The following is a 72,089-nucleotide window of genomic DNA, read 5'->3' on the forward strand; positions in this document are numbered from 1 at the left end:
ACTCGATCTGGATAAGAGTGTCGAATGCATGATGTAAAAACATACATTTTCTCACTTCAGTTTGATGTAAATCAGTTTCGTGCTTCTCTGAATTTTCTCGTTTCAGCAAAATGTTTATCTGGATCTCAATGTTTTCAGGGGCAACACACACACACACACACACACACACACACACACACACACACACACACATATATATATATATATATATATATATATATATTATTTCAGAAATCTGCAAGATGCCAGTCCAGGAATCCACTCATTTCTGTAGCAGAACATTCCAAGCAACCTGCTCGGATACCTTTGCTACTCTTCCAGATTGAATCATTTATAAAAATCTATCATCATTGGTATGTGGATGACACCCAACCACTTGCTGTTGGCTGGGCTCCCCACTTCTGCCATCAAACCACTGCAACGTATCCAGAACACCGCAGCCCGCTTGGCGTTCAACCTTCCCAAGTTCTCTCATGTCACCTGGTCCTCCACACACTCCACTGGCTTCCAGTCGAAGCTCGCATCCACTACAAGACCATGGTACTTGCCTACAGGGCAGCAACAGGAACAGTCCCTCCCAATCTTCAGGCTATGCTCAAACCCTACACACCAAGTACTCTGTTCTGTCACCTCAGGTCTCTTGGCTCTCCCATTCCTACAGGAGGACAGTTCCTCTCAGCCCAGTCAAAACTATTCTCTGTCCTGGCACCCCAATGGAGGAACCAGCTTCCCCCTGAAGCTAGGACAGTAGAGTCCCCGTCCATCTTCTGAAAACATCTGAAACCCCCTAACCTCCTCAAAATCCCACAGCCACCACCCCCTTTCCTTGTTGTACCCCTCCCCCACCCAACATGTGTTTTGCCCTTTCATGAATTCACACTTGAGGGATATTCACCACGTCACTTACAGAACTGAGAGGAGGACAGAGAGTGGTTGTGTAACATGGGAGTCCATTAACAAAGTGCCTTTTGTAAGGGAGTGTGGGAGGAAATCATATGGGTTGCATCTCAAATGGCCCACTATTATCTATTTAGTGCACTACATTTGACCAGGGCTCAAAGGGTCACCAGTAGTGCACTATGTAGGGAATAGGGTGCCATTTTGGGATGCAGATTTAGAGTAATAAAGAAGCATGGGGGAGTAGCTATTGTCAGTGCCCTGGTGACATATTTGCTGTTGATTGGCTGAGGCATCGATTAATGTGAGGGTTGTGTGAGGAGTTACTTGTTGCTTCAGACAACAATAAGGTCATTTTGAGAAAGTGTCGTGGACAGGGTGCAAAGCATTCACACATACGTACTATGACAATGGACCCTCTCATTTTACATGTCCAGGGGCTGACACTCTAAATTAAGATGATGTCATCGGGGTTTTTGTTGTTTTGTTTTACTAGAAAACATGTGAGTTATGAGTCAAACTGAGACAGACTGAGTCATCCATTGAAACAATTTAATTTATTCCACATTTGATATACAGCACCAGTCAAAAGTTTGCAAACAGCTTCTCATTCCAGGGCTTGTATTTACAGTGGCTTGCGAAAGTATTCACCCCCTCTTGGCATGTTTCCTATTTTGTTGCCTTACTACCTGGAATTAAAATAGATTTTTTGGGGGGGCTTGTATCATTTGATTTATACAATATGCCTACCACTCTGAAAATGCAAAATATGTTTTACTGTGAAACAAACAAGAAATAAGACAAAAAAACAGAAAAATTGAGCGTGCATAACTGTTCACCCCCCCACCCCAAAGTCAATAATTTGGTAGAGCCACCAGTCTCTTGGGGTATGTCTCTATAAGCTTGGCACATCTAGCCACTGGGATTTTTGCCCATTCTTCAAGGCAAAACTGCTCCAGCTCCTTCAAGTTAGATGGGTTCCGCTGGTGTACAGAAATCTTTAAGTCATATCACAGATTTTCATTTGGATTAAGGTCTGGGCTTTGACTAAGCCATTCCAAGACATTTAAATGTTTCCACTTAAACCACTCAAGTGTTGCTTTAGCAGTATGCTTAGGGTCATTGTTCTGCTGCTAGGTGAACCTCTGTCCCAGTCTAAAATCTATGGAAGACTGAAACAGCTTTCCCTCAAGAATTTCCTCATATTTAGAGCCATCCATCATTCCTTCCATTCTGACCAGTTTCCCAGTCCCTGCCGATGAAAAACATCCCCACAGCATGATGCTGCCACCACGCATCACTGTGGGGATGGTATTCTCGGGGTGATGAGAGGTGGTGGGTTCGCGCCAGACATCGGGTTTTCCTTGATGGCCAAAAAGATCCATTTTAGTCTCATCTGACCAGAGTATCTTCTTCAATGTTTGGGGAGTCTCCCAGCTGCCTTTCGGTGAACACCAAACGTGTTTGCTAATTTTTTCTTTAAGAAATGGCTTTTTTCTGGCCACTCTTCCGTAAAGCCCAGCTCTGTGGAATGTTCGGCTTAAAGTGGTCCTATGGACAGATACTCCAATTTCAGCTGTGGAGCTTTGCAGCTCCTTCAGGGTTATCTTGGGTCTCTTTTTTTGCCTCTGATTTATGCCTTCCTTGCCTGGTCCGTGAGTTTTGGTGGGCAGCCCTCTCTTGGCAGGTTTGTTGTGGTGCCATATTCTTTCAATTATTTTATGATGGATTTATTGGTGCCCCGTGGGATGTTCAATGTTTCTGATATTTCTTTATAACCCAACCCTAATCTGTACTTCTCTGACCTGTTTGGAGAGCTCCTTGGTCTTCATGGTGCCGCTTGCTTAGTGGTGTTGCAGACCCTGGGGCCTTTCAGAACAGGTGAAAATATACTTAGATCATGTGACACTTAAATAAAGTCCACCTGTGTGCAATCTAACTAATTATGTGACTTCTGAAGGTAATTGGTTGCACCAGGTCTTATTTAGGGGCTTCATACCAAAGGGGGTCAATACACATGCACGCACCCCTTTTCTATTGTTTAAAAAAAAAAAATTTGGATGTTGTTGAAACAAGTAATTATTTTCATTCCACTTCACCAATTTGGACTATTTTGTGTCTGTCCATTACATTAAATCAAATAAAAATCCATTTAAATTACATGTTGGAATGCAAAAAAAATATCAACGGGGTGAATACTTTTGCAAGGCACTGTATTTGTACTATTTTCTACATTATCGAATAATAGTGAAGACATCAAAACTATGAAATAACACATATGGAATCATGTACTAACCAAAAATATGTTCAACAAATCAACATATTTTACATATTAAATTCTTCAAAGTAGCCCCCTGTTGCCTTGATGACAGCTTTGCCTTGATGACAGCTTTGCAATAACATCTGCTAAATATGTGTGTGACCAATACATTTGATTTGATAACAGAGACCAGTTAGTTGTAATCTGGATATATGACGTCGTCTCAACCAGAAAAACAGTTTACAACAAGACAATAACACAATTAAGATGGCATGTGCCAAAATTTGCCTGCTGGAACCTTGGAAAAGAATGGTGGGATGGTATTGGAGGAGGTGACTGAAGGACGGTTCTCTACCAGGCTCTCTTTGATGCCGCGGATATCAGCAGTGGATAGGTTGGCTTTGAGGGAAAGCAGAGCCGAAATATGTCTCCAACTGAGAAAGGTGGAAGAGCAAAAATAAAAGTTCATCAACAAAGTTCAAAACTGTCATTTTTTGTCCATTATATTAATCAACTGGGCTCCGAAGCGGCGCAGCGGTCTAAGGCACTGGAACTCGGGGCTAGAGACGTCACTACAGACCCTGGTTTGTTTCCAGACTGTACCATAACCGGCCGTGATTGGGAGTCCCATAGGGCGGTGCACAATTAGCCCAGCATCGTCCGGGTTTGGTCTGGGGTAGGCCTTCATTGTAAATAAATATGTGTTCTTAACTGATTTGTCTAGTTAAATAAAGGTTAAATATAATAAAACATGTATAATGTTGCATTAACATGTTTTGACCATGCCAGTTTTACAATCCAAATGTCTACATTAAGTCATGCTAAACCTGAGAGAAAAGCCAGTATACACAGAATGTGCCACATTTACAGTATAAACAGAAGGACATTTTCGTTTTTAAAAAAAGGAGCAGAATAGTGGTAGAAAAAGTAGCAAGACTACTGGACTAGCCCACTAGCAGAGGTAATATTACTGTTGACTGTAGTAGGACAGTACTGCAGCAGTAGTAGTAACGGTAGCAATAGTAACGCTACCATCAGTGGCAGTAGTTGTGTTAGTTCAGTAATAGTGATAGAGGAAGAAGTAATACAAATAGTAAAGCACTATAGCAGCTGTTGTAGCAACATTTAGTAATAGTACTGCTTGTGTGTGTCTGGCATCTCTGCCTCTATACACTATTAGAAAAGAGGTGCTATCTAGAGCCTAAAAAAGGGTTCTTCAGCTGTCCCCATAGGAAAACCCTTTTTGGTTCCAGGTAGAACCCTTTTTGGTTCCAGGTAGAACCCTTTTTGGTTCCATGTAGAACCCTTTTTGGTTCCATGTAGAAACATTTTGGTTCTACCTGGAACCAAAAAGGGGTAGAATAGTCTCAAACGGCACCCTATTCTCTGCATCGTGCACTAATGTTGCACTATAATGGGAATAGGGTGCCATTTGGGATGCTCTAGCCCTGGCCTGTATTTTTCCACTGCACAGTGCTGGGGATAGCAGGGATCGCTGGCCGGTTCTAGACATCAGACAGGAGTCATATTACACCCCTTCTCTGTGTATCTCCCTCCCTCCCTCCATCTCTGTACTAGTACATGACAGAAGAGATGCCTCATATTGTGTAGTCAGCCAGACACCTGAGATCTGCAGTGAAGGCCCTTGTTACCTAGGTTACCGTCCGGTGATACCTGACTTGCCCAGAGTTACCTCACTGCATCAACCCTCCCCAATAGGGTTTCATTTTAAGATATTGTGAGAGGATTAGAGGGAAGATAAAGAGATAATTTGATTCAAGGGACTCAAAATAACTAAGGATCAGCTATGGCTTGTATTTATAAATCAGCAAGGCGTTCATTGTCAAATAGAAATCAAAAAGCCTTTGTTTCAATTTGGCTTATATTCACAAATATAAAGGTGTGGCTCAGCTACCAGGGAGTCATTATCTGCGTTCTATTTCCATTCTCTGTGTTCTATTTCCATTCTGTGTTCTATTTCCATTCTGTCTTCTATTTCCATTCTCTGTGTTCTATTTCCATTCTGTGTGTTCTATTTCCATTCTCTGCGTTCTATTTCCATTCTGTCTTCTATTTCCATTCTGTCTTCTATTTCCATTCTGTCTTCTATTTCCATTCTGTCTTCTATTTCCATTCTCTGTCTTCTATTTCCATTCTCTGCCTTCTATTTCCATTCTCTGTCTTCTATTTCCATTCTGTCTTCTATTTCCATTCTCTGTGTTCTATTTCCATTCTCTGTGTTCTATTTCCATTCTGTGTTCTATTTCCATTCTGTCTTCTATTTCCATTCTGTCTTCTATTTCCATTCTCTGCCTTCTATTTCCATTCTCTGTCTTCTATTTCCATTCTCTGTCTTCTATTTCCATTCTCTGTGTTCTATTTCCATTCTGTCTTCTATTTCCATTCTGTCTTCTATTTCCATTCTGTCTTCTATTTCCATTCTCTGTGTTCTATTTCCATTCTCTGTCTTCTATTTCCATTCTCTGTGTTCTATTTCCATTCTCTGTGTTCTATTTCCATTATGTCTTCTATTTCCATTCTCTGTCTTCTATTTCCATTCTGTGTTCTATTTCCATTCTGTGTTCTATTTCCATTCTGTCTTCTATTTCCATTCTGTCTTCTATTTCCATTCTCTGTGTTCTATTTCCATTCTCTGTGTTCTATTTCCATTCTCTGTGTTCTATTTCCATTCTCTGTGTTCTATTTCCATTCTCTGTGTTCTATTTCCATTATCTGTGTTCTATTTCCATTCTGTCTTCTATTTCCATTCTGTCTTCTATTTCCATTCTCTGTGTTCTATTTCCATTCTGTGTTCTATTTCCATTCTGTGTTCTATTTCCATTCTGTGTTCTATTTCCATTCTGTCTTCTATTTCCCTTCTCTGTCTTCTATTTCCCTTCTCTGTCTTCTATTTCCATTCTCTGTCTTCTATTTCCATTCTGTGTTCTATTTCCATTCTGTGTTCTATTTCCATTCTGTGTTCTATTTCCATTCTGTCTTCTATTTCCATTCTGTCTTCTATTTCCATTCTGTGTTCTATTTCCATTCTCTGTCTTCTATTTCCATTCTGTCTTCTATTTCCATTCTCTGTGTTCTATTTCCATTCTGTCTTCTATTTCCATTCTGTCTTCTATTTCCATTCTGTCTTCTATTTCCATTCTGTCTTCTATTTCCATTCTCTGCCTTCTATTTCCATTCTCTGTCTTCTATTTCCATTCTCTGTCTTCTATTTCCATTCTGTCTTCTATTTCCATTCTCTGTGTTCTATTTCCATTCTCTGTGTTCTATTTCCATTCTGTGTTCTATTTCCATTCTGTCTTCTATTTCCATTCTGTCTTCTATTTCCATTCTCTGCCTTCTATTTCCATTCTCTGTCTTCTATTTCCATTCTCTGTCTTCTATTTCCATTCTGTCTTCTATTTCCATTCTCTGTGTTCTATTTCCATTCTGTCTTCTATTTCCATTCTCTGTGTTCTATTTCCATTCTCTGTGTTCTATTTCCATTCTCTGTGTTCTATTTCCATTCTCTGTGTTCTATTTCCATTCTGTCTTCTATTTCCATTCTCTGTGTTCTATTTCCATTCTGTGTGTTCTATTTCCATTCTGTGTGTTCTATTTCCATTCTGTGTGTTATATTTCCATTCTGTCTTCTATTTCCATTCTGTCTTCTATTTCCATTCTCTGCCTTCTATTTCCATTCTCTGCCTTCTATTTCCATTCTCTGTCTTCTATTTCCATTCTGTCTTCTATTTCCATTCTGTCTTCTATTTCCATTCTCTGTGTTCTATTTCCATTCTGTGTTCTATTTCCATTCTGTCTTCTATTTCCATTCTGTCTTCTATTTCCATTCTCTGTCTTCTATTTCCATTCTCTGTCTTCTATTTCCATTCTGTCTTCTATTTCCATTCTGTCTTCTATTTCCATTCTCTGTGTTCTATTTCCATTCTCTGTGTTCTATTTCCATTCTCTGTGTTCTATTTCCATTCTCTGTGTTCTATTTCCATTCTCTGTGTTCTATTTCCATTCTCTGTGTTCTATTTCCATTCTGTCTTCTATTTCCATTATCTGTGTTCTATGTCCATTCTCTGTGTTCTATTTCCATTATGTCTTCTATTTCCATTCTCTGTCTTCTATTTCCATTCTGTGTTCTATTTCCATTCTGTGTTCTATTTCCATTCTGTGTTCTATTTCCATTCTCTGTGTTCTATTTCCATTCTCTGTGTTCTATTTCCATTCTCTGTGTTCTATTTCCATTGTGTCTTCTATTTCCATTATCTGTGTTCTATTTCCATTCTCTGTGTTCTATTTCCATTCTGTCTTCTATTTCCATTCTCTGTGTTCTATTTCCATTCTGTGTTCTATTTCCATTCTGTGTTCTATTTCCATTCTGTCTTCTATTTCCATTCTGTCTTCTATTTCCATTCTGTCTTCTATTTCCATTCTGTCTTCTATTTCCCTTCTCTGTCTTCTATTTCCATTCTGTGTTCTATTTCCATTCTGTGTTCTATTTCCATTCTGTGTTCTATTTCCATTCTGTCTTCTATTTCCATTCTGTCTTCTATTTCCATTCTGTCTTCTATTTCCATTCTGTCTTCTATTTCCATTCTGTCTTCTATTTCCATTCTGTCTTCTATTTCCATTCTCTGTGTTCTATTTCCATTCTGTCTTCTATTTCCATTCTGTCTTCTATTTCCATTCTGTCTTCTATTTCCATTCTCTGTGTTCTATTTCCATTCTGTCTTCTATTTCCATTCTGTCTTCTATTTCCATTCTGTCTTCTATTTCCATTCTGTCTTCTATTTCCATTCTCTGTGTTCTATTTCCATTCTGTCTTCTATTTCCATTCTGTCTTCTATTTCCATTCTGTCTTCTATTTCCATTCTGTCTTCTATTTCCATTCTCTGTGTTCTATTTCCATTCTGTCTTCTATTTCCATTCTGTCTTCTATTTCCATTCTGTCTTCTATTTCCATTCTCTGTCTTCTATTTCCATTCTCTGTCTTCTATTTCCATTCTCTGTGTTCTATTTCCATTCTCTGTGTTCTATTTCCATTCTCTGTGTTCTATTTCCATTCTCTGTGTTCTATTTCCATTCTGTCTTCTATTTCCATTCTCTGCCTTCTATTTCCATTCTCTGTCTTCTATTTCCATTCTCTGTCTTCTATTTCCATTCTCTGTGTTCTATTTCCATTCTCTGTGTTCTATTTCCATTCTGTCTTCTATTTCCATTCTGTCTTCTATTTCCATTCTGTCTTCTATTTCCATTCTGTCTTCTATTTCCATTCTGTCTTCTATTTCCATTCTCTGCCTTCTATTTCCATTCTCTGCCTTCTATTTCCATTCTCTGTCTTCTATTTCCATTCTCTGTCTTTTATTTCCATTCTCTGTCTTTTATTTCCATTCTGTCTTCTATTTCCATTCTGTCTTCTATTTCCATTATCTGTCTTCTATTTCCATTATCTGTCTTCTATTTCCATTATCTGTCTTCTATTTCCATTCTGTCTTCTATTTCCATTCTGTCTTCTATTTCCATTCTGTCTTCTATTTCCATTCTGTCTTCTATTTCCATTCTGTCTTCTATTTCCATTCTGTCTTCTATTTCCATTCTGTCTTCTATTTCCATTCTCTGTGTTCTATTTCCATTCTGTGTTCTATTTCCACTCTGTCTTCTATTTCCATTCTGTCTTCTATTTCCATTCTGTCTTCTATTTCCATTCTGTCTTCTATTTCCCTTCTCTGTGTTCTATTTCCATTCTCTGTGTTCTATTTCCATTCTCTGTCTTCTATTTCCCTTCTCTGTCTTCTATTTCCCTTCTCTGTCTTCTATTTCCCTTCTCTGCCTTCTATTTCCATTCTCTGTCTTCTACTTTTATTCTCTGTCTTCTACTTTTATTCTCCGTGTTCTTATTTCATACTGTGAATGATGTTGAGATCAAATTTGTCCCAAACAGCTGTTCAGCAGGATTAAGGCCAAGTTGACCTTTGACCACACAACTTTTGGCGTTGCTGCTTATGTGGAATATGAAAGATATACAGGCAGACATGCCTTAAAGATATACAGGCAGACATGACTTAAAGATATACAGGCAGACATGACTTAAAGATATACAGGCAGACATGCCTTTTACACTTGGCCAACCCCACATTTAATCTGAGGACCCATTTTATGTTAGTCCTGCGTCATGTGACTGAGGTACTGTGAAAGTAGTACCAGGTTATGTCACTGGGATACTGTAAATGTAGTACTAGGTTAAGTGATTATGTGAATGTACTGTAGGCAAACTCTCCATCTATGTTGTTAGCCTTGTGTGGAGGATCTGTCTGTCTGTCTCACCTAAGGTCTGGGAAGTCCCTAGCCAGGGTGACGATCTCCAGCTGGATGCTTCCTGGGTCCTGCAGTCTGACCACCTCCGCCATTTTAGGGAGGACCTCATTCAGCCAGCTTATTTTGGACCCCTGTGGACAGTGGATAGGTCAAATCATGCATACTTTCATATTTCATGTCTGTCATTTACTGTATTATGGCATTAAAATGTCTAATTTACTGCATTGAGATGTTTACATTCACTTTAAATAAAGTTGCATTTGATTTGATACTACACTGAACAAAAATATAAACGCAACATGTAAAGTGTTGGTCCCATGTTTCATGAGCTGAAATAAAAGATCCCAGATATGTTCCAAACATACAATAAAAGCTTATTTCTCTGAAAAGTTGACAGACGTCTCCCCATCTTTACAACCATTGAATCTATATGTTTTGACCATGACAGTATACAATCTAAGGTAACGCCAAGTAAATTAGTATCCTCAACTTGTTCAACAGCCACATCATTCATTACCAGATTCAGCTGAGGTCTATATAACTTAGGGAATCATTTGTACCAAATAAAACGCTCTTAGTTGTGGAGATGTTCAGGACCAGTTTATTACTGACCACCTATTTCCAAAACTGACTGCAACTCTTTGTTAAGGGTTTCAGTGACTTCATTAGCTGTGGTTGCTGATGCGTTTATGGTTGAATCATCAGCATTAAAATAATTATGAATGAAGTATTTAATGTCTTCCATTTACTGTGTTAGGGCTACTTTACTCTATCGAGATGTTTACATTCACTTTAAATAAAGTTGGATTTAATTTGATACTAATATCTATTGAGTGTCTAAATAAATAGAAGTTTAGGGGAATCAGACCACAGCTGCAGTTTATGATACATGGGCGATTTTATTTAGACTCGGCCTTGAGTCTGCCAAGTCATAACATGATCCAGGTGGTGGTTGTTTTCAACATCTTTCCATGATTGGCTACAGAAAAGGCTCTCATGCATTCCAGTGGGCTTAGTCTAACTTGGGAGAACAACTTAACAACCAAAAGAACGCTATGCATAAAGTGCCAGTCAAAGGTTTGGACACACCTACTCATTGAAAGGTTGAAAAACCCTGGATCCAAACTCTTGACTGGTATTGTACATCTCCAGCTTAAATTGACATTTTGATGGGGATTTTTTAAATTATGTTACTCTAGGGGGTTAATTTGTTGTTTAAATTCCTTATTTCTTTGTTATTCTTTATGCATCATAAACATTTGAAATAAAACAATTCTTAGGATAAATGTTTTGAAGTGTGTGTTTTGAGTTGGTTTTGTGTGTATAATGCTATTACTTTCATGTGTTTGTGTACACACACGCTCAAGCTATATTAACTGCAATATGAGGTGTGTGTGTGTGTGTGTGCGCGTCTTCAGTGCTTACTGCTTCAGTAAAGTAGGTACTCAGTTTGCTGCTGTCTTCAGCCAGTAACTTGGCTGCTGCCTCCTGCTGCTCCTTGTCCTTCAGCCTCATCTTCCTCTTCATCATCCTCTTCACATACTCCACCATCATCTCCATGTGCAGCCGGCCCAGCAGCTCCTACACACACACAGACACACAAATATCACTGTGTGTTTGTGTGTGTGTTTGTGTGTACACGTGTCTTTGTTTTCACACATCTGTTGGCATGTGTGTGAGTGTAAACTTACCTCCACACAGATGGGTTTGAGGTCTGTGAATTGCTGCATGTGTCTGTCCAGTGTCCCCAGAACTTCATCCAGTACCATCTGACCCCCAGTAAACCAGGCCTGCGTCCACAGCCTATGGTACTGCACCTGAGGAGACAGGAAGTCATGCAGAGGTCAATATCTGACCTTGAAGCAGTGGACACCAGTGGGTCATAACATGATCGGTGACCCGGATGTGAAAACGTTGCAGTTGTACTGCCATAACAACTTCATAGTTCAAGTTAAAATCAATTCCCTCTCTATTCCACTCATTTGTAAATAATTATAATAAAACAAATGTGTTTTATTACTAATATGCATCAACTGTTTCATCACAACTGAAGTGCAAAAGTAAAAACATTATGGAGAATAACATGGACAATCTGTAACCCACAAAGATGGTCCAGGCCATGTGATTTGAGTGGTCACTTGGATGACCACATTGTACCATTGTAACCTACAGTCACACTTTGCACTTCAAACATTGTGGCCTTGATAATGTTGGTCGGAAACCATTTAGGAGGGAATTCTCCTGAAGGCTTATATTTATTCTACTTCCTCCCTACCATTAGATTAGATAAAAAGAACAAAGGTTCACAGAAAAAAAAACAAATAAACCACCTCCAGCTCAATGCCTCGTGACCTACTTGTTGTGTGTATGTACGGACACGTACAGTGCATTCTGAAAGTAGTCAGAGCCCATGACTTTTTCCACATTTTGTTACGTTACAGCCTTATTCTAAAACGGATTCAATCATTTTCCCCTCATCAATCTACACACAATTACCCATAATGACAAAGCAAAAACTGCTTCAGAAAAAAACGGAAATATCACATTTACGTAAGTATTCAGGCCCTTTACTCAGCACTTTGTTGAAACACATTTGGCAGCGATTACAGGCTCAAGTCTTCTTGGGTATGACGCTACAAGCTTGGCACACCTGTATTTGGGGAGTTTCTCACATTTTTCTTAGCAGATCCTTTCAAGCGTCGCTGCAGAGATATTTTCAGGTCTTTCCAGAGATGTTCGATCGGGTTCAAGTCCGGGCTGTGGCTGGGACACTCAAGGACATTCAGAGAATTGTCCCGAAGCCACTCCTGCGTTGTCTTGGCTGTGTGCTTAGGGTCGTTGTCCTGTTGGTACCTGAATCTCACCCCAGTTTGAGGCCCTGAGCGCTCTGGAGCAGGTTTTCATCAAGGAGCTCAATGTACTTTGCACCGTTCATCTTTCCCTCGATCCTGACTAGTCTCCCAGTCCCTGCCACTGGAAAAACATCCCCACAACATGTTGCTGCCACCAGCATGCTTCAGCGTAGGGATGGTGCCAGGTTTCCTCCAGACGTGACACTTGGCATTCAGGCCAAAGAGCTCAATCTTGGTTTCATCAGACCAGAGAATCTTGTTTAGTCTTAAGGTGAAAATCTTGCATCTTTAAGTGCCTTTTGGCAACTCCAAGAGGGCGGTCATATGCCTTTTACTGAGGAGTGGCTACCGTCTGGCCACTACCATAAAGGCCTGATTGGTGGAGTGCTGCAGAGATGGTTATCCTTCTGGAAGATTCTCCCATATCCACAGAGGAACTCTGGAGCTCTGTCAGAGTGACCATTCTGACTTTGGTCATCTCCCTGACCAAGGCCCTTCTCCCCCGATTGCTCAGTTTGGCCGGGCGGCCAGCTCTAGGAAGATTCTTTGTGGTTCTAAACTTCTTCTATTTAAGAATTATGGAGGCCAATGTGTTCTTGGGGACCTTCAATGCTGCAGAAATGTACTGGTACCCTTCCCCAGATCTGTGCCTTGACACAATCCTGTCTCGGAGCTCTACAGATAATTCCTTTGACCTCGTGGCTTGGTTTTTGGATTGTCAACTCATGTAGTTGTAGACATTTGTTTGCCTTTCCAAATCATGTCCAATCAATGTAATTTACCACAGGTGGACTCCAATCAAGTTGTTGAAACATCTCAAGGATGATCAATGAAAACAGGATGCACCTGAGCTCAATCTCAAGTCTCATAGCAAAGGTTCTGAAAACGTATGTCAATAAGGTATTTCTGTTTTTACAAGTTTGCACACATTTCTAAAAACCTCTTTTCACTTTTTCACAAAGGGGAATTGTGTGTAGATTGATGAGGGAAAATGTAATTGAATCAATTTTAGAATAAGGCTGTAACATAACAAAATGTAGAAAATGACAAGAGCTCTGGATACTTTCACATTTCACTGTACGTGTAACTGATAGATACATTTAAAAACATGAACATGCAGTGTGTGTGTGTGTGTGTGTGTGTGTGTGTGTGTGTGTGTGTGTGTGTGTGTGTAAATTGTAAAGTATTTTGTCTACAATGTATTTTTCATTATGTGTCGGAACCCAGTAAGACTAGCTGTCGCCGTTGGCGTCGGCTAATAGGGACCCTAATGAGTCAAAATCAAACCAATCAAAGGTAGTGGAAACATTCCAGTGATCAGACTCGAAATACCTGTTTTGTTGTTTTCCTCTTCTTAAACAGATAACTAACTAGTTGTTATAAAGGCTAATTCTATTTTCTTCCATTTGGTTTCAATGTTGTTGTATTTTTGGCAAGCTGTTGGTATTATGATATGTCCTTAAAAATATATATATATAAAGTAAATCTGTGCTACAATTCTGCACATTCAATAACACCTAATTTAAACGCAACTTTATGTTAAGGGCATATGACATACTTCTTCTTATTCTAAACTAAATTCATAAAGAAAAATCCTAATTAATCTACAAACAATACCCCACAATGACAAAATGAAAATCGGTTTTAAACATTTTTGCAAATGTATTAAAAATTAAAAACTGAAACACCTTATTTACATAAGTATTGAGACCTTTTGCTAGGAGATTCGAAATTGAGCTCAGGTGCATCTTGTTCCCATTGATCATGCTTGAGATGTATCTAAAATTTGATTGGATGATGCCGACAGCTATGGCAGCTCTGCTGCTAGCTCCTGAGCAACTTTGCAGTATTTCGTTTTTTTTGTGTAATATTTCTTACATTATTAGCCCTGAATTGTTTTTGTGTTGCAGCCGTACCCTCCAGGGCAATTTAACTTATTCCAGAGGCAGCTCCGAAACACTCAAACAGGAAGTACCCGTGCTAAGGTCAATTCAACGCTGGTCTGACCAATTGAAATCCATGCTTCAAAATTGTTTTGATCACGCGGACTGGGATATGTTCCGGGTAGCCTCTGAGAATAACATCGATGAATACACGGATACAGTGACTGAGTTCATCAGGAAGTGTATAGGAGCTGTTGTACCCACAGTGACTATTAAAACCTGCCCAAACCAGAAACCGTGGATAGATAGCAGCCTTCGTGCAAAACTGAAAGCGCAAACCACCGCATTTAACCATGGCAGGGTGACTTGGAATATGGCCGAAAACAAACAGTGTAGTTATTCCCTCCGTAAGGCAAACAAACAGGCAAAACGCCAGAACAGAGACAAAGTGCAGTCGCAATTCAACGGCTCAGACTACTGACAATCACGGACTACAAAGGGAAAACCAATCACATCGGGGACACTGATGTCTTGCTTCTGGACAAGCAAAACACCTTCCTCGCCTGCTTTGGGGACAACACAGTGCCACCGACACGACCCGCTACCAAGGACTGTGGGCTCTCCTTCTCTGTGGCCGGCGTGAATAAGACATTTAAGCATGTTAACCCTCGCAAGGCTGCCAGCCCAGATAGCATCCCAAGCCGCATCCTCAGAGCATGCGCAGACCACCTGGCTGGAGTGTTTACAGTGTTTATTCAATCTCTTCCTATCCCAGTCTGCTGTCCCCACTTGTACCCAAGAAAGTCAATGTAACTGAACTAAATGACTATTGCCCTGTAGCACTCACTTCTGTCATCATGAAGTGCTTTGAGAGGCTAGTTAAGGATCATATCACCTCTAACTTACCTGACACCCTAGACCCACTTCCAGTTGCTTATTGCCCCAATAGATCCACAGACAATACAATCGCCATCACACTGCACACTGCTCTATCCCATCTGGACAATAGGAATGCCTATGTAAGAATGATGTTCATTGACTATAGCTCAGTATTCAACACTATTGTACCCTTCAAGCTCATCATTAAGCTTGTGTCCCTGGCTTTGAACCCAACCCTTTGCAACTGGGTCCTGACGGGCAACCCCCAGCTGGTGAAGGTAGGAAACAACATCTCTCCTTCGCTGATCCTCAACACAGTGCATGTTCAGCCCCCTCCTGTACTCCCTGTTCACGCATGACTGCATGGCCACCAACGCCTCCAACTCAATCATCAAGTTTGCAGACGACAGAACAGTAGTAGGCCTGATTATCAAAAATGATGAGACAGCCTACAGAGAGGAGGTAAGCGCCCTGGGAGAGTGGTGCCAGGAAAATAACCTCTCACTCAACAAAGCAAAGGAGCTGATCATGGACTTCAGGAAACAGCAGAGTTTGGTTTTTTGGGGTTTTATGCAAAGGTCAAAAGGAGCGCAGTTCAACGAACCACCTCTGCAACACACACACACTCTCTTATTGATTGTAGGATATGCTATCAGTTTGCCCACAGTGGAATCGGCCTTGATGTCAAAACAGAGTTTGTTTCCGGTCAAAAGAGGATAGCGGATAAAATAACCTGGCTTGATTGACGAGTCCAAAAGCAAAAGGAAACTACATTGGAACTATTACACGTGCGGAAATAAGTCGGTGGAGCTTCGAGACAGAATTGTGTCGAGGCACAGATCTGGGGAAGGGTACCAAAACGTTTCTGCAGCATTGAAGGATCCTAGGAAAACACAATTACCTCCTTCATCTTAAATGTAGCAAGTTTGGAACTACCAAGAATCTTCCTAGAGCTGGCCGCCTGGCCAAACTGAGCAATCGGGGGAGAAGGGCCATGGTCAGGGAGCTGACCAGAACACGATAGTTACTCTGACAGAGCGCCAGAGTTGCTATGTGGAGTTTGGAGAATCTTCCAGAAGGATAACCATCTCTGCAGCACTCCCACCGATCAGGCTTTCATGGTAGAGTGACCAGACGTTAGACAATTCTCAGTTAAAGGCACATGGCAGCCCTCTTGGAGTTTGCCAAAATGCACCTAAGGACTCAGACCATGAGAAGCAAGATTATCTGGTCTGATGAACCCAAGATTGAACTCTTTGGCCTGAATGCCAAGCATCACATCTGGAGGAAACCTGGCACCATCCCTACAGTGACGCATGATGGTGGCAGCAGCATCATGCTGTGGGGATGTTTTTCAGCGGCAGGGACTGGGAGACTAGTCAGGATCGAGGGAAAGATGAACAGAGCAAAGTACTTTGGTGGCTTCGGGACAAGTCTCTCAAGTAACTCCTGGGTAAGGAAAAATCATCTAATTTGAGAAAGGTTGTCTGGGATTTTGAACTAGATGCCAAAAGTCAACCAAATTAACAGAGCAAACGGAGCATTGTACATTGGAGTCTTGCTAGACTATTATGCTTGGTGTCTCTGCTGTCGCATGTAGCCTACCCTGAGCTCCTCATGTATGGGGCCGGTGAAGTATCCGTAGCCACAGTCTCTCAGGTCTGCCAATGTGGACATACAGCTTGTCCGGATCTCTTCTGGGATTGACTCCTCTCTTCTCACTATGAAGTCTCTGTAAAGGAGGATCCAATGTCATTACATCAATGTTGGATTTATGAAGTCAAAGAGGTTGGGAGGATTGGAGGGATAGAATGACAATGGCAGTTCAAAAGGTACTTTCAATCACCGAGCCGACAAGGTCAAAATCTGTCGTTCTGCCCCTGAGCAAGGCAGAACTGTTCCCCTGGGTGCCAATGACGTGGATTTTGATTAAGGCAGCCCCTCGCAGGTCTCTGATTCAGAGGGGTTGGGTTAAATGCGGAAGACACATTTTCAATTGAATGCATTCAGTTACAACTGACCGTTCCCTTTCCTAGAGTGTCTAAAAGTAGCTAGATAAGTAGAACAAATGATACAACTTCAGATTGTGAGACTGCATGCATATAGATCAATACTGTTTCATGAGATTGGGGATTAGTAGAAACAAAAAGCATCCACGAAATGCTTACTTAGTGCTTATGAATGCTTTATGTAAGGATTATACATGTGTTATGAAGCTCATGTGTAGCTAGCTACCCTTCAAATACCAAGCAAATGAACACAGAAAATGTGATTGTATTAAACAAATTACTTGGTGAAATGAACAACAGTTTTTGGCCTACCTGAATTGTTCAATGTTAACCAAGTTAGCTTTCACGACTGCCTGAGTGTTCTCCCGTCTTGCCTTCACAAATTCTTCAAGAGATCTCTTATAGCTGCAAATATACATTGTACAAAATGTCATCATGTTTCTCCAGGTTCTTTTTCATTATGTCAGTAAAATGTTGAATAGTAACACTGCAGTTCATATTCCTCAGTTATGCAACGGGTGGGTCTAATCCTGAATGCTGATTGGTTAAAACTGCATTCAAGCCGGTGTCTATTCCACCAGTTACCACCGGCGAAATCTATGACGTTAAAATGCCTATTTACTCTGTTCCATATGACTGCGCAATCCACTGTCTCATCAGCCCAGCCAAGCAACTATAAAAAGCAAACATTATATCACATTTCTTTTAGACTAACATTTAGTTTTCAACAGAGGATATTTGTATAAACCTTGCTGTCTGTCTCACCGAAATCAGTTTGAAGTGATTGTGTTAGCTGTGTTGTTGGCTAGCTCCTCTGAACAACAGTGATTGTGTTAGCTGTGTTGTTGGCTAGCTCCTCTGAACAACAGTGATTGTGTTAGCTGTGTTGTTGGCTAGCTCCTCTGAACAACAGTGATTGTGTTAGCTGTGTTGTTGGCTAGCTCCTCTGAACAACAGTGATTGTGTTAGCTGTGTTGTTGGCTAGCTCCTCTGAACAACAGTGATTGTGTTAGCTGTGTTGTTGGCTAGCTCCTCTGAACAACAGTGATTGTGTTAGCTGTGGTGTTGGCTAGCTCCTCTGAACAACAGTGATTGTGTTAGCTGTGTTGTTGTCTAGGTCCTCTGAACAACAGTGATTGTGTTAGCTGTGTTGTTGTCTAGCTCCTCTGAACAACAGTGATTGTGTTAGCTGTGTTGTTGGCTAGCTCCTCTGAACAACAGTGATTGTGTTAGCTGTGTTGTTGGCTAGGTCCTCTGAACAACAGTGATTGTGTTAGCTGTGTTGTTGGCTAGCTCCTCTGAACAACAGTGATTGTGTTAGCTGTGCTGTTGGCTAGGTCCTCTGAACAACAGTGATTGTATTAGCTGTGTTGTTGGCTAGGTCCTCTGAACAACAGTGATTGTATTAGCTGTGTTGTTGGCTAGGTCCTCTGAACAACAGTGATTGTGTTAGCTGTGCTGTTGGCTAGCTCCTCTGAACAACAGTGTCCTGATGAGTGAACACATTATTTATGCCAGCCGAAATCACGCCTCATTAGCTAATTGTTATGGACGTATCCAAATAAATGTCACTAGAAAACAGCTTAAACAAATGCAAATATAGATACTTTGCTGTTATTCTGGCTTTTTGATGTGCCTGTAAGTTAGCCATAGTTGACTAGCTAGCAAGCAAGGGATAAGAACGTTGCCAGCAGGTATGGCAGTGGAACATTTAGAAAGAGCAACTGGGTCGCGTCCATAGATACAGAACAAAAAGACTGAGCAACTGGGTCGCGTCCATAGATACAGAACAAAAAGACTGAGCAACTGGGTCGCGTCCATAGATACAGAACAAAAAGACTGAGCAACTGGGTCGCGTCCATAGATACAGAACAAAAAGACTGAATGACTGGGTCGCGTCCATAGATACAGAACAAAAAGACTGAGCAACTGGGTCACGTCCATAGATACAGAACAAAAAGACTGAACGACTGGGTCAACGTCCATAGATACAGAACAAAAAGACTGAATGACTGGAACAAAAAGACTGAATGACTGGGTCGCGTCCATAGATACAGAACAAAAAGACTGAGCAACTGGGTCGCGTCCATAGATACAGAACAAAAAGACTGAATGACTGGGTCGCGTCCATAGATACAGAACAAGAAGACTGAGCAACTGGGTCGCGTCCATAGATACAGAACAAAAAGACTGAGCAACTGGGTCGCGTCCATAGATACAGAACAAAAAGACTGAATGACTGGGTTGCGTCCATAGATACAGAACAAAAAGACTGAGCAACTGGGTCGCGTCCATAGATACAGAACAAAAAGACTGAATGACTGGGTTGCGTCCATAGATACAGAACAAAAAGACTGAGCAACTGGGTCGCGTCCATAGATACAGAACAAAAAGACTGAGCAACTGGGTCGCGTCCATAGATACAGAACAAAGACTGAATGACTGGGTTGGGTCCATAGATACAGAACAAAGACTGAATGACTGGGTTGCGTCCATAGATACAGAACAAAAAGACTGAATGACTGGGTCGCGTCCATAGATACAGAACAAAAAGACTGAATGACTGGGTCGCGTCCATAGATACAGAACAAAAAGACTGAATGACTGGGTTGCGTCCATAGATACAGAACAAAAAGACTGAATGACTGGGTTGCGTCCATAGATACAGAACAAAAAGACTGAGCAACTGGGTCGCGTCCATAGATACAGAACAAAGACTGAATGACTGGGTCGCGTCCATAGATACAGAACAAAGACTGAATGACTGGGTTGCGTCCATAGATACAGAACAAAAGACTGAATGACTGGGTTGCAGAACAAAAAGACTGAATGACTCCATAGATACAGAACAAAAGACTGAATGACTGGGTTGCGTCCATAGATACAGAACAAAAAGACTGAGCAACTGGGTCGCGTCCATAGATACAGAACAAAAAGACTGAACAACTGGGTCGCGTCCATAGATACAGAACAAAGACTGAGCAACTGGGTCGCGTCCATAGATACAGAACAAAGACTGAATGACTGGGTCGCGTCCATAGATACAGAACAAAGACTGAATGACTGGGTTGGGTCCATAGATACAGAACAAAGACTGAATGACTGGGTTGCGTCCATAGATACAGAACAAAAAGACTGAGCAACTGGGTCGCGTCCATAGATACAGAACAAAAAGACTGAGCAACTGGGTCGCGTCCATAGATACAGAACAAAAAGACTGAGCAACTGGGTCGCGTCCATAGATACAGAACAAAAAGACTGAGCAACTGGGTCGCGTCCATAGATACAGAACAAAAAGACTGAATGACTGGGTCGCGTCCATAGATACAGAACAAAAAGACTGAATGACTGGGTCGCGTCCATAGATACAGAACAAAAAGACTGAGCAACTGGGTCACGTCCATAGATACAGAACAAAAAGACTGAACGACTGGGTCGCGTCCATAGATACAGAACAAAAAGACTGAATGACTGGGTCGCGTCCATAGATACAGAACAAAAAGACTGAGCAACTGGGTCGCGTCCATAGATACAGAACAAAAAGACTGAATGACTGGGTTGCGTCCATAGATACAGAACAAGAAGACTGAATGACTGGGTCGCGTCCATAGATACAGAACAAAAAGACTGAGCAACTGGGTCGCGTCCATAGATACAGAACAAAAAGACTGAATGACTGGGTTGCGTCCATAGATACAGAACAAAAAGACTGAGCAACTGGGTCGCGTCCATAGATACAAAAGACTGAGCAGATACAGAACAAAGACTGAGCAACTGGGTCGCGTCCATAGATACAGAACAAAGACTGAATGACTGGGTTGCGTCCATAGATACAGAACAAAAAGACTGAATGACTGGGTTGCGTCCATAGATACAGAACAAAAAGACTGAATGACTGGGTCGCGTCCATAGATACAGAACAAAAAGACTGAGCAACTGGGTCGCGTCCATAGATACAGAACAAAAAGACTGAATGACTGGGTTGCGTCCATAGATACAGAACAAAAAGACTGAGCAACTGGGTCGCGTCCATAGATACAGAACAAAAAGACTGAGCAACTGGGTCGCGTCCATAGATACAGAACAAAGACTGAATGACTGGGTTGGGTCCATAGATACAGAACAAAGACTGAATGACTGGGTTGCGTCCATAGATACAGAACAAAAAGACTGAATGACTGGGTCGCGTCCATAGATACAGAACAAAAAGACTGAATGACTGGGTCGCGTCCATAGATACAGAACAAAAAGACTGAATGACTGGGTTGCGTCCATAGATACAGAACAAAAAGACTGAGCAACTGGGTCGCGTCCATAGATACAGAACAAAAAGACTGAGCAACTGGGTCGCGTCCATAGATACAGAACAAAGACTGAATGACTGGGTTGCGTCCATAGATACAGAACAAAAAGACTGAATGACTGGGTTGCGTCCATAGATACAGAACAAAAAGACTGAATGACTGGGTCGCGTCCATAGATACAGAACAAAAAGACTGAGCAACTGGGTCGCGTCCATAGATACAGAACAAAAAGACTGAATGACTGGGTTGCGTCCATAGATACAGAACAAAAAGACTGAGCAACTGGGTCGCGTCCATAGATACAGAACAAAAAGACTGAGCAACTGGGTCGCGTCCATAGATACAGAACAAAGACTGAATGACTGGGTTGCGTCCATAGATACAGAACAAAAAGACTGAATGACTGGGTTGCGTCCATAGATACAGAACAAAAAGACTGAATGACTGGGTCGCGTCCATAGATACAGAACAAAAAGACTGAGCAACTGGGTCGCGTCCATAGATACAGAACAAAAAGACTGAATGACTGGGTTGCGTCCATAGATACAGAACAAAAAGACTGAGCAACTGGGTCACGTCCATAGATACAGAACAAAAAGACTGAGCAACTGGGTCGCGTCCATAGATACAGAACAAAGACTGAATGACTGGGTTGGGTCCATAGATACAGAACAAAGACTGAATGACTGGGTTGCGTCCATAGATACAGAACAAAAAGACTGAGCAACTGGGTCGCGTCCATAGATACAGAACAAAAAGACTGAGCAACTGGGTTGCGTCCATAGATACAGAACAAAAAGACTGAATGACTGGGTCGCGTCCATAGATACAGAACAAAAAGACTGAGCAACTGGGTTGCGTCCATAGATACAGAACAAAAAGACTGAATGACTGGGTCGCGTTCATAGATACAGAACAAAAAGACTGAATGACTGGGTCGCGTCCATAGATACAGAACAAAAAGACTGAGCAACTGGGTCGCGTCCATAGATACAGAACAAAAAGACTGAAGGACTGGGTCGCGTCCATAGATACAGAACAAAAAGACTGAAGGACTGGGTCGCGTCCATAGATACAGAACAAAAAGACTGAATGACTGGGTTGCGTCCATAGATACAGAACAAAAAGACTGAATGACTGGGTTGCGTCCATAGATACAGATCAAAAAGACTGAATGACTGGGTCGCGTCCATAGATACAGAACAAAATACTGAGCAACTGGGTTGCGTCCATAGATACAGAACAAAAAGACTGAGCAACTGGGTTGCGTCCATAGATACAGAACAAAAAGACTGAATGACTGGGTTGCGTCCATAGATACAGATCAAAAAGACTGAGCAACTGGGTCGCGTCCATAGATACAGAACAAAAAGACTGTGTCACGCCTTGGTCTTAGTATTTTGTGTTTTCTATTATTATTTGGTCAGGCCAGGGTGTGACATGGGTTTATGTTGTTGTATTTCGTATTGGGGTTTTTGTATTATTGGGATTGCGGCTGAGTAGGGGTGTTGTATAGGCTTGGCTGCCTGAGGCGGTTCTCAATCAGAGTCAGGTGATTCTCGTTGTCTCTGATTGGGAACCGTATTTAGGTAGCCTGAGTTTCGCTTTGTATTCCGTGGGTGATTGTTCCTGTCTCTGTGTAATGTTTCACCAGATAGGCTATAATAGGTTTCACGTTCCGTTTGTTGTTTTTGTATATGTTATAGTTATTTCATGTTACGCTCTTCATTCATTAAAGTCATGAGTAACTACCACGCTGCATTTCGGTCCGACTCTCTTTTGACAAACGAAGAACGCCGTTACAGACTGAGCAACTGGGTCGCGTCCATAGATAGAATGAACAACCGGCCAGCTTGGGTAGCAACCCTAGATTTGTTTTGGGATTATATCTTGCGGAAGGATGAAATAGTATGAATAAATTAATAAAAATAAAGTTATTTGAATATGTTGGTAACCCGTTGTATAAAAGTGATAATGCCTTCGAAGCCGACATCTCAGGCCTAACAACACCCTTGTCAATATACCCTCCAGACACTGGCTTCTCATATGGAACGCCGTTTGGGTCTTTGCGTGTCAAAAACAGAACTCGTGAAATAACACAATTCTATTATAGAATGTTGTGTGTGCTGAACGTTCATGTGCAAAGCCAAGCTCCACCACTACGACCAGTAGCACTGTCAAAGCTGTACAAAAAATATGTCTGAAAACAAGCACACAGAGTGACATACCTGCCAAGTACGATGAGTTTACAATACCGTGTTGCTAATAAGGCATTCTTTTTTCAACCGAATGGGGAAAACGTCTGTGTGAGCATTTGAAATATGATCAGGATCAAACTGATTTAGCTAATATCTTTGATACAGATGTTATTAGCAACTTCTGTGGTAGCGAGCTTGACTGGTACAATGAATGTGGCTCAATTCAGTGGTTTCAGAGTCCCGCAATAAGAGCTACGATGCTAATGTTCTCTGGATGACACGGAGTAGTCTGATACCCCATGTCATTGATCCACAATGCACCGGTAAGGCTGTACAGTGAAATAAGGATGCCCCCAATGCAATTCTAATACATCCAGTGTGATTTCAACAGATTTGTCAAATTAACTTTTTTTTTTTTTTTTTTATGTATATAACAACATTCAAACCTTGTTTAGCATGGTTTATTCAAGTATGGAATAATTCTACTATCTGTATTAATTTGCATCACTGTCAATGACAGACTAGCGAACTGCTAATTCCACTATTGTGGCCTATCCTTATTGTGGCTAGCTTCATATAGGTGGGTCCGACCACCATTGATCAAATAAGACCTATATTTTGCAACAGCTAATGGGGATCCTAATAAAATACCAAAATTATAAATTAGGGGTATTTTAGATGATGAAACCTAGCTAGACAGTAAGTCGGCTAACTATAGCTACTGAAACAGATGATGTAGTTTTGCTATGTTTTTGGGGAAGAACTATGTTGGCATCCATCAGCTAGCTAGCTCTTTTTATGACCAGCACTGTCCAGAGTTTGGGGAAGTGTGTCTGTGCTCGTGCAGCAGTGGCGGGTGTGCAAGACAAAACTATACCAGCATCATAGCATACGTGTTGGTGAATCGTTATGACATATGAAATACGAGTGATAGTGTAATCAATGTGTAAAAAATGTATGAACATGTTAAATTGTTATGTGATGTGCAGTCATATTCAGGTCCTGATCGGTCAACAAACTTATTTGACTGAATACTGTTATTTGACGTGTATCTTTTTGGACATGCAAAGACCCAAAACGGCTTTCCATATTCTCTGACATTAACACTTAATTGTAGCATACTAAACAAGATCAAAGACAGTCTGCAACAAGACAGTGTAGATAGAACACCAATGTTGAATTATCAACTTTTCCCAGGAAAAAGGCTATGTAGAATTATGCAATTTGTCTGTGTGGCTGTGAAACCAGAACACAGTAAGCTAATTGAATGACTTTGAGCATGATGCTGGATATCAACGTGCATGTTCATCAGTAAAATATTAGATTGGACAGCCCTAAGCCAAAGCATTCAAACTTAATAGAATAAGTTTTGTTTTTCAAAAGAAACTTGTGATTAAGTTCAGATGAGCAATGGAAAAGGAAACGTTCAACTACGACAGGACGTGTTCATTAAGGCACACAACCACAATGTTTTGCAATGGAAAAGCAAACGTTCAACTACGACAGGACGTGTTCATTAAGGCACACAACCACAATGTTTTGCAATGGAAAAGCAAACGTTCAACTACGACAGGACGTGTTCATTAAGGCACACAACCAAAATGTTTTGCAATGGAAAAGGAAACGTTCAACTACGACAGGACGTGTTCATTAAGGCACACAACCAAAATGTTTTGCAATGGAAAAGGAAACGTTCAACTACGACAGGACGTGTTCATTAAGGCACACAACCTAAATGTTTTGCAATGGAAAAGGAAACGTTCAACTACGACAGGACGTGTTCATTAAGGCACACAACCTAAATGTTTTGCAATGGAAAAGGAAAATCAGTGTTACTTATTGGACAAGTCCAGGTAGTCTCTCTCTGTTTCAGTCTGTTTTATTCCATTTGGTGCCTAAGGAGCACGACCCAGTGGCCAGAGCAATAAGAAATGGGTATACTACCTCATCAAGAAGCTGTCCAGCTGACAAAGGATTCTCTGGGCTTTAGCCTCACTGCCCAGAATAGTCCTGGCCTCTCTCATGGCCCCATCAACAGCCTAGTAAACAGAACAACATACAGTATTAGCACATAAAACCTGACCCTGTACAGTCAACACAGCTTAGAGCAGGGATGGGATTAATTCCATGTCAACTCAATTCAGTGTAGAAACGTATGAAATTCAGTGCATTTATTAAATATTTCTGATTTATGGGGCTCATTGTTTTGAGGTCTGAAAATATCAGACAAACTTTGGTTTTGGAGAGTAATGTCAGTTTAAATAGAATTATGTCAAGGTTGACATGTTAATATGAAGCTTATATAAAACCATGCGGGAGAAAAAGCTACTTCATATCTGTAGTATGAAAACAATGAAGAACATGTTCAGGTCAAAGAAAGAGTAGGGCTGAACACAGACAAGTACTAGAAGAAGTAGTAGTAATCCAATAGGTTTCAACCTGTATGATGTCAATGGCCAGAGGACAGAAGCAGTACCCGTCAATGAGTTCTGGACTCTTTCCACTGAGCCAACCCTCCTCCTCCTTACTGAGAGCCTTGGAGAACCAGGTCCTGACTCTACTCTGAAATCGACATAGCACAGGTCATCACAAGTCTGTAAGCTTGACACTATAGTTCTGAAAGACACTGTATACAACATTATAAAATAATACATTATTTCCAATTCTAAAGCACTCTGAAAGTAGCCTGGTCCCAGATATGTTTGTGCTATCTTGCCAAGCCCTATGGTCATTAACACACCATAGCAGTTTGCAAGACAGCACAAACAGATCTGGGACCAGGCTACTCTGAAAGGATGGTTCTAGACGTATACACATGAATTTAGCCTGTTCATTAAATGTAGCTGTTTCTGGCATCCTGTTTACCTCTTTTTGTAGTAGATACTGCTCCTCCAATGTTGTGAGATCCTTCTCAGATAAAAGAGTTCCCAAAGACTCCATGTTGATGTGCCCCTCAAGGTCTTTGTGTTTTAAGATGTCACTGAAACAGATATAAACATGTTGTAAATGACATCAAGTCATTGATAGAAACCATACGAGACATCTCAGAAACACTCAGACTGTACAAGGCAGGAGGATAATGTAGGCAACCTTGACCAATCAGCTATGCCAAATATGCAGCATTTATGTTAGCAGACTTTCTAAAAAGGGGAACTAGCCTTTTTTTAAAGGGGAAGGTCAGGATTTTAATTTGCAGACATTTTTAAAAAAAGGGGGGAACTAGCCCTTTTAATTTAAATGTTCCCTCACCCTGAAAATAGTGAGCATCTTAGCATCTGCCACAAACAGTAGTGGCTTCCCACTGGGCACACACGTTAGTTCAACATCTGGTTTTGATTTACATTTGGTTGAGTTGTCAACTACCGTCAATTCAATGTGAAATCAACCAAAAATGTCACTCTGTCATTGGATGTGTATACATTTGGGTGAAAACAAAATTCCATTAAGTTGAAGACTTTTTGGAAATCCAAATAGTTTCCCACGTTGATTCAACCAGTGTTTGCCCAGTGGGATGGTTTCAGCCACTACAAACTTCAGCTAACTTTAGCCACTGCTAGCTAACAATCAATGGCAGTGATAGGGGAAATTGTTCAATTTTCTAAATGTAATGGCCCAATCAACTCAAATCAACTACATATGCGGTTTGACATCACTTAAATGTTTGGACATTTTAAAAAGACAATTGCCCCTATCACTTCCACTGATTGTTAACAAGCCCTTCAAGAATCCAGGGCAACTGCCCTCCCATTTCCCACTTACTTTGGATAGTAATTGTTCACCCAGCAGAGGAGGTAGTTACAGTCATCCACATCGAGCCCAGAGCGGGCCAGTTCTGTTAACCTTGCTGAGAACTTCTGATGGTAAAGTCTCACATACAAGTTGCACATGTCAAAGTCTGGGGGGTAGCAGTCCCTTATGTCCCTGGCCACTCTGAGAACGTCCTCCTTCAGACGCTTGCCCATCCTACATACCTCCCTTTTCATGGACGTTGACAGGTTGTCCACACTGCTAACGCTAAGATTGTCCTCCTCCACTGTCGCATTCCTCATTTGAGAATCCACCATTTTTTCAAGCAGGGTGTCGTGGGTGTGCCGGCACTGGTGTGGCCGCCACACGGGGGCCTCGCTGCTGCCCTCGGGCCGCCCTTCCCATTGCTGGTCCTTCTCTTCCAGCAGCGTTATGGTTTCCACCGCACTCCGAAGTATCTCTAGGTGTTCTCCTGAGGGTGTGGAATTAAAGGTGGTGTGAACTGCCATCCATAAGTGGAGCAGCAGGGTTTCATAGTCTTTTTGGAGCGTGTCTTTATCGTCCTCGTTGCAAACCTGAACCAACCCCTCTACCGTCATGGTTTCTTGGCCAAATAGCTTGTCCTCTCGCAAGAGCAACTGCTGGCAAGCCTCCACCAAGCGATTTTCCTTCAGGTTCCCCATAAAGTCCAAAACCGCCTCTGAAAATAAACAAGTAGAATTCAGGTGAATGGTTACTACAAATCACGGACCACGAAGTACAGTAATTGAATAGTTATTTTAGTGCAGTCTGTACGTGACAATGAACGGTGACATAAATATATTGTGGCAATCATTTCTCATGGTGACGGAAAATATAATATGACTGATTTCTTTCATTTAGAGTTCCTCTTTAAGGATGATAAATCTAACAAATCAATATATTGAGGTAGTAGGCTAGTACTTCATACAGGCTACATCATAGCGCATGTATCGTATCCGGCTAAAGTTTGAACACACCTACTCATTCAAGGGTTTTTCTTTATTTTTACTATTTTCAACATTGTAGAATAGTGAAGACATCAAAACTATGAAATAACACATATGTAATCATGTAGTTACCAAAAATGTTACAATTGTTCAACAAATCAAAATATATTTTATATTTTTCAAAGTAGCCACCCTTTGCCTTGATGACAGCTTTGCACACTCTTGGCATTCTCTCAACCAGCTTTATAAGGAATGCTTTTCCAACAGTCTTGACGGAGTTCTCACATATGCTGAGCACGTGTTGACTGCCTTTCCTTCACTCTGCGTTCCAACTCATCCCAAACCATCTCAGTTGGGTTGAGGTCGGGTGATTGTGTAGGCCAGGTCATCTGATGCAGCACTCCATCACTCTCCTTCTTGGTCAAATAGCCCTTACACAGCCTGAAAGTGTGTTAGGTCATTATCCTGTTGAAAAAGAAATGATAGTCCCACTAAGCGCAAACCAGATGGGATGGTGTATCGCTGCAGAATGCTTTTGTAGTGTGCCTTGAATTCTAAATAAATCACTGACAGCAAAGCACCCCCACACGTCACACTTTCTCCTCCATGCTTCACGGTGGGAACCACACATCCAGAGGTCATCTGTTCACCTACATTGCGTCTCACAAAGACGTGCTGGTTGGAACCAAAAATCAAAACATTTGGACTCATCAGACCAAAGGAAACATTTCCACCAGTCTAATGTCCATTGCTCTTGTTTCTTGGCCCAGTCTCGTCTTATTATTGATGTCCTTTAGTAGTGGTTTCTTTGCAGTAATTTGACCATGAAAGCTTGATTCACGCAGTCTCCTCAGAACAGATGATGTTGAGATGTGTCTGTTACTTGAATTCTGTGAAGCATTTATTTGGGCTGCAATTTCTGAGGCTGGTAACTCTAATGAACTTATCCACTGCAGGAGAGTAACTTTGGGTCTTCCATTCCTGTGGAGGTCCTCATGAGAGCCAGTTTCATCATAGCGCTTGATGGTTTTTGTGACTGCATTTGAAGAATCTTTCAGAGTTCTTGACATTTTAGGGATTGACTGACCTTCATGTCTTAAAGTAATGACTGTTGTTTCTCTTTGCTTATTTAAGCTGTTCTTGGCATAATATAGACTTGGTCTTTTACCAAATAGGGCTATCTTCTGTATACCACCCATATCTTGTCACAACACAACTGACTGTCTCAAACGCATTAAGATGATTGTGGACTTCAGGAAACAGCAGAGGGAGCACCCCCCTATCCACATCGACGGGACTGTAGTGGAGACGCTAGTAAGTTTTAAGTTCCTCGGGGTACACATCACGGACAAACTGAATTGGTCCACCCACACAGACAGCGTTGTGAAGAAGGCGCAGCAGCACCTCGTCAACCTCAGGAGGCTGAAGAAATTTGGCTTGTCACCAAACGCACTCACAAACTTCTACAGATGCACAATCGAGAGCATCCTGTCGGGATGTATCACCGCCTGGTACGGCAACTGCTCCGCCCACAACCGTAAGGCTCTCCAGAGGGTAGTGAGGTGGCAAACTACCTGCCCTCCAGGACACCTACACCACCCGATGTCACAGGAAGGCCATAAAGATCATCAAGGACAACAACCACCCGAGCCACTGCCTGTTCACCCCGCTATCATCCAGAAGGCGAGGTCAGTACAGGTGCATCAAAGTAGGGACCGAGAGACTGAAAAAGAGCTTCTATCTCAAGGCCATCAGACTGTTAAACAGCCACCACTAACATTGAGTGGCTGCTGCCAACATACTGACTCAACTCCAGCCACTTTCATAATGGAAATTGATGTAAAAAAATGTATCACTAGCCACTTTAAACTATGTCATTTAATATACTGTTTACATACCCTACATTACCCATCTCATATGTATATGTATATACTGTACTCTATATCATCTACTGCATCTTTATGTAATACATGGATCACTAGCCACTTTAAACTATGCCACTTAATATAATGTTTACATAACATACATTACTCATCTCATATGTATATGTATATACTGTACTCTATATCATCTACTGCATCTTTATGTAATACATGGATCACTAGCCACTTTAAACTATGCCACTTTGTTTACATAACATACATTACTCATCTCATATGTATATACTGTACTCGATACCATCTACTGCATCTTGCCTATGCCGTTCTGTACCATCACTCATTCATATATCTTTATGTACATATTCTTTATCCCTTTACACTTGTGTGTATAAGGTAGTAGTTTTGGAATTGTTAGGTTAGTTTACTCGTTGGTTATTACCGCATTGTCGGGACGAGAAGCACAAGCATTTCGCTACACTCGCAGTAACATCTGCTAACCATGTGTATGTGACAAATACATTTTGATTTTATTTATATTTTGATTTGTTTAATACTTTTTTAGTTAATACATGATTCCTTATGTGTTATTTCCTAGTTTTGATGTCTTCACTATTATTCCACAATGTAGAAAATAATAAAAATGAAGAAAAACCCTTGAATAAGTAGGTGTGTCCAAAACATCCAAAACATTGAGTAACCTTAAATTAGGATATAACCTATATAAATTATGCACACATTCTAACACCAGAGAGAACGCCGAATACAACTTCTGACCACTTAATACTGTAGCTAAATATACCTGTTTGAGGTGGATTGCTCTCCACTATGGGTTTGGGGCTTCGTGGTCTTGGCACAAAGCCTAGTATTTGGGGCATCTTCAGTTTATGCCTAAACCTCCCATGTACTGTTTTGGCACTGCCCTCCATTACAGGTGATAGAACAGTCGCTGTCACCGGGTCGTGTCCGACCGCACCCATTTCCTCTGTGGAAAAAAAGGTGACGTTATACAGTCGAAAATATTTTCTCTTCATAAAACCTATCATGGCATTGCACACTTTTTTATAGCACTTATTATCAAACCACAGCTTACTTTTCATTGTGGCACGTGTAAAAATCAGGCAAACAAACTGGATACGATGTTATAGGCTACAATAGTGGGTTCGCGTTATAACATAGGCATAACTGAACACACGGTTTCTACTAAAACTATTTCACCGCAGCCGCATTTTGTGCAAAATATCTTTTCCGTTCTCTCTCTTATAGCGGACGTTGAGTGAAGCTTGCTTAGCCAAAACAAAACCACACAGGCAGACACATATTTTTTGTTATTTAATATTTAATAACGTGCCCAAAAAGGTGCACAAAGACCAATAAAAATGTCCCTACCTTTCATGCTCCCAGAACATTCGGTACCTCCGCGCAACCTAATAGTGACAGATAGACCTGTAGACTAGGCTTTGGTATAAACAATTGCTGGCCAGAGGGCGGAGACATTGGCGTAGATAGCCTACATTTGACAGACGACTGCTATTCATCATCAATACTTTACAAAACTTAATGTATCATTAGAAAAACATGCATTTGAATGTCATTCTTATGTTGACACTTGCAGATAAAATTTAAATCATTATTAAAACTAACAACAGTGTTATTATTGTTCGGACTGTCCCTCCCACATAAGTTGCATCAAATATTAAAAAGACCACGTTTAATATTCCCCTCATCATTTCCCACTCCATTCTTCAATCTCATCTTCCAATGTGATGAAAGTTAACCTCTTACAAAATCACTAGACAAATGTAAAACGATCACATGCTGTATATTGCAACCACTAAAAATGAAATCCTATTATTTAGAATGTGCTGTATATCATAGTAGTAGTGGGCATCAACAAAAGGCTATTCATATCAATGAATACATTACAACCGTTGTATATTAGGCTATTTATATGTGTTATGCTATATGTATTTATCTTACCTTTAGTCTTCCTCGGTCTTCTGGGCAGTACGTGGAGAACAGAAAACTTCATTGTGAATAGCCGAATGAACAATGCTTGCAGCAGCTCTTCAATATCACACTCTACTCAAGACTGAAAAACTCCACTGTGTCCACTGTTTATATTGATTGCCCACAGATCTGAGCGTTTCTCTTTGTGCGCATGGTAGGGGGATACCATGGGTCTTTCTGGAGGAAGTAATTTCCCCCTTCAGTTTCTACTTATCTTAAATTTGCTTCCCTGCTTTCCACTCACTGCAATTGCCTCACCTTTTGCCAACAGGAAAATAATGTATACCTTAAAGAGGCAATCTGGGATTCAAACAACCAGAAAGCAGCCACCTTGCCACTTTTTGGTAAACAGTTGGTGCTGGAGAAACGTTACCATTCTCAGATTCATTGACATAGCTCAACATGAGATCAAAATGATAGTTTTGAACCATGTTTTAAAGATACACAATGTTTGTTTACAGTTTACAAACATTGGAGTAAAAAACAAGCTTATATTTTGGAACTCCAAGCACAGATAGGACAAACAGAAGCACTCATGTGCAGAGGGTCCCTGCTTCGAGGAGAGGAGAGGGACGGAAGCTATACTGTTACACTGCCACCAGGTCATGTCCAACCGCACCCACTTGCTCTGTGAATTTGTATTTTATTTTTACAGTCTCAATATTTTACACATATGATGATGTTCATACGATACCCTAGTGACTCAACAAAATCAATGGGGGCCCCCTGGGGGTCGAGGCCCCTGGGCACGCAATATAGCCATTATAACTACAAGATGTAGATAGCTGACTAGCCTAACTTATCTAACTAACATGGGCTAGTAGTAGATCAACTGGACATTTCTGACAGTTTATAAAGAGGAAAATTGCCCATGCACTACCAGCTTAAAAAAACTGCACCTTGTGCAGGTCCATATTGACTCTGTTCTCGGTCTGGATCCAGACCGTGGTCCACATATGAACTATGGCTGCTCTATTTTTTTTATTTTTTTTATTTTACCTTTATTTAACCAGGCAAGTCAGTTAAGAACAAATTCTTATTTTCAATGACGGCCTAGGAACAGTGGGTTTGAACTCGCAACCTTCCGGTTACTAGTCACACGCTCTAACCACTAGGCTACCCCGCCGGGACAGTGACACTATTATAGAGTGACCTAGTGAAAAGCTGCACACACCTTGCACAGTATCCACATTTTGCTGCCTTAAAGTGACGCTCCGGAACTTTTGTATAATTTCAGCCAGTAGTTTTGAAAATGGTGCTCACAAACAAAAACAGGTCCCGGTTTTCAGTGTACTACTACTGTATTTCATGCAGTTCTGTACTACATCATTCCTTTCGTATTATGTTACTTCCTGACCCTAAAATGTATGGGGGAGCAATTCGTATGATACGAATCCAATTCGTACAATATGTTACGAATGTGTTGTGCTTAAAATCCCCGACTGCATTTTTAAAGTTGAATAAAAAAAAAATGGATTCAAGTAGATCTACCGAACCTACTCATTTTCAAAGTGAAAGAAAATTTTACAAATTATAATTATTTTCAAGTATTGTGGTTGCAGCATTATGTTATGGGTATGCTTGTCATCGGCAGGGACTGAAGAGTTTGTCAGGATCAAAATAAATATGGAAGGAGCAAAGCCCAGCTAAAAAGTTAGAGGAGAACTCTCCTTAGTCTTCTGAAAACCTAACCCTAGGATAGAATTTTATTTTTCAGCGGGACAATTGCACACATTTTTATGACTCCACTCCACTCCACTCAGCAAACTGGATGCAGTTTATCACAGTGCCATCCGTTTTGTCACTAAAGCACCTTATACTACCCACCACTGCGACTTGTATGCTCTAGTCGGCTGGCCCTCGCTACATATTCGTCGCCAGACCCACTGGCTCCAGGTCATCTACAAGTCCATGCTAGGTAAAGCTCCGCCTTATCTCAGTTCACTGGTCACGATGGCAACACCCATCCGTAGCACGCGCTCCAGCAGGTGTATCTCAGTGATCATCCCTAAAGCCAACACCTCATTCAACACTCACTCAACACCCCTTTCGTTCCAGTACTCTGCTGCCTGTCACTGGAACGAATTGCAAAAATCGCTGAAGTTGGAGACTTTTATCTCCCTCACCAACTTCAAACATCAGCTATCTGAGCAGCTAACCGATCGCTGCAGCTGTACATAATCTATTGGTAAATAGCCCACCAATTTTCACCTACCTCATCCCCACAGTTATTTATTTACTTTTCTGCTCTTTTGCACACCAATATCTCCACCTGTACATGATCATCTGATCATTTATCACTCCAGTGTTAATCTGCAATATTGTAATTATTCGCCTACCTCCTCATGCCTTTTGCACACATTGTATATAGACTCCCCTTTTTTTCTACTGTGTTATTGACTTGTTAATTGGTTAACTCCATGTGTAACTCTGTGTTGTCTGTTCACACTGCTATGCTTTATCTTGGCCAGGTCGCAGTTGCAAATGAGAACTTGTTCTCAACTAGCCTACCTGGTTAAATAAAGGAGAAATAAAATACATTTAAAAAAACAAAGACACATCAGAATGTCTATCCAAGAGGCGATGGGTGTTCCTGAATGGTCTAGTCTCAGTCCTGACTTAAATCTGCTTTAAAATCAAAGACAAGGTTTGAATATTGCTGTCCATCAATGATACCCAACCAAATTTACTGAGCTCGAGCAATTCATTTTGGATATACTGTATGTTTCCCTAAGAGATGTGCAAGGTTGGAAGAATCGTATTCAACATTTTTCACATCAGTAATAGCTGCCAAAGGCACTTAAACCAAGTATTAAATATGGGGTGTGAAGATATACACAATCAATACATCTTCAATTTAATCCCTTGTTAGATTTAATTTCAAGACCGCAGAATGTGAACACTGTTCCAGGGGTATGTAGACGTTCCACTAAGGCACTGTATGTGGGACAGTCTAAATGTTACCCACATCACAAGGTCAGTTTTTGTTCATCCCTCTTTGTATAGAGAAGAGTAGAGTGGGTGCCAAGAATCCATGACTCACTCGACTAAGGCTTCCAGTGTCATCACAGCCTCACCCAACAGTTTATCATCACACTCAGTGCTATAAAATGACTTTCCCTAAAGAGAATGATACATGGCGAGCTGTAAACCAAGGACCCTAGTTGAGTGGACACTACCGGACAGTATTCAGCAGTATGGATATGAGAGAGTGTGAACAACTGGTGACTGCATGTCCTCATGCAGTGTTTCGCAAAGGTTGGGTTTTCCCAATGGTAGGTCGGGACTCACTGATAACTTTTGGGTCCTACTGTGGTTCGAGATTTGTTTTTGCATATTTTACTTTCGGTTTCATGCACCAGCTTTAAACAGCTTAAACAACAATAATTTTGGTTATGGAAAATACATTTCACAGCAGCTAAGGTGGTTAAATGATTCTCTACACTATACTAGCTAATTTGGTCACAAACTAAAATTAGGCTAACTATTTTAGAGTTTTAGAGTTTTAGCAACAAGGAAATGCCAGAGCGATTTGTGTACTATAGTGCAACTTTAAAAATGTTGCAAGACTAAGATAGGATGGAGATGGTTTTGTTGACACTGAGAACAGAATCTATATCTTTTTCAATAACATTCTTAGAATGGTCTTTGAACATTCATGTTTTCTTGTGGTTTTTATGAAACTTTTCTTAATGTTCTGAGAACATAACTTTCAATAGATCAAGGAGGAAACCTGAAGAAAACATTATTCTGAAGTACTGAAATTCTCTCAGAAGAACGTTGTTTCTTAACATTTTCTGAACGTTCAGAAAACATTACATTAAATAGGAAACATGTAGAAAACGTTATGTTGAAGCATTTAGATTATCACAGAAGAACATTGTTTCTTAACACTTTCTGAACTATTTGAGAACATTCCTAATGTCAAACCAGTTGGAGATCTTTACTATAACATTACCAAAAATCTAATCAAATGTAACCATGTTTGAACTTTTGTGAAACATTCTGATAAAGTAATGAAATACCAAGAAAATAACATTATTTTGTCAAGTTCCTTAAATGTGCTGAGAACGTTCCCAAGCCAAGCAACTATCCTGCACCATTCCCAGAACATTGTGGGAACGTTGTATGCAAAATAACCATAGGACAACCACACTCTCACCATTCTCTAAGAATGGTTCTCAGAACGTTATGTGCTCGCTGGGTGACTACGCGGATCCTCATTTCTTGAGAACATCTTCTATTGGATCACCACTCCTGAGGCTGTAATGCTATGTGTACACATTGTGGTGACAACCCATTACCCAAGATCCTGATAAGCTGAAGGGCTCGGCTAGAACAAGAACATGCACACCCCGTAGCTCTCTAGAACCTCTGTTGTAGATGCATGAAACATGCATGAGAGCATCAGCTGGTCCAGATGACTGTGATCACGCTCTCCGCAGCCTATGTGAGTAAGACCTTTAAAACAGGTCCACATTTACAAGGCCGCTGGGCCAGATGGATTACCAGGACATGTACTCAAAGTATGCACTGACCAACTGGCAAGTGTCTTCACTGAAATGTTCAACATCCAAAACCTAGGAAGAAACCTAGAGAGGAACCAGGCTATGAGGGGTGGCCAGTCCTCTTCTGGCTGTGCCGGGTGGAGATTACAACAGAACATGGCCAAAATGTTCAAATGTTCATAAATTACCAGCATGGTCAAATAATAGTAATCACAGTGAACAGGTCAGGGTTCCATAGCCGCAGGCAGAACAGTTGAAACTGGAGCAGCACCACGACCAGGTGGACTGGGGACAACAAGGAGTCATCATGCCAGGTAGCCCTGAGGCATGGTCCTAGGACTCAGGTCCCCCGAGAGAGAGAGAGAAAGAAAGAAAGATAGTGAGAAGGCAGGATATAACCCCACCCACTTTGCCAAAGCACAGCCCCCACACCACTAGAGGGACATCTTCAACCACCAACTTACCATCCTGAGACAATGCCGAGTATAGCCCACAAAGATCTCCTCCATGGCACAACCCAAGGGGGAGGGGCGCCAACCCAGACAGGAAGACCATTTTCAGTGATTCAACCCACTCAAGTGACGCACCCCTCCTAGGGACGGCATGGAAGAGCACCAGTAAGCCAGTGACTCAGACCCTGTAATAGGGTTAGAGGCAGAAAATCCCAGTGGAGAGAGGGGAACCGGCCAGGCAGAGACAGAGTAACAGAGTAGTTACAGTAGCAATACCCTTATCTGCATCAATATGAACAATATCATACAGTTATAAGGGAGACTCATGTAAGTGTATTCCACTTGGTTCATTGTACTAGAGAACATGACAAACTTATTTATAGCCAGGGAAATAATTGGGGCCTTTTCTATACATTTATATGTGATATTAGTTGTGATTGGATAGGGCCAGTAGTGTTATTATGAAAAGCAAATCAACAACATCCATTTTGTTTGTGAAAAGCAGCCTTAGTGGAAAAGTGCTTATAGTGTGGACACTGTATAAATAATGACATTGAATATGTATTGTATTTACCTGCAGTATAGTATAATTGCTATTCATGTGTGCATGGTTATTATTGGCATTGGCATTGACCGTGACCTTTCCCCTTTGATGAGGTCATCATCCAGAGTCAGATCTGTACAAGGCCACATGTTGAGTGGGCCACATGTTGGGCTGTATCGCTTTGCTGTATTTTGTACGGTTTGTACATGGCTGTACACCTTTTATTTCCCAGGTTGAAAATAAAGGAAAGCACTAAAGAAATGTGTGTGGGCATTCCTTGTCAAGTTACTACACTCTCTAATGCCATGTTCAATGCAGTGGTTCGACTTCTCTTTTCTCTTGGTGCCAAATGAAAGTAAATTATTTTTTTGATGTTCATGCATTCAATTGGGTGAGTCATTGGAGAACATTTGGAGGCCCTTTGGTTTTCCTTGAAATAAGCCACATGTCAAAACATGTAAAAGCACCAAGCTCTTAGAATTGCACAATATAAATGCTAACAGATTTACAGTTTATGCATTTCACAATTTCTCCTTTCTTGCTCACATTGCATGCGAGAGTAAATGCTGTTAAAATAATGAGCAGGACACTAGGAATAAATGTCATAGAATATAACCAGCTTTAGTAAGAATACGAAGATAAATAACAATAAAGAAATACTGTATGCACATCAATACAAAAGTATTAATTCACAATTCAAAACAATAAATGGCCTATTGGTTTCAATATAAAAATACCTTGAGCAAAATTCAATATTTGACCCAGGTCAATTAATAACCTACTAATTATAAACAAGTACCATAACATATGTATATTAGAGCATCTTCCCACAAACTCAATATGACTGTACAGTTAGGAGGATCGGTTCACATGGATAGTCTTCACTTCACTAGTGAAAGAATATAATTACATTAAGAAAACAAATTAGGCACATTTGGGCAGTCTTAAGACAATATTTTGAACAGAAATGCAATGGTGCATTGGATCAGACTAAAACTTTTCACATACACTGCTGCCATCTAGTGGCCAATATCTAGATTGCGCCTAGACTGGAATAATACATTATTAAAATACTTATTTTCCACCATAATTTGCAAATAAATTCATTAAAAATCCTACAATTTAAAGTTTTGGGATTTTTTTTCTTCTCATTTTGTCTGTCATAGTTGAAGTGTACCTATGATGAAAATTACAGGCCTCTCTCATCTTTTTAAGTGGGAGTACTTGCACATTTGGTGGCTGACTAAATACTGTTTTGCCCCACTTTATATATCCAAATGTGCAAATTGTCCAAACAGATCCCCAAGGTAGATGGATTATTTTAAATATGTTATTGGACAATAAACAGATACCTATACGGTCTGAATAATGATGATCCAAGCTTCTTTGAACATATGTATAAGAATGTATCAACTCTACAAGCAACACTAGACTCTATTATTGTGGTGGGAGATTTTAATACGGTCTTAAATACCTCTATGGACCGGAAAGGAAATCACACTACAAACTATCACCCTCAGGCACTTAAGGAAATCATGAATGTCATGGATATATTGGAGTTAGTGGATATATGGAGGCTTAAATACCCTGACCTAGTGAGATATACATGGTGGAGGTTTAATACCCTGACCTAGTGAGATATACATGGGGGAAACTTAATCAAGCTAGTCGTCTTGATTACTTTCTTATGTCATTCTCTCTGGCACCAAAAGTTTTAAAAGTGTTGATAGGGGACAGAATGCGGTCAGATCATCACATAATTGGCATATATATTACTCTTACAGAATTTCCACGTGGGTGAGGATATTGGACATTTAATCAAAGCCTACTGAATGATAGCTGGTTTATAACTTATAACTATAACAGAATCATTTTTAACCTACTTTTTCTGACATAACATAGGAACAGCAGATCCCCTTATTCTATGGGACACTTTAAAATGTGCCATTAGAGGCCATGCAACTCAGTACTCATCTATAAAACAAAAGAAATTTAGATCAAAAGAGTCCATATTAATAAAGTAAATTGAAGAAATAACAGTACAGTTAGATAGCAATAAAAACTGTACCATAGAGGCACAGAATAAGTTGGAGGAAAAACAAAATGGAATGGAGGAACTTCTTCAAGAAAGATCCAGTGTAATATATTATAAAAATAAAGCGAACTGGATGGAATATGGGCAAAAATGCCGAAAAGTCTTTTTCAATCTTCAACATTGAAATGCTACCAAAACCCCCCAAAATGTATCGAAACCTGTTACAAAAGATGGAGTCACGCATGATTCACCAAATTATATTTTGAAAGAGGAAGTAAAGTACTTTAAGAATATGTTTTCATATCATTTTCTTCCCTCTCCACTAATCAAAGCTAATTGTATGGATTGTTTTCCTATTAATAATGCAAAATTAACATGTGTACAGAAAGACTCATGTGAAGGCCAAATTACAGAGGAGGAACTTCTTGATGCAATTAAAGCCTTTAAGGATGGGAAAACTCCAGGGCTGGATGGCATACCAGTGGAAGTATACCAAACATGTTTTGATATACTCAGATGACATTATTAGCATGTTTTAACCACTCCTATATAGAAACTAGATTACCGGACATGCAACAAGAAGGTCTGATATCATTATTACTGAAACAGGATCCAAGTGGTATATATAAAGATACAGCCCATTAAATAAATTGGAGGTCTCGTCCACTTCAGTGTTGTGATGCAAAAATTCTAGAAAAATGCTTGGCGCATAGAATTAAAAAGGTATTGTCAGATATTATTCATCCTAATCAGTTTTTTTTTTACATGGACGATACATTGGAGACAAGTACTGGAAACAATACTATACTATGAAATATTGGGGAAACCAGGCCTGGTGTTCACAGCTGATTTTGAATAAGGCTTTTGATAAAGTACGACTAGAGTTTATATATAAATGCCTAGAATATTTCAATTTTGGAGAATCTCTTATAAAATGGGTTCAAGTTATGTATAGTAACCCTAGCTGTAAAATAGTAAATAATGGCTACATCTCAGAAAGTTTTAAACTGTCAAGAGGAGTAAAACAAGGTTGTCCACTATCGGCATGTCCCGTTATTATTGCCATCGAAATGTTAGCTGTTAAAATGAGATCCAACAATAATATTAATGGATTCAAAATCCGTGACTTAAAAACAAAAAGGTGGCATTGTACGCTGATGATTCATGTTTTCTTTTAAAACCACAATTAGAATCTCTACACAGCCTCATAGAGGATCTAGATACTTTTGCTCTTCTCTCTGGATTAAAACCACAATTAGAATCTCTACACGGCCTCATAGAGGATCTAGATACTTTTGCTCTTCTCTCTGGATTAAAACCACAATTAGAATCTCTACACAGCCTCATAGAGGATCTAGATACTTTTGCTCTTCTCTCTGGATTAAAACCACAATTAGAATCCCTCCACAGCCTCATAGAGGATCTAGATACTTTTGCTCTTCTCTCTGGATTAAAACCACAATTAGAATCTCTACACGGCCTCAGAGGATCTAGATACTTTTGCTCTTCTCTCTGGATTAAAACCACAATTAGAATCCCTCCACAGCCTCATAGAGGATCTAGATACTTTTGCTCTTCTCTCTGGATTAAAACCACAATTAGAATCCCTCCACAGCCTCATAGAGGATCTAGATACTTTTGCTCTTCTCTCTGGATTAAAACCACAATTAGAATCTCTACACGGCCTCATAGAGGATCTAGATACTTTTGCTCTTCTCTCTGGATTAAAACCACAATTAGAATCTCTACACAGCCTCATAGAGGATCTAGATACTTTTGCTCTTCTCTCTGGATTAAAACCACAATTAGAATCCCTCCACAGCCTCATAGAGGATCTAGATACTTTTGCTCTTCTCTCTGGATTAAAACCACAATTAGAATCTCTACACGGCCTCAGAGGATCTAGATACTTTTGCTCTTCTCTCTGGATTAAAACCACAATTAGAATCCCTCCACAGCCTCATAGAGGATCTAGATACTTTTGCTCTTCTCTCTGGATTAAAACCACAATTAGAATCTCTACACGGCCTCAGAGGATCTAGATACTTTTGCTCTTCTCTCTGGATTAAAACCACAATTAGAATCCCTCCACAGCCTCATAGAGGATCTAGATACTTTTGCTAACCTCTCTGGATTAAAACCAAATTATGATAAGTGTCCAATAAGTGTCCAATAGTACGTATTGGATCACTAAAAAATGAAACTTTTACATTCCCGTGTAATTTACCAATAAAATGGTCTGACAGGGATGTGGACATACTCTGTGTACAAATCCCCAAAAGAAATAAATTCTCACTCCAATACATTTTCATAGAAAGTTAACAAAAATAGATAAGATCTTGCTACCATGGAAAGGAAAATACCTGTCTATTTGTGGAAAAATCACCATGATTATGACTGATGCCCTTAGTGAGAGGTGTAATGCTTTAAGATTTAATTTTCATATTGGTTATATAAATAGGCCCTTTTAATTTTGTCTGGCTTGCCATTGCAAATCAAATTTAATATTTTTATATTAAATTTAAAAAGCAGGTCACTAGGTGTCACTAAGCAAATAGGTAAACTGTTTTTTTTTGTTGTTTTTTTTCACCTTTATTTAACCAGGTAGGCTAGTTGAGAACAAGTTCTCATTTGCAACTGCGACCTGGCCAAGATAAAGCATAGCAGTGTGAACAGACAACAGAGTTACACATGGAGTAAACAATTAGCAAGTCAATAACACAGTAGAAAAAAATGGGCAGTCTATATACAATGTGTGCAAAAGGCATGAGGAGGTAGGCGAATAATACAATTTTGCAGATTAACACTGGAGTGATAAATGATCAGATGGGCATGTACAGGTAGAGATATTGGTGTGCAAAAGAGCAGAAAAGTAAATAAATAAAAACAGTATAAAAACAGTATGGGAATGAGGTAGGTGAAAAAGGGTGAGCTATTTACCTATAGACTATGTACAGCTGCAGCGATCGGTTAGCTGCTCGGATAGCTGATGTTTGAAGTTGGTGAGGGAGATAAGTCTCCAACTTCAGCGATTTTTGCAATTCGTTCCAGTCACAGGCAGCAGAGTACTGGAACGAAAGGCGGCCAAATGAGGTGTTGGCTTTAGGGATGATCAGTGAGATACACCTGCTGGAGCGCGTGCTACGGATGGGTGTTGCCATCGTGACCAGTGAACTGAGATAAGGCGGAGCTTTACCTAGCATGGACTTGTAGATGACCTGGAGCCAGTGGGTCTGGCGACGAATATGTAGTGAGGGCCAGCCGACTAGAGCATACAAGTCGCAGTGGTGGGTGGTATAAGGTGCTTTAGTGACAAAACGGATGGCACTGTGATAGACTGCATCCAGTTTGCTGAGTAGAGTGTTGGAAGCCATTTTGTAGATGACATCGCCGAAGTTGAGGATCGGTAGGATAGTCAGTTTTACTAGGGTAAGCTTGGCGGCGTGAGTGAAGGAGGCTTTGTTGCTGAATAGAAAGCCGACTCTTGATTTGATTTTCGATTGGAGATGTTTGATATGAGTCTGGAAGGAGAGTTTGCAGTCTAGCCAGACACCTAGGTACTTATAGATGTCCACATATTCAAGGTTGGAACCATCCAGGGTGGTGATGCTAGTCGGGCATGCGGGTGCAGGCAGCGATCGGTTGAAAAGCATGCATTTGGTTTTACTCGCGTTTAAGAGCAGTTGGAGGCCACGGAAGGAGTGCTGTATGGCATTGAAGCTCGTTTGGAGGTTTGATAGCACAGTGTCCAATGACGGGCCGAAAGTATATAGAATGGTGTCGTCTGCGTAGAGGTGGATCAGGGAATCGCCCGCAGCAAGAGCAACATCATTGATATATACAGAGAAAAGAGTCGGCCCGAGAATTGAACCCTGTGGCACCCCCATAGAGACTGCCAGAGGACCGGACAGCATGCCCTCTGATTTGACACACTGAACTCTGTCTGCAAAGTAATTGGTGAACCAGGCAAGGCAGTCATCCGAAAAACCGAGGCTGTTGAGTCTGCCGATAAGAATTTGGTGATTGACAGAGTCGAAAGCCTTGGCGAGGTCGATGAAGACGGCTGCACAGTACTGTCTTTTATCGATGGCGGTTATGATATCATTTAGTACCTTGAGTGTGGCTGAGGTGCACCCGTGACCGGCTCGGAAACCAGATTGCACAGCGGAGAAGGTACGGTGGGATTCGAGATGGTCAGTGACCTGTTTGTTGACTTGGCTTTCGAAGACCTTAGATAGGCAGGGCAGGATGGATATAGGTCTGCAACAGTTTGGGTCCAGGGTGTCTCCCCCTTTGAAGAGGGGGATGACTGCGGCAGCTTCCCAATCCTTGGGGATCTCAGACGATATGAAAGAGAGGTTGAACAGGCTGGTAATAGGGGTTGCGACAATGGCGGCAGATAGTTTCAGAAATAGCGGGTCCAGATTGTCAAGCCCAGCTGATTTGTACGGGTCCAGGTTTTGCAGCTCTTTCAGGACATCTGCTATCTGGATTTGGGTAAAGGAGAACCTGGAGAGGCTTGGGTGAGGAACTACGGGGGGGGGGCGGAGCTGTTGGCCGAGTTTGGAGTAGCCAGGCGGAAGGCATGGCCAGCCGTTGAGAAGTGCTTATTGAAGTTTGATAATCATGGATTTATCGGTGGAGACCGTGTTTCCTAGCCTCAGTGCAGTGGGCAGCTGGGACGAGGTGCTCTTGTTCTCCATGGACTTCAGTGTCCCAGAACTTTTTGGAGTTGGAGCTACAGGATGCAAACTTCTGCCTGAAGAAGCTGGCCTTAGCTTTCCTGACTGACTGCGTGTATTGGTTCCTGACTTCCCTGAACAGTTGCATATCACGGGGCTATTCGATGCTATTGCAGTCCGCCACAGGATGTTTTTGTGCTGGTCGAGGGCAGTCAGGTCTGGAGTGAACCAAGGGCTGTATCTGTTCTTGGTTCTGCATTTTTTGAACGGAGCATGCTTATCTAAAATGGTGAGGAAGTTACTTTTAAAGAATGACCAGGCATCCTCAACTGACGGGATGAGGTCAATGTCCTTCCAGGATACACGGGCCAGGTCGATTAGAAAGGCCTGCTCACAGAAGTGTTTTAGGGAGCGTTTGACAGTGATGAGGGGTGGTCGTTTGACTGCGGCTCCGTGGCGGATACAGGCGATGAGGCAGTGATCGCTGAGATCCTGGTTGAAGACAGCGGAGGTATATTTGGAGGGCCAGTTGGTCAGGATGACGTCTATGAGGGTGCCCTTGTTTACAGAGTTAGGGTTGTACCTGGTGGGTTCCTTGATGATTTGAGTGAGATTGAGGGCATCTAGCTTAGATTGTAGGACTGCTGGGGTGTTAAGCATATCCCAGTTTAGGTCACCTAACAGAACAAACTCTGAAGCTAGATGGGGGGCGATCAATTCACAAATGGTGTCCAGGGCACAGCTGGGAGCTGACGGGGTCGGTAGCAGGCGGCAACAGTGAGAGACTTGTTTCTGGAGAGAGTAATTTTCAAAATTAGTAGTTCAAACTGTTTGGGTATGGACCTGGAAAGTATGACATTACTTTGCAGGCTATCTCTGCAGTAGACTGCGACTCCGCCCCCTTTGGCAGTTCTATCTTGACGGAAGATGTTATAGTTGGGTATGGAAATCTCTGAATTTTTGGTGGCCTTCCTGAGCCAGGATTCAGACACGGCAAGGACATCAGGGTTAGCAGAGTGTGCTAAAGCAGTGAGTAAAACAAACTTAGGGAGGAGGCTTCTGATGTTGACATGCATAAAACCAAGACTTTTTCGATCACAGAAGTCAACAAATGAGGGTACCTGGGGACTGTAAACTGTGATATGACTAAAGAGTTAATCATGGTGATTTTTCCACAAATGGTATCAAGATCTTTTCTATTTTTGCTAACTTTCTAAATTATACTTAAATCCAAAATGGTTCGCTAGTAAATTAGTAAGAATGTCTCACCCCATGTTCAAGAATGGCCTTTTCCCCTTTATTCAGATTACAACTGCTCACTTTCGGTTAATTGAAAACAAAATAGTCTCCAAAATTGTAACGGTTTTCTAGGTGTGGTGAAGGAGAGTCGGACCAAAACGCAGCGTGTAGATTACGATCCGTGTTTAATCAAACAAACGTAAACACGAAATAACACAAACGTTAACGAAAACCGAAACAGCCTATACTTGTCAATTAATACAGCAACAGGAACAAAGACACTAAGGACAATCACCCAACACAAACTCAAAGAATATGGCTGCCTAAATATGGTTCCCAATCAGAGACAACGATAAACACCTGCCTCTGATTGAGAACCACTCCAGACAGCCATAGACTTTGCTAGATCACCCCACTAGCTACAATCCCAAAACATACACACCAAAACCCCAAGACAAAACACACCACAATACAAAAACCCCATGCCAAACCCTGGCCTGACCCAATACATGAAGATAAACACAAAATACTTCGACCAGGGCGTGACAAAAATATAGTTATTTTTTAAACAAGCCTTAGAAAGTTGGTTGCAATTTCAGTTTAATCCACCTGAAAAGACAGAACAAATAATACAACAAATATTGTGGTTAATCTAAAATATACTATTTGATAAAAACCTTATTTTTTCGATATTTTTTTTTAAAAAGTATAATTTTTGTAAATTATATCATAAATAGGACCGGTGGAGTTATGTCACATATGCAGCTAACACAGACATATGGAAATGCATACATTTATGGAGTCATTAAAACTAGTTTTTCAACCACTCCACAAATTTCTTGTTAAGAAACTATAGTTTTGGCAAGTCGGTTAGGACATCTACTTTGTGCATAACACAATTAATTTTTCCAACAATTGTTTACAGACAGATTATTTCACTTATAATTCACTGTATCATAATTCCAGTGGGTCAGAAGGTTCCGACACTAAATTGACTGCGTCTTTAAACAGCTTGAAAAATACCAGAAAATGATGTCATGGCTTTAGAAGCTTCTGAAAGGCTAATTGACATCATTTGAGTCAATTGGAGGTGTACCTGTGGATGTATTTCATTGCCTACCTTCAAACTCAGTGCCTCTTTCCTTGACATCATGAGAAAATCAAAAGAAATCAACCAACACCTCAGAAAAAGAATTGTAGACCTCCACAAGTCGGATTTATCCTTGGGAGCAATTTCCAAATGCCTGAAGGTACCACATTCATCTGTACAAACAATCGTACGCAAGTATAAACACCATGGGACCACGCAGCCGTCATACTGCTCAGGAAGGAGACGCGTTCTGTCTCCTAGAGATTAACCTACTTTGGTGCGAAAAGTGAAAACCAATCCCAGAACAACAGCAAATGACCTTGTGAAGATGTTGGAGGAAACAGGTACAAAAGTATCTATTTTCACAGTAAAACAAGTCCTATATCGATATACTGTGGCTCAGTTGGTAGAGCATGGCGCTTGTAATGCCAGGGTAGTGGGTTCGATTCCCGGGACCACCCATACGTAGAATGTATGCACACATGACTGTAAGTCGCTTTGGATAAAAGCGTCAGCTAAATGGCATATATTATTATTATTATTATTATTATTATTATTATTATATAACCTGAAAGGCCGCTCAGCAAGGAAGAAGCCATTGCTCCAAAACTGCCATAAAAAAAGCCAGACTACGGTTTACAACTGCACATGGGGACAAAGATTGTACTTTTTGGAGAAATGACCTCTGGTCTGATGAAACAAAAATAGAACTGTTTGGCCATAATGACCATCATTTTGTTTGAAGGAAAAAGGGGCTTGCAAGCCGAAGAACACCATCCCAACCATGACGCACGGGGATGGCAGCATCATGTTGTGGGGGTGCTTTCCTGCAGGAGGGACTGGTGCACTTCACAAAATAGATGGCATCATGAGGAGGAAAATTATGTGGATATATTGAAGAAACATCTCCAAACATCAGTCAGGAAGTTAAAGCTCAGTCGCAAATGGGTCTCTGAATGGACAATGACCACAAGCATACTTCCAAAGTTGTGGCAAAATGGTTTAAGGGCAACAAAGTCAAGGTATTGTCCATCACAAAGCCCTGACCTCAATCCTATAGAAAAGTTGTGGGCAGAACTGAAAAAGCTTGCGCAAGCAAGGAGGCCGACAAACCTGACTCAGTTACACCAGCTCTGTCAGGAGGAATGGGCCAACATTCACCTAACTAATTGTGGGAAGCTTGTGGAAGGCTACCCGAAACGTTTGCCCCAAGTTAAACAATTTAAAGGCAATGCTACCATATACTAATTGAATGTATGTACACTTCTGACCCACTGGGAATGTGATTAAAGAAATGAAAGCTGAAATAAATCATTCTCTCTACTATTATTCTGACATTTCACATTCTTAAAACAAAGTAGTGATCCTATCTGACCTAAGACAGGGAGTTTTTACTAGGATTAAATGTAAGTAATTGTGAAAAACTTGAGTTTAATATATTTGGCTAAAGTGTATGTAAACTTCCGACTTCAACTGTAAGTACCTTGGTACATAAGGCCCAGTCAGATGGTAAAGTACCTTGGTGCATAAGGCCCAGTCAGATGGTAAAGTACCTTGGTGCATACGGCCCAGTCAGATGGTAAAGTACCTTGGTGCATAAGGCCCAGTCAGATGGTAAAGTACCTTGGTGCATAAGGCCCAGTCAGATGGTAAAGTACCTTGGTGCATACGGCCCAGTCAGATGGTAAAGTACCTTGGTACATACGGCCCAGTCAGATGGTAAAGTACCTTGGTGCATACGGCCCAGTCAGATGGTAAAGTACCTTGGTGCATAAGGCCCAGTCAGATGGTAAAGTTCCTTGGTGCATACGGCCCAGTCAGATGGTAAAGTACCTTGGTACATAAGGCCCAGTCAGATGGTAAAGTTCCTTGGTGCATACGGCCCAGTCAGATGGTAAAGTACCTTGGTGCATACGGCCCAGTCAGATGGTAAAGTACCTTGGTGCATACGGCCCAGTCAGATGGTAAAGTACCTTGGTGCATACGGCCCAGTCAGATGGTAAGAATGGAGCATTGTTTTGTTTCTTTCATTACCTCTTTTGACTAAAAGTGTCCTTCTGCCTTTTGCAGCAGGGTGTCAGCTCTCAGGGCCATGTAGAACTCCAGGCACGTTGACGGATGTTTTTTCATTTGTATTTTTTTACAATTAATTGTTATTTATGTAATACTATGCAACTTTGAATTGTTATTCAGATTTGCAAAGAGAGTTGAAAAAACATCAGAGAACATTTGTAAATGTGAAGTAGTGTACTTTGTCCACTAGTTAAATGTGAATGTGAAGTAGTGTACTTTGTCCACTAGTTAAATGTGAATGTGAAGTAGTGTACTTTGTCCACTCTAGTTAGCGGATTCATTGTTTTCAATTCGTCTTTGTCTGTTTTTGTCTCGACTGAAAGAATATGTTTTTCTGATTCAGGGGCCCTATTGTAAAGTATGAAAACAATGTTCATTGTGCAACGATCCCGTTAGCCACAATGTACTCCAATGGGAAACACTATTTTCACACATGTGATGGAAAGCAACACTTATGAGGAAGTGTGGTGCGTTTAAGATTAATAATGTTTCCTCAGTTTGAGAAAATACATTTTGACGTTATTCCCCTTCTTCTTACCCCTTGGAGGGTAAAAAGGCAGAAACACTTGAACTAATGTGTTTATTTCAACTCGTCAGTCTACGTCACGGATGGCCTACTGCAGCAGATGAGAAGCGGCTCCAGGGGGCGCCAAATCACCAACCCCTGACAATTGAGGAGTGGTAAACACCACCTGGTCCGATGAATCCCATTTTCTGTTGTGTCATGCTGATGACAGAGTCAGGATTTGGTGGCAACAGCATGAGTCCATGGCCCCATCCTGCCTTGTGTAAAAGGTACAGGCTGGTGGAGGTCGTGTAATGGTGTGGGGAAGGTTTTCCTGGTTAGGTCCTTTGATACCAATTGAGCAATGTTTGAACATCACACCTTGTAGAATCGATGCCCCAAATAATTCAGGCTGTTCTGGAGGCAAAGGGGAGGTCCGACCCGGTACGAGATGGGTGTACCCAACAAACTGGCGACTGAGGGTATATTTATTTAGTGTACAAAACATTAGGAACACATGCTCGTTCCATGACATAGACCGACCAAGTGAATCCAGGTCAAATCTATGATGACTTGTTGATGTCATCTATTAAATCCACTTCAATCAGTGTCAATGAAAGGAAGGAGACAGGTAAAAACATTATCTTTAAGCCTTGAGACGATTGAGACATGGATTGTGTATGTGTGCCATTCAAAGGGTGAATGGGCAAGACAAATGGTTTAAGTGGGGGTATGGTAGTAGGTGCCAGGCTCACCGGTTTGAGTGTGTCAAGAACTGCACCGCTGCTGAGTTTTTCATTCTCCGTGTGTATCAAGAATGGTCGACCGCCCACAGGACATCCAGCCAACATGACACAACGATGGGAGGCATTGGAGTCAACAAGGGCCAGCATCCCTTTTGGGAAAGCTGTTGTGGAAATCCAACACCAGGGACACCTGAAGTCAATCTTAAAATGAATCACTCTTTGTTATCAGCAAGCTGGATAGGTTACAACAAACTCTGCACACCGTACAAGTCTATCAAAAATGAAAAACCGTCGTGGATTCCTTGCCATTGACGTCATGTTTTTCATATGTGTGTATTGAAGCATGACTGAAGCCGAACTACAAGTAACTAGGATGTTTTTTTGTTTGTTCTTCTGCAGGAACCAAACAGTGGCAATGGGTTTCAGTAGTCCCCCAAATAAAATTGTCAGATCTCTCAACGTCCCAGGACATCTGTTTTAAGGAGTCAGCTCTTTGCCACAATCCAAATTGAATGGAAAAGTGAATCGCTGTGTAATTTGTAGTGCTTGTCTTTTCCAATCACTTGGGGTTGAGACTTGTATGTACCTTTACAACCGATTGTGTTAGACGTGGACTTATCTTTACATTAGACTGAAACCATACTAGAGAGCATCTACTAAATGTTAAATGTATTACTGGTCAGGTATTTTAACTGTCTGTAATGTCTACTTGTTAAAAGTTTCTTATGTCTTAACGTAAATTGTAATTGTTTGTAATGTATTTTTAGTTCTGTGTCAGGGTGTCAACAAATGGGGATCCTAATAAAAAATATATCAAAATCGGCCAAACATTGATATCGAAGTGTAATGTATTTTTAGTTCTGTGTCAGGGTGTCAACAAATGGGGATCCTAATAAAAAATATATCAAAATCGGCCAAACATTGATATTGAAGTGTAATGTACCTTTAATTTAATTTCCAATACAACAATTGAAATTAGCTCTATAGTTTCAATTCTTCTTTCATTTTTTTTTTGTTCACTTCCTGAATTGAAACGCAATTGACCCCTATCTTGTAATGAAAAGCTGTGTCTGCCTTCTTTAAACACTAGATGGCGACTGAAGCACAGTTACAGTGAGCTGCTTACAAGAGAACATAGTTCCCAAAAGGTCAATGATCCCTTTGCGTTTATATATATGCATTATGCTAATACAAAGGAATGTTTATTATTCAGAAATGTTCAAATGATTTCCAAGGAAATACCGATAATCAGGAATAGAAAAGCATTATTCAGAATGCTCTATTTAGAATTCGCTAGGGAAGGCGTTCACAAACATTTTGTGAAAGCAAATTCATCAGGGACGCCCCTCGAGTGAGATAAAAGATAGCATACAAGGAGTTTTACTATGACTTCTGCAGTGCATGAGCCAAGTATCGGGCCCTGGGAAGGAACATTTAAAAGTTCCACATCTTTGCATTGAAGAGAACATTTTGCAAGTTCATTTCCTGCAACTCTACACATTTTGCCACGAGGCAGAGAGAAAAATGTGCAGTTTTAAAGCCAAAAAGCTAGAGTCCTTAATTAAAACAATAACAAAGCGTGAACTGTTTTGGTAAAAAGCTGAGGGATGGGCCTAGACATATGTAACCACTCTCACAGAGCTATGGATACAGGTACTGACCAGCCATGATAGCAACATGACTGTTTTACCAATGTTTTGAAGCTATACAGTGTTTGATTACATATACATTCATTACAAACATTGGAGTAAAACAAGTTATTTTGGGGCACGACAGTTGAACTAAGCTCATGAGGCATTTAGAAGTTATATTTATCATGAATCAATAGGTATATATATCATGAAATTCCAAACCAAAAATGGATGTAGCAACTAAGGGTTTTTACTTTAAATTACAGTGCGTTTTGCACAATACAAGAACTCTATAGAAGAAGTAGGCTTACTCAGCTGAAAAATTGATAATTGGTGGAACACTGTGGATACCAATATCACTGTGAGTGTCCCAGGCCCATGTTGCCCAGGGTTAAGAACATAAACTGTAGATTAATCTTATTACATTGTATTGCACCCTCTAAACTTATTCCATGGATCCCTTGGCCAAAATTAATTTGATTTGTTTGAAATAGTCATTCAAATGTACAATTAGGAAGATACAAATAAATTATATTTTGAGATCTCACCATGGACCACCGGAAGTACCTCCTCAGACCCCTGGAGACCCCACTTTGAGAACCCCTGCTCTATCTGGCATACCTGTAGACTTCCAGTCATTGTGCTAACACTAGTTAGCATTGGCTTGTTAAGTAACCATATTGGTCTCTGGATAGGCTACCAACATTCTCAACTCGGGAGCAATTTAAAAAAATAAAAAAACGTGGGATAGTGACTAGACATCCCCGATTTTCAGGGACAGTCCACGATTTTGGTGGCCTGTCCCCATCTAGATCTATCGCCGGAAATGTCCCCGACTTCCCCTCAGAACGTAAAAAAGGACTGTGGCTTGAGTGAATCGTTTTGAGCTGTTATTACCGGTATTGGCTTGCCATTCATGTTGTGCTTGTTTCGGCCAGCTGAGGGGGCCACTTGCTCTAGTACAGGGCTCTCCAACCCTGTTCCTGAAGAGCTACCCTCCTGTAGGTTTTCGCTCTAACCCCAGTTGAAACTAACCTGATTCATCTTATCAACCAGCTAATTATTAGAATCAGGTGGGCTAGATTAGGGTTGGAGTGAAAACCTACTGGATGGTAGCTCTCCTGGAACAGGGATGGAGTTTAAAGCTACTGGATGGTAGCTCTCCTGGAACAGGGATGGAGTTTAAAGCTACTGGATGGTAGCTCTCCTGGAACAGGGATGGAGTTTAAAGCTACTGGATGGTAGCTCTCCTGGAACAGGGATGGAGTTGAAAGCTACTGGATGGTAGCTCTCCTGGAACAGGGATGGAGTTTAAAGCTACTGGATGGTAGCTCTCCTGGAACAGGGATGGAGTTGAAACCTACTGGATGGTAGCTCTCCAGGAACAGGGCTCCAGGAACAGTTTTTCTCTACTGATTGCACTCACACTCTACAGTAGTTCTCAGGCTAGCCTGCCTAGACTGTTGAGTGAGTCTGAGAGAGCCAAAATGGAATTGAGAAGAAGCAATCCACCATATAAATTCAAGACCTGATGCCCTCTCAAATCAAATCAAATTGTATTTGTCACATACACATGGTTAGCAGATGTTAATGCGAGTGTAGCAAAATTATTGTGCTTCTAGTTCCGACACTGCATTAATATCTAACAATAATATCTAAGAGTAATATCTAAGCAATCTAACAGTTCCCCAACAACTACCTAATACACACAAGTCTAAAGGGGTGAAGGAGAATATGTAAGTATATGGATGAGCGATGGCGAAGGTGCAATAGACGGTATAAAATACAGTATATACATATGATATGAGTAATGAAAGATATGTAAACATTATTAAAGTGGCATTATTTAGAGTGCATTGTATAGTGGCCAGTGATTGGATCTCAATGTAGGCAGCAGCCTGTGATATCACTGTAATAAAGGGGTTTTACGTGTCTATTGCATTTAGAGGTTTTTCCTCAAAATGCTTTCATGCAATAGAAACATAAAACACCTTGTAGCAATGGACTGTAATGTAGCCAGAGAAAGTCATTAAACCACTTCGCAGGGAAAGATTAAACTTTGTTTGACAGCACTTGGGTCTCTATAAACCTGGGGTGTGGCTGATAAGGCTCTGTGCTGTGACTTCTGTCTTCTGTCAAATCCTTCGCTGTGAAAGCAGACTATGCATTTATCAGTACTGGCTTCAGAAATTGGAGTCATACCCACTGCCACTCAGTCACTCTGAGTGTGCATGAATGTAACCCTGTGGAGACACAGTTATGAAGTGCCCGGGCAAGACAACTGGAGGAGAATAGCCACTGTCTAGGAAAAATAGTCAGTTCAGTTAAGTATTTAGTAAGATGGGCAAGCCCTGAGACCTCATGAGGAAGAACATTTTTACTTTTATCAGAATTTAAAAGACAAAAACTGAAGATGTCTTTGAAAAAGCCCCGCAAATATTACTTGAGCCCTCAAATACAACCAACACTGACTCATCCTGATGTCGTCTCTTTGGCTATGCCGGATTAAGTGATATGACATGCTATTCTATAAAATAATTTATCCGTAATTAATATCACCTGATTGAGCTAATCATGTAAATGTAATTAACTAGAGAGTCGGGCACCACAAAATAATATTTATAGAGCTGTTATCTTCCGAATAAACTCTTAAAGACCTAGTAATATTTTACATCAATAGCAGTCAAGATTAATCTTCATCTTACTTCAGTCACATGATCTGAAAGTTGTAAATTCTTGGTTATCTGCAAGAACCCTGGCTAATATTTTGAATCAGCAATACAAAATTGGGTTAAATTATTTATTTACTAAATACCTAACTAATCACGCAGAATTCACATACACACAATTAATCATAACTTGATTACAAATTACGTCATAAAGGAAAACATCCCTAGCGGGCAGAACAGATATGACAGCTTGTTTACACAAAGAAAAGGGGCTTTGAGTGAAGGAGCGGGAAGACTGAGGAACAAAGGGAAGAAGCTGGGCTTTCGTAAATACAGTATCTTATGCATTCTAAATTACCCCCCATTTGGAAAAGGAAAATGCAATAAATATTTACTCTGAGCTGCGCTTCAGTAGGTTGGTGGTAGATGGAAGACCGTGTTGCCAAACCAAGTCCTCTGTCCTTTGAAGAATGTCTCTGGTGGTCACTTGGATAAGTTGTAGTAACGTTGTTGTGTATTTGTATCCCATTTGTAGATGGGATACTCTGTCTGTTCCTTCCTAACCTGCGTTTGCAGCTGCGGTCGCTAACTCAACGGCTAGGAGGTACAGTATCACTTCTGTCGTGAATAAGAGTTCAAAGTTCATACAATTCGCAAAATAAAAGCTCATGCTGATGTTGGCTTCGTTCTGTAGTTATTATCTAAACCATTCTGACATAGGACCGTCATCCTCCCGCAACGGAACAGGAAGTTATGTTGTCGTCAAAGTTTTATATAGGAAGGGAGAAAGGGGGTGTGTTTCATAGTTTACAACCTCTTTCTCTTCACGTGGGCGGGCCACTGAGTGAGCAGCAATATCTTATGAAAACCCACATCTCACATTTTAGAAGCTAAAATCACATTTCATCCCATCACAAATAATTTCATATTCAAACATTTAAATTGAACAACAATTCTATGTGAATCCGATAACTCTAATGTGTAGACTTTCCACTGTAGAGTTTATGTCATCTTATCATTGATGAGAATGTCTCAGATGACAACCGAACTGACATCATATTCATTAAGTACCACCGCATATGTTCAATTGTTCGGATTACCAGAATATAGTTAATTTCCCCCCACATTAAGACGTTCCCAGAATCTCTATGTTAACCAAGGGGTTTACAACTATAACCTCAGTAGGGCAGAGAGAGAGGAAAAAGGCAGGAAGATGTATTTATGACTGTCATAAACCTAACCCCCGGGCCAATGTCATGACACTGATTTAGAATGGTTGTGATGGCTTTGTTGTGTACTGTCTACCTGGTTGGACAGTGGTTTTATAGTGGTGTATGGCATGTAAGCCATTATCCTCTTGGCTGCTGTAGATAATGGCTGCTCTATTAACTGTACAATTAGCCGCTTCACAGTAACTCAGCATCGTGTTTAAAAACTATCATTAAATACATTCTGAGGGATCTGATAGCAGAAAAAGTATTTTATTAACATATGGTAAACAGATATGTTATTTTTTTCTTTAGTTTTACCACAAATTTCCTGCAATTCTACACGGGCCCAGCCAGAGCCCGAACTTGAACACGATCGAACATCTCTGAAGAGACCTGAAAATAGCTGTGCAGCAATGCTCCCCGTAAAACCTGACAGAGTTTAAGAGGATCTGCAGAGAATAATCTGAGAAACTCCCCAAATACAGGTGTGCCAAGCTTGTTGCATTTTACCCAAGAAGACTCAAGGCTGTAATGGCTGCCAAAGGTGCTTCAACAAAGTATTGAGTAAAGGGTCTGAATACTTATGTAAATGTGATAATTCCGTTTTTTGTCGTTATGGGTTATTGTATGAATATTGAAAGGGGAAAAAAACGATTTGATTCATTTTAGAATAAGGCTGTAACGTAACAAAATGTGGAAAAGGTCAAGGGGTTTGAATGCTTTCCAAAGGCACTGTATATGACTCCCAGACAGAGATTGGTGTTCCCCTATCCTTCCAACTTTCTCCTGTTTTGCCTCAATAACTGACCTGCCTAGTTAAATAAAAAGGTAAAAATTACACCTTGAAAATATGTGAGAGTGGAATTACCCTCTATTTATTTTTTAATGCAAAATTACTAAATTAAATTGTGGTATAATTGGGCTACTCATTTTGAATCCACAGGTGGCACATTTTGTCACCATAAATGTCTTTGTGACCGAACACAGCTATAATCATTAGGTTGCAAAAGTTATGGGCCTGCCCTAAACAATATGTGATTACGAAAACAATACACATTGCCTTCAGAAAGTAGTCACGCTCCTCTGCATTTTACACATGTTGTTGTGTTACATCCTGAATTTATCACTGGCCTATCCCATAATGTTTTTACAAATTAATAAAAAATGAAAAGCTGAAATGTCTTGAGTCAATAACAATTCAACCCATTTGTCATGGCTAGCCTACATTAGTTCAGGAGGAGTAAAAATGTGCTTAAGTTGCATGGACTCACTCTGTGTGCAATAATAGTGTTTAACATGATATTTGAAGGACTACTCTGTAACCCACACATACAATTATCTGTAAGGTCCCTGAGTCGAGCAGTGAATTTCAAACACAGATTCAACCACACAGACCAGGGATGGGTAAAACATAAAAATAAAATTGACATTGAATATCCCTTTGAGCATGGTGAAGTTATTAATTACACTTTGGATGGTTTATCAATACACCCAGTCACAACAAAGATACAGGCGTCCTTCATAACTCAGTTGCCGGAGAGGAAGGAAACCGCTCAGGGATTACACTACGAGGCCAATGGTGACTTTAAAACAATTACAGTTTAATGCCTGTGATGGGAGAAAATTGTGGATGGATCAACAACATTGTAGTTACTCCACAATACTAACCTAATTGACAGAGTGAAAAGAAGGAAGCCTGCACAGAATACAAACATTCCAAAACATGCATAGTGTTTGCAACAAGGCACCAAGGAAATATTGCACAGAATGTGGCAATACAAAGTGTTATGTTTGGGGAAAATCCAATACAACCCATTACTGAGTACCACTCTCCAGATTTTCAAGTATAATGGTGGCTGCATCATATAGACATAATTTATAAACGAAGCGTGTGTGTTTAATGAGTCAGCCAGATCAGAGGCAGTAGATGATCAGAGATATTCTGTTGAGAAGTGTGTGAATTGGACCATTGTCCTGTCCTGCTAAGCAGTCACAATGTAATAAGTAATTTGGGGTGTCAGGGGAAATGTATGGAGTAACAAGTACTGCCACCCTACCTTCTACCCTACTGTCACCCTTCCTTCTACCCTACTGTCACCCTTCCTTCCTACCCAACTGTCACCCTACCTTCTACCCTACTGTCACCCTGCTATCACCCTACCTTCTACCCTACTGTCAGCCTACCTTCATACCCTACCTTATACCCTACTGTCACCCTGCTGCCACCCTACCTTCCACCCTAATGTCACCCTTCCTTCTACCCTACAGTACCTTCTACCCTACCTTCTACCCTACAGTCACCCTACCTTCATACGCTACTGTCACCCTACCTACATACCCTACTGTCACCCTACCTTCATACCCTACTGTCACCCTACCTTCATACGCTACTGTCACCCTACCTACATACCCTACTGTCACCCTACCTACATACCCTACTGTCACCCTACCTTCATACCCTACTGTCACCCTACCTACATACCCTACAGTCACCCTACCTTCATACGCTACTGTCACCCTACCTACATACCCTACTGTCACCCTACCTTCATACCTACTGTCACCCTACCTTGTACCCTACTGTCACCCTGCTATAACCCTACCTTCTACCCTACTGTCACCCTACCTTCATACCTACTGTCACCCTACCTTCATACCTACTGTCACCCTACCTTGTACCCTATTGTTACCCTACAGTACCTTCTACCTTACGGTCACCCTACCTTCTGCCCTACTGTCACCCTACCTTCTGCCCTACTGTCACCCTTCCTTCTACCCTACTGTCACCCTTCCTTCTACCCTACTTTCTACCCTACTGTCACCCTTCCTTCTACCCTACTGTCACCCTTCCTTCTACCCTACTGCCACCCTTCCTTCCTACCCAACTGTCACCTTACCTTCTACCCTACTGTCACCCTACCTTCATACCCCACTGTCACCCTACAGTACCTTCATACCCTACTGTCACCCTACATTCTACCCTACTGTCACCCTACCTTCATACCCTACTGTCACCCTACCTTCTACCCTACTGTCCCCCTTCCTTCATACCCCTCCTTCTACCCTACCTTCATACCCTACTGTCACCCTACCTTCATACCCAACTGTCACCCTACCTTCATGCCCAACTGTCACCCTACTTTCATGCCCAACTGTCACCCTACCTTCATAACCAACTGTCACCCTTCCTTCATACCCCACTGTCACCCATCCTTGTACCCTACCTTCATACCCTACTGTTACCCTACCATCATTCTACAGTACCTTCTACCCTACAGTCACCCTACCTTCATACACTACTGTCACCCTACCTTCTACCCTACTGTCACCCTACCTTCATACCCTACTGTCAGCCTACCTTCATACCCTACCTTGTACCCTACTGTCACCCTGCTGCCACCCTACCTTCCACCCTAATGTCACCCTTCCTTCTACCCTATTGTTACCCTACAGTACCTTCTACCCTACAGTCACCCTACCTTCATACGCTACTGTCACCCTACCTACATACCCTACTGTCACCCTACCTTCATACCTACTGTCACCCTACCTTGTACCCTACTGTCACCCTACCTTCTACGCTACTGTCACCCTACCTTCATACCTACTGTCACCCTACCTTCATACCTACTGTCACCCTACTGTCACCCTGCTGTCACCCTTCCTTCTACCCTATTGTTACCCTACAGTACCTTCTACCCTACGGTCACCCTACCTTCTGCCCTACTGTCACCCTACCTTCTGCCCTACTGTCACCCTTCCTTCTACCCTACTGCCACCCTACCTTCTACCCTACTGTCACCCTTCCTTCCTACCCAACTGTCACCTTACCTTCTACCCTACTGTCACCCTACCTTCATACCCTACTGTCACCCTATAGTAACTTCTACCCTACTGTCACCCTACCTTCTACCCTACTGTCACCCTTCCTTCATACCCTTCCTTCTACCTTTATACCCTACTGTCACCCTACCTACATACGCTACTGCCACCCTACCTTCATACCCTACTGTCACCCTACCTTCATACCCTACTGCCACCCTACCTTCATACCCTACTGTCACCCTACCTTTACACCCTACTGTCACCCTTCCTTCGTACCCTACTGTCACCCTTCCTTCGTACCCTACTGCCACCCTTCCTTCGTACCCTACTGCCACCCTTCCTTCTACCCTACTGCCACCCTTCCTTCTACCCTACTGTCACCCTACCTTTACACCCTACTGTCACCCTTCCTTCGTACCCTACTGTCACCCTTCCTTCGTACCCTACTGCCACCCTTCCTTCGTACCCTACTGCCACCCTTCCTTCTACCCTACTGCCACCCTATCTTCATACCCTACTGTCACCCTACCTTCATACCCTACTGTCATCCTACCTTCATGAGCAGTCTGTCAGGGTGCATCTTCAAGCAGTAGATGTCAAATCAAATCACTCAAATTATTTGGAAATATACACATGGTTAACAGATGTTAATGTGAGTGTAGCGAAATGCTTGTGCTTCTAGTTCCGACCGTGCAGTAATATCTAACAATTTCACAACAACTACTACTTTACACACAAGTGTAAAGGAATGGATAAGAATATGTACATATAAATATATGGATGAGCGATGGCCGTGCGGCATAGGCAAAGTGCAGTAGATGGTATAGAATACAGTATAGAGTATGTTGCCCTGCTACGCCGAGCGAAGAGGGAGCAATCCCTTTATACTGGACAGAGGAATCCACCATCCGGTGCATCGAACACCTGTTGAAGGAGGTGATGTTGGAGAAGGGTAAAGACTTTCTTGCCGTTCCCCTGCTGGACAGGGTTAGGCTGCAGAACATCTGTACAGAGACGGCATGTGAAGTGCATCCAGTAGGCTTGGGCTGTATACTGTATACCGGGGTATTTGGAAATAGCCACGGGATGGTTTTTCAACCGTCAATACTTTGTAATAATTTGTAGCTATTTTTTAAGTAAATACCAGCAGTAACTTGTGCAATGCGTTAGGAGATAAAGCAGATTGCGCTCTTAATTTCACCGTTCACATTATTTTACATTATAAAGCACACCATAGTTCCCCAGAACAGTTGAGTAAGTTTGTTTGAAAACATCACAACAGGAGAAAGCGGGAGCAGGTGAGTCCAGCTGTGTATTGACAGAGGTTGTGTTTTATATTGATTATTCTAATGTTTATCATCGTATAATTAACGTAGCTAGCTACATTTTCTAATATTTACCTTAAAGTTAATCTTGCAATTTACTGGAGAAAAATAGGCTGGCTACACTGAGGAACGTACCAGAGAAAAGTAGCTACACATCAGTCAATGTGCTGTCGTCAAAGTGATGGGGCATCATATTGTGTAAGCTTTCTGACGTATTTGAGAAGTCAAAGCCCTTTGGATGAGTTATTTGTACATCTGACTATCTTGACTTTTCTCTCGGTTCTCTGCCCGTCTGCTCCTTATCCCTGTTCCCCTCTTCTCCGAGCAGAGCAGGCAGGCCCTGTAGCCTAGTGACTCCAAACTCCACACAGACACTGCTTCAGAGCCAGTACTGTCTTCCTTCAGACAAAGAATGAATCAAAACTTTGTTCATTTGCACGTCTCTCGTTCACATTTGCTTGTAAATGTCCAAACTCACCAAAAATGACATTTGGTAGTTCCTTCCTATATACACTACATGACCAAAAATATGTGAACACCTGCTAGTCGAACATCTCATTCCAAAATTGGCTACTTAATGTAATGCATTAATATGGAGTTGGTCCCCCCTATGATGCTATAACATCCTCCCCTCTTCTGGGAAGGCTTTCCACTAGATGTTGGAACATTGCTGCGGGGACTTGCTTCCATTCAGCCACAAGTGCATCAGTGAGGTCAGCACTGATGTTGGGTGATTATGTCTGGCTCACAGTCAGCGTTCCATTCATCCCACAGGTGTTAGATGGAGTTGAGGTCAGGGCTCTGTTCGGGCCAGTCAAGTTCTTACACAATGATCTCGAAAACCATTTCTGTATGGACCTTGCTTTGTCATGCTGAAACAGGAAAGTGCCTTCCCCAAACTGTTGCGCATGGTGATCTTAGGCTTGTGTGCGCCTTCTCGGCCATGGAAACCCATTCCACAAACAGTTATTGTGCTGACGTTGCTTCCAGAGGCAGTATTTAACTCGGTAGTGAGTGTTTCAACACTTCAGCACTCATTCAGCCTCGGTTTTTCGGATGACTGCCTTGCCTGGTTCACCAATTACTTTGCAGACAGAGTTCAGTGTGTCAAATCGGAGGGCATGCTGTCCGGTCCTCTGGCAGTCTCTATGGGGGTGCCACAGGGTTCAATTCTCGGGCCGACTCTTTTCTCTGTATATATCAATGATGTTGCTCTTGCTGCGGGCGATTCCCTGATCCACCTCTACGCAGACGACACCATTCTATATACTTTCAGCCCGTCATTGGACACTGTGCTATCAAACCTCCAAACAAGCTTCAATGCCATACAGCACTCCTTCCGTGGCCTCCAACTGCTCTTAAACGCGAGTAAAACCAAATGCATGCTTTTCAACCGATCGCTGCCTGCACCCGCATGCCCGACTAGCATCACCACCCTGGATGGTTCCGACCTTGAATATGTGGACATCTATAAGTACCTAGGTGTCTGGCTAGACTGCAAACTCTCCTTCCAGACTCACATCAAACATCTCCAATCAAAAATCAAATCAAGAGTCGGCTTTCTATTCCGCAACAAAGCCTCCTTCACTCACGCTGCCAAGCTTACCCTAGTAAAACTGACTATCCTACCGATCCTCGACTTCGGCGATGTCATCTACAAAATGGCTTCCAACACTCTACTCAGCAAACTGGATGCAGTCTATCACAGTGCCATCCGTTTTGTCACTAAAGCACCTTATACCACCCACCACTGCGACTTGTATGCTCTAGTCGGCTGGCCCTCACTACATATTCGTCGCCAGACCCACTGGCTCAGGTCATCTACAAGTCCATGCTAGGTAAAGCTCCGCCTTATCTCAGTTCACTGGTCACGATGGCAACACCCATCCGTAGCACGCGCTCCAGCAGGTGTATCTCACTGATCATCCCTAAAGCCAACACCTCATTTGGCCGCCTTTCGTTCCAGTACTCTGCTGCCTGTGACTGGAACGAATTGCAAAAATCGCTGAAGTTGGAGACTTTTATCTCCCTCACCAACTTCAAACATCAGCTATCCGAGCAGCTAACCGATCGCTGCAGCTGTACATAGTCTATAGGTAAATAGCTCACCCATTTTCACCTACCTCATTCCCATACTGTTTTTATACTGTTTTTATTTATTTACTTTTCTGCTCTTTTGCACACCAATATCTCTACCTGTACATGACCATCTGATCATTTATCACTCCAGTGTTAATCTGCAAAATTGTATTATTCGCCTACCTCCTCATGCCTTTTGCACACATTGTATATAGACTGCCCATTTTTTCTACTGTGTTATTGACTTGCTAATTGTTTACTCCATGTGTAACTCTGTGTTGTCTGTTCACACTGCTATGCTTTATCTTGGCCAGGTCGCAGTTGCAAATGAGAACTTGTTCTCAACTAGCCTACCTGGTTAAATAAAGGTGAAATAAAAATAAAAAAATGGTCTCGTTCTGTGAGCTTGTGTAACCTACCACTTCGCCGCTGAGCCATTGTTGCTCCTAGATGTTTCCACTTTGCAGTAACAGCATGTACAGTTGACTGGGGCAGCTCTAGCAGCATCCTATGACAGTGCCGCGTTGAAAGTCACTGAGCTCTTCAGTAAGGCTATTCTACTGCCAATGTTTGTCTGTGGAGATTGCATGGCTGTTTGCTCGATTTTATACACTTGTCAGCAATCAGTGTGGCTGAAATTGCCGAATCCACTATTTTGAAGGGGTGTCCACAAACTCCATTTCCTTAATACGTATATACAAAAATAAGTGTCTGTTTCACCTGCCTTCTGCTTGTCTCTACCCCCTCCAGGTGTCGCCCATTTCCCCCATTATCCCCTGTGCATTTATAACTGTGTTTCTGTTTGTCTGTTGCCAGTTCATCTTGTTAAGCCTACCAGCATTTTTCCCTCTAGTCCCTGTTTTCTAGTTTTGCCGGTTTTGACCATTCTGCCTGCCGTTCTGTACCCTGTGACACTGCCCTGGATTACTGACCTCTGCCTGCCCTTGACCTGTCGTTTGCCTGCCCCGTTTTTGTAATACACTTTTGTAACTTCGAACTGATAGTAAGAGAGGAAAATAATAGTTCAGGTGCAAACTGTAGGGAATGATGGATAATTAGAACGGTCTGTTATAGCAACCCACAATCTGAAAATATTATAGAGACCCTGACTGAATATCTACATATATTCATTGTAACAGAAGTAGATAACGTTAGTGTTTACAACCGGACAGGGAGGGCTAGCTAGCTAGTTAGCTGACAGCTACTAGGAGAGCTAAACAACTTTCTGAAGCATTATTAAACCTGGTCAGAGATATTTCACGTTGCGATTATTATTAGCCAGAGACAGCTAGCTACTCCTACAGAGAACACATTCACGTTACCTGTAATGAAGTACTGCAAATGTTCAAAGTGTTTTAATATGCCTAAATACCTCCCTGCACGTTCTCATTCTCACTCTAAAAAAGCTGCAGATTAGGAGCAGCGTTCAAAGGGTGGGTGTGTATGTGTCCTCAACATGCAGCAGGCAGCCAAGTTTGCTGTCACTCAGTCAGAATGCGCATTAGTGTTTCACCTTTTTTTCCCCTACCCTTGCCACACTTGTTAGATATTATGCACATTGATAGCATTTATCAAAGTAGCAATCTAAATGATCAAACTGAAAAGATGCGAGGAAAAGAGGCTATTTGTCAACTATAGCGGTCAACAATACGCGCGGCCACGCATCAGGTAGTGGTCAGGGGCCAATAGTCAAATATTTTAAAACATTATTTAAAAAAATGTTCATTGCCAACTACAAATTTAACCTGCCACATGAGTGTGTCTATGCCACATAGCTGCAAACATGACAAAACTATTTAAATTATTTCAATATTTGTTTAAAAAAAATACTTTTAAAGGAGTGCTGTACTGTACATGTATGCACTGAATGTCATCATGTGGTTCTACGTACCTAGCTTGACTCAATGACTAGCATTAAGGTAGCATTAATGCACTCCGTCTTGCTACTGGTACACAGGCCAGCATCCCATAGTTGCCTCTTCACTGTTGATGTTGAGACTGGTGTTCTGCAGGTACTATTTAATGAAGCTGCCAGTTGAGGACTTGTGAGGCGTCCGTTTCTCAAACTAGACACTCTAATGTACTTGTCTTCTTGCTCAGTTATTCACTTCCACTCTTTCTATTCTGGTTAGGGCCTGTTTGTGCTGTTCTGTGAAGGGAGTAGTACACAGCGTTGTACAAGATCTTCAGCTTCTTGGCAACATATTTCATGGAATAGCCTTCATTTCTCAGAACAATAAATAGAATAATAAATAGATATGCCGATAGTGGACAACCTTGTCTTATTTTCTCTTTCTGAGATGTAGCCATTATTTACTATTTTCCATCTAGGGTTGCTATACATAACTTGAACCCATTTTATAAGAGATTCTTCAAAATGGAAATATTCTTTGCATTTATATATAAACTCCAGTCATACTTTATCAAAAGCCTCTTCAAAGTCATCTATGAAAACCGGGACTGGTTTCTCTGATATTTCATAGTGTTCCAATACTTGTCTTATATCCAGTGTATCGTCCATGTAAAAGCCTGTCTGATTAGGATGAATAATATCTGACAAAACCTTTTTCATTCTGTGCGCTCAGCAGCTAGCTAGAATTTTTGCATCACAACACTAGTGTAAGAGGCCTACAATTTTTTCTATGGAATGGATCTTTATACTGTATAAACCTGTCACAAGAATTATGTTCTCAATGTTCATTCAGTTAACTACTCAGCCTGAAACCCAGAATTTGTAAGAAACTGGTTGAAATGAATCAGACGGAGGCCCAGCTACAATAGTCAGAAAGTTTATTTACGAGATCGCTGCTCTGTTGTACAAAACAATTAATTTTATACTGGCTTCTCACGCACACACATTCACACTAACATTAGCACACAATGTCCTGCTACCCAGCCGACAAAGATTAGGGACCGTGAGAATCACTCCCTGTTCTTTCGCAAATCTCTCAGTGGCCCCTAGCCAAGGTCGGCACCAAATTCTGCTCAGACAGTCTGTTTTTAAGACACTATAAAGACATAAACATTAGCTATATTGTTTTACCCTAATTCTGACTAGAACTACACATTTATTGGTTATAATTTTATACATTCTAATAAATTCCATACAATTATATGGTTTCATGGTGGAATATTCTAATCATTCAATTAACAGATAAATCCCATTAACAATACCACTTGGATCCTGTTTCAGTAATAATGAAATCGAACACTATGTCCAATAATCTACCATTTATATATGTCATGTGTCAGTGTGCAGCGGGTAGGACACAGAACTGAGTAAAAACCTACTTTACTCGCAAATAATCACAAACTAATTCCATACAGGGAATAATAATCTAACTCAACACAAAAGAGCGACCACATAACAAAGAACAAACACGCACAAAACCATATGGGAACCAGAGGGTTAAATAGGGAATAAATGATGACATAATGGAAACCAGGTGTGTACAATCAAGACAAAACACATAGAAAAAGAAACGTAGATCGGTGGTGGCTAGAAAGCCGGTGACGTTGACCGCCGAACGCCGCCCAAGCAAGGAGAGGAACCAACTTCGGTGGAAGTCGTGACAATATAGGAGTGGTTAAAACATGCTAATAATAGTCCTCTGAGTATATAAAAACATGTTTGGTATTCCTCCACTGGTATGACATGTTGTTTATTAATGAGGGTCTTGATATACCACACCTGTCAGGTGCATGGATTATCTTGGTAACGGAGAAATGCTCTGTAAAAGACATGTAAACTAATTTCTGCACAAAATTTGAGAGAAATAAGCTTTTTATGCGTGTGGAACATTTCTGGGATCTTTTATTTCAGCTAATGAAACATGGAACCAACCCTTTACATGTTGCATGGATATTTCTGTTCGGTATAGAAATTCTCAAGATAATTGATTCAACAACCATCCACCAATATTGTTTTGGTTTAATTTATTACTTTCATTGTGCTTTAACCAGAAAATGAAGAGCTATATATGGATGTGTATTTAACGAGGAGGTGTAGCAAGGATCGGACCAAAATGCAGCGTGGTAATTTTGATACATGTTTAATAAAGCGAATAAACACGAACAATACAAAACAACAGACGTAACATGAAAACCTAAACAGCCTATCTTGTGCAAACTAACAGAGACAGGAACAATCACCCACGAAGCACTCAAAGAATATGGCTGCCTAAATATGGTTCCCAATCAGACAACGATAAACACCTGCCTCTGATTGAGAACCACTCCAGACAGCCATAGACTATGCTAGAAAACCCCACTAAGCCACAATCCCAATACCTACGAAAAACCCCAAGACAAAACACATCACATAAAAAACCCATGTCACACCCTGGCCTGACCAAAATAATAAAGAAAACACAAAATACTTAGACCAGGGCGTGACAACCGGCCTGGGTGATGGTGGACTAGCCGACAGGCCTGGTGGTGGAGGACTAGCCGACAGGCCTGGCGGTGGTGGACTAGCCGACAGGCCTGGCGGTAGTGGACTAGCCGACAGGCCTGGCGGTGGAGGACTAGCCGACAGGCCTGGCGGTGGAGGACTAGCCGACAGGCCTGGTGGTAGTGGACTAGCTGACAGGCCTGGTGGTGGAGGACTAGCCGACAGGCCTGGAGGTGGAGGACTAGCCGACAGGCCTGGTGGTAGTGGACTAGCCGACAGGCCTGGTGGTGGAGGACTAGCCGACAGGCCTGGTGGTGGAGGACTAGCCGACAGGCCTGGTGGTGGAGGACTAGCCGACAGGCCTGGTGGTGGAGGACTAGCCGACAGGCCTGGTGGTGGAGGACTAGCCGACAGGCCTGGCGGTGGAGGACTAGCCGACAGGCCTGGCGGTGGAGGACTAGCCGACAGGCCTGGTGGTGGAGGACTAGCCGACAGGCCTGGTGGTGGAGGACTAGCCGACAGGCCTGGTGGTAGTGGACTAGCTGACAGGCCTGGCGGTGGAGGACTAGCCGACAGGCCTGGCGGTGGAGGACTAGCCGACAGGCCTGGAGGTGGAGGACTAGCCGACAGGCCTGGTGGTAGTGGACTAGCCGACAGGCCTGGTGGTGGTGGACTAGCCGACAGGCCTGGTGGTAGTGGACTAGCCGACAGGCCTGGCGGTGGAGGACTAGCCGACAGGCCTGGTGGTGGAGGACTAGCCGACAGGCCTGGTGGTGGAGGACTAGCCGACAGGCCTGGTGGTGGAGGACTAGCCGACAGGCCTGGTGGTGGAGGACTAGCCAACAGGCCTGGTGGTGGTGTATAACAGGTGTTGTATAACATTTTTATTATCATCAATAGTGCTGAACATATGCAGAGACGTTCATATCTGTGCTACACAATACAGCTTGTGTCCTAAACTTTGTAAATTGCCTTTAATTTGTTTCCTGTATACGTGATTGTACAGGTGGCCCAAGGTCCTTTACACTCTGCTCTGATTCTTCTTTAAACCAAGAGACGGAGGAGAGGGACTTTGGATCTTCTCTGATACATTCTGGGACAATCACAAACATGAATTGGATTTCCTTGTTTCCTTACATGCTCTCTCCTCACCCCTTTCTTAAACCTATTGGATGAGAAGGACCGTGAAAAAAACAGGGATAAAAAAGGTTGAGAAAGAGCCCTGAGTTGTGTTTAGTGTGGGCACAATGCTGCATCATGTAGAACAGATGAGTGTCTCATGTAGAATTATGGAATGTGTCAGTTCAATTTATTCTAGTTCTTGCGCTCAAAAAACAGCACCCCACAATCTTCACACAGACAAGTGCAGCCCATCACCTGTAATATAAGAGTAAGAACAGAGGGAACAGCTGTATCTCGATCGTATTTCCTTGATTACTCGCTTCCTCTCTCCTCCTTCTCAAAACGCATTGGAGGAAGCTCAGATAGTCTGCTCCAATGTGCTTTGAGAAGGAGATAAAGGAGGGGAGATATCAAGGAAATTACAACTGAGATTCATTACCACACACAAGAGGGTCAGCTGGGAGCACATTAAAGAGGCCCACTGATTATGTAGTGATTTTACATTTGAGTCATTTACGAGACGCTCATATCCAGAGCAACTAACAGTCGTGAGTGCATACCCCCCGTGTCCCTGCAGGGTTAGAACTACATGAGATGTAAAACACGTAAACAACAATTCTCTGAATTTACCATGTTCCTGTTTTGCCCTTGTGACATCAAATATAGTTCAGCATCAAAATTCACCATAATAAGTCAATTCACATGAATTGCTACATGGTTGTTATGGTGTTATCAATATCTAACTGTATAGAGACACAGGGAGCAGTGGATCATGTTAACCCTTGCTTAATTACAATTTAACTATTTGAACTTTAAAATTTAACTTTAAAACCCTAACTCACATCTCTCTCAAAACTCTCACACCTTATCTACACATTTTTCAAAAAGAGAGAGGAACTTGTCCCCTCTCTTGGCAGCCTCTTCCTCTCTCTTCTCCTCTTTCTCCCGAGCCTCATTGTCCCTCCTCTCCTGTCTCTCTGAGGAAATTCAGAAGGACATTGTTCCTCTTCTTTGGCACAGGGCTAGCTTTCTCCCTAGCCTCCTGAGCCCAAAGGGAGACCACCACACTACCTCTAAATTAATGGTTGAGGCGACCAGAACGGGAGGTGAAATAGAGGGCCTCTACCAATAGTCTCATCCATTTATATATAAAGCTCCCCCTTAGAAGTTCCTGTCCCAGTCGGTGCGATCTTCAATGTCTAAAAACACATACAAGTAGTGTTCAGATACACTACACTTTTATCCCTGTCCATATTTCATGAAATTTGATATCCTTTGAACACGTAGTATGTAGAGCTCAGGCATCATATAAGCAATAGTTAAATCCATACCTTGTCAGCTTCCCTCCCAGATGGAATTTGCTCAAAAACAGATAAAGCACATGATACACAAGAGCAACTTATTCGTGTGATAATCAGTATTAACACAATTTAACAGTATTGTATATTTGGAATTGACTGAGTCATTGATCACATGTCAGAAACAATTTCCTCAGATCTTAATTTGAATGTGTTAGCTAGCTATACAACTTGGTTAGCTATTTGTTAAGCACATGTAAAAACATAGTTACTTTACATTTGAAATACATTGTTGTCATCACTTCTCTCTGTCAGGTCATCTTTTTGAAGTGAGAGGACGGGAGTCAGTAGACGAGAATCACCTCAGTTATGTAAACAGGAAGCTCTTTCCTCCTCTCCAACTACAGACGAGAATCATCTCAGCTCAACTATGCCCTCCTAGCTATGGTAGTCACTCATCGCCAATACGCTGCCAGCCAATACGCTGCCAGCCAGACGAGACACAAAATAATTACATAAAGCAAACTTTATAATTATAATTTAGCTATATGTGAATCGTAATCTAGCTAGACCAGCTAGTTGAACATGCAAACTACCTCAAACTAATGTTATGCAAAGGCAACTACCTAAAACTAATGTCAGCTCATTATGTAATAATGCCTTATGACAAAAACTACACAATCTGTCCAACTAAAACGATGAATCACATTTGCCTACATTTTGTAGGTTTCTAAAAAATAGTATAAATGCACTTAGTCCACTATAACAACAGGTTCAAGTGTAGCCAGAGAAACTAGCTTGGAAGATAAAACTGCTTTGAACATGCATCAACCCCCTGACCCTGTTTCTAGAGTTGTGACATCTAGCTAAGGCTGCCATCTATTGGAAAGCAATGGTAACTCCACCAAGCAGCTGGTTGGAGATCGTAGACCAGTCTCTATAACCTTTTCCAGCATGAGAGCTACGTTTAACACTTCCACTTTTTATATTTGTGGGTCATTAAGATGCATAACCCATTTATTTCGAAACAGACAAGCATTGCACTAATCTTCACGCCATATTGTCAACTATCTGTGTCTATATCTGTTGTTTTTGTCGCACTGCTTTGCTTTGTCTTGGCCAGGTTGCAGTTGTAAATAAGAACTTATTCTCAACTGGCATACCTGGTTAAATAAAGGTGAAATATATATATTTTAAATAACACCTACATACATTGATTGGCAAAGTGGTCAACGCTGCCATGTAGGAGCTTAGATCAGAAACACCACAGCTGTGTTCAAATATTAATACTAACAGTACTATTTGTGACATGAGTATATAGTATGCTTATTGGTCATAGTTAGTATGCCAAAAGTTCCCAGATGTCGCACTAAATTCGCAAAAATACAAAGTATACAAGCAGTGGACACCATTTCCGTGCTTTTAGGGCCCATAATGCAATTATACAGACAATGGGCGTGGCTTCACACCGTTTTCAGTTTTGAAGAAAATGGCGGAAAATATGCAGCCGAAGTCTGACGAGAGCGGATGCAAATTCAAATACAAATGTTAAGAAAATGTTGAGCGTAAGAAAGCAATGACTTTTCAAATCAGTTACGTTGACTGACAATTTGTTAGCTACGCTATCCTTACGAACCGCATAGCAATAGAGCAGTATGTACTGGTATGTTAGCTAGTTACCTAACGTTAGTTGGCTACTAATACATCGAACTTGCCAGGCAGTATATTAACTATCTGCTACCTAACTAACTACCCAACGTTAATTGACTTGGTTATTCACATCATTCTTAGCTAAGTGGTAAAGTCATTGTGCTTTTAAGTGGACATTGTTAATTCTGGCTATCTACTCCCATTTCAGAGCACTCTCGTCTGTGTGCCAGAGCTCGGCCCAAAAAAGTGACATTAAATTGTTGCCAGCAGCACAATTACAGTCTCCAATGCTCTGGATAACATGAAAACAGCCTAACATGCTCTGCTTGGGTGAATAAAATGGTCAGAGTGGGGTGTTCTGTCATTTGTGTCTGGAAGTAGCTAGTCAACTTTAGCCAGTTAGCTTGGGTGCTTGACTGCCATTGAACGCTCGGATCAAATCAAATCATATTTTATTGGTCACATACACATATTTAGCAGATGTTGTTGCGGTTGTAGCGAAATGCTTGTGTTCCTAGCTCCAACAGTGCAGTAATATCAAACAATTCACAACAATACACACAAATGTAAAAGTAAAATAATGGAATTAATATATAAATTATAGGATGAGCAATGTCAGAGTGGCATTGACTAAAATACAGTAGAATAGAATACCGTATATACATATGAGATGAGTGAAACAGTATGTAAATGTAACAGTATACTTTTAAACCGTCCCCTCGCCCATACCCGGGCGCGAACCAGGGACCTTCTGCACACAATGACAACAGTCACCCTCGAAGCATCGTTACCCATCGCTCCACA

The 72,089-nt window shown here is 41.4% G+C and overlaps 2 protein-coding genes across 2 annotated transcripts; both read right to left on the bottom strand.

Annotated features, from left to right (window-relative positions):
* Window positions 1-1,435: 1,435 nt before the first annotated feature.
* Window positions 1,436-32,344, bottom strand: LOC118371458 (tumor necrosis factor alpha-induced protein 2-like). Its single transcript, XM_035756895.2, has 12 exons — window positions 32,179-32,344; window positions 31,001-31,183; window positions 27,366-28,053; window positions 26,472-26,586; window positions 26,046-26,168; window positions 25,551-25,645; window positions 17,417-17,509; window positions 16,701-16,827; window positions 11,173-11,298; window positions 10,907-11,062; window positions 9,491-9,612; window positions 1,436-3,591 (listed from the first exon to the last, which is right to left on the bottom strand). The coding sequence occupies exons 1-12, from the start codon at window positions 32,228-32,230 to the stop codon at window positions 3,420-3,422; spliced, it is 2,052 nt and encodes a 683-aa protein (XP_035612788.2). The 5' UTR covers window positions 32,231-32,344; the 3' UTR covers window positions 1,436-3,419.
* A 34,227-nt stretch (window positions 32,345-66,571) lies between these two features.
* Window positions 66,572-68,188, bottom strand: LOC127909070 (uncharacterized). Its single transcript, XM_052468969.1, has 2 exons — window positions 67,202-68,188; window positions 66,572-66,578 (listed from the first exon to the last, which is right to left on the bottom strand). Exons 1-2 carry the CDS (start codon window positions 68,107-68,109, stop codon window positions 66,572-66,574), a joined length of 915 nt encoding a protein of 304 aa, XP_052324929.1. The 5' UTR covers window positions 68,110-68,188.
* Between the last annotated feature and the right edge of the window lie 3,901 nt (window positions 68,189-72,089).

The sequence above is a fragment of the Oncorhynchus keta genome, chromosome 19, assembly GCF_023373465.1.
Source record: "Oncorhynchus keta strain PuntledgeMale-10-30-2019 chromosome 19, Oket_V2, whole genome shotgun sequence".
Classification (NCBI taxonomy): Eukaryota; Metazoa; Chordata; class Actinopteri; order Salmoniformes; family Salmonidae; genus Oncorhynchus; species Oncorhynchus keta.

What these genes read in the sequence shown, in the direction of transcription:
- LOC118371458 (XM_035756895.2), bottom strand. Translation starts at nt 32,230, where the DNA reads ATGAAGTTTTCTGTTCTCCACGTACTGCCCAGAAGACCGAGGAAGACT. An exon ending in AAGACCGAGGAAGACTAAAG is followed by an intron (nt 31,184 to 32,178) that starts GTAAGATAAATA and finishes TTTTTTCCACAG; the next exon opens with AGGAAATGGGTGCGGTCGGA. An exon ending in GTACCTACTTTACTGAAGCA is followed by an intron (nt 9,613 to 10,906) that starts GTAAGCACTGAA and finishes CACTGTCCACAG; the next exon opens with GGGTCCAAAATAAGCTGGCT.
- LOC127909070 (XM_052468969.1), bottom strand. Translation starts at nt 68,109, where the DNA reads ATGATAATAAAAATGTTATACAACACCTGTTATACACCACCACCAGGC.